This window comes from Bufo bufo, chromosome 5, assembly GCF_905171765.1.
Source record: "Bufo bufo chromosome 5, aBufBuf1.1, whole genome shotgun sequence".
NCBI lineage: Eukaryota > Metazoa > Chordata > Amphibia > Anura > Bufonidae > Bufo > Bufo bufo.
The window spans coordinates 457,253,472-457,325,560 of NC_053393.1; positions in this window are offsets into that span (position 1 = coordinate 457,253,472).

The following is a 72,089-nucleotide window of genomic DNA, read 5'->3' on the forward strand; positions in this document are numbered from 1 at the left end:
GATTATAAAAAAAAAAAAACAATGGTCGTGACACAATTTCATGCTGGTAAACCTATCAGAGTTGAAATGGCTGTTGACACAACCTTTTCTTCTCCTTCATAACATAAAAGCTACACTCTGTGTGTATTCTTGTAATGCTAAGCTGATAGGCGGAAAAGCATTATATACAGTACAAATACAGCACTGACTCAGTCTAGACTGTTCTCCTAAAGCTAATAAAAGTCTTGTTGAGCAGACACCCAGTCATTGAGAAGATGCAGCATTCAGGGTTAAGGATGCAGCAATAATGCCCAACTCATTCTTCTGCCATTAAATATGTGTCCTTCTTAGTGATGTGTATGAAGGATCACAAGAGTACAAAGAGTAAAACTCAGCTGGGATCCATACAGTGGAATGATCAAAATTATGCTACATTTTCTCTTATTCTTTCAGTAGAACCTTTATAAATGAGAAGCACAAAGCATTTATGTTCAACTAGTGACGGGCATGGACCATTGGGGTCCAGATATTCCCTGTGGTAGTGTCACGGCTGAGAGTGGGGGGAAACCCTCAGCCGGGCGATGTCTCTCTCCAGTATAGCTGTTAGGCCAGGACAGGAATCAGGGAGCTGGTCACCTCGTATCACATCCCTAATTCTGACCCTGTCTCCTAGCCGTATGAGCCGACCCTGATGGTGGGAGGGCTCATACACTGGAACCTGTAATTCCTACTAGACCTCTTAGGGTGGCCCTGGACTAGGAGAAGGGTGAGACGACCTGTTCCTCCTTGACACGGAGCAACAGGTGGCTCACAGGCCAGGCTATAAAGGAGAAGGGGAACATATACAGACATATGGTAATGGCAGGTAGTTGAAACTAGTATCACACCTACCTGCCACAGACACACAGCCTGGAACCCGTGCACAAGTGCTGCAGTCCACAACAACATAGACGGATACAGCACACACCAAACATCACACAGGAACCCAGGAACCATACGCTGCAATAAACATAAAGAGACACCACTAGACATAACATAACTTGAGATGATCCATGTCTAAACATAAGTTTATGACCACAAGGGTGGCCCTCACTGGCAGATGGAAATGTGACCAGGAGAGTTCCTCCAGCTTACAACAAGGCTGGAGTACCCCCCAGACCTCAGGTCTCAACTGAGGATATATAGCCCAAAGTAGCCACACCCATACTCAGACACACCCAGTGTTCACACACAGAAGGGAATTAACCCTTCTCACACCAGGGAAGGGAAGACAGCCACTTAAAGGGAAACGCACACCAACACACTCACCTGTTACCGCCGGCAACGGCATGCGTGGCAACCATGTCCTGAGGAACAGCCAGCAGGCCGAGACACTGCCCCAACATGCACACAACACCAGACGTTGCCGCGGACAACCACAAGTGAAGGGAGGCGTCACAGTGCACACAAACATAACCTCGTGCACAACAAACAGACATACAAAGTGCATACGTACACACACACCCAACCAGGTGTAACCGCATGCACTTGACAGCAGGCTGCACAGCAACAGCTCAGACTGCCACACTGCCAAGTACCAACCATGTTGCCAGCGGCAACCACACATGAGGCAACATATAAACACAAATTGCCATAGGCAACCGCATGCATAGACAGTGGGCAGCCCAGCAACAAGCTCAGGCTGCTACACTGCCAAGAACACCATGTTGCCAGCGGCAACCGCACGTGAGGCAAAACACTCACAGCTGCGGTGAACAACCAAACGACCGCTGACAACTGCAAGCGGACTCAAAGGGTCACGACCATGACCATGGGTCGTGACACTCCCACCCCTCAAAGCCCCCCCCCAACCGAAAAGGGGAAGCTGGTGGCCAAACAGGGAGGGGGGAAGGGGCAATGCCTGATAACCACCAGTGTCTCCCTCCAGAACTGCCGCCCAGTGTCTCCCTCCAGAACTGCCGCCAACAAACCTGGACCGACACAACGGTCCCAGGTAGTCAGCCACCAAAGCAGACTGGAGAAAAGAGCAACTGTAGGCACTGCCAGACAGGTACCCGTATCTCCCTCCAGAACTGCCGCCAACCTACCTGGACCGTCACCTAGGTCTCAGGCAGCCAGCCACCAAAGCAGTCAGCAGGAGGGACACTGGACACCGCGTCCAACTCAGGAAAACGTTCCTACTCCAGGTCGCTGCCAGCAGACACTCCCCAACCAGCACACCGCCGGAACACCAATGGAATGCTGCCAGCAGACCACCAGAGCAAGGAACCCTGAGAGGGACGAGGGGTCACCAACACAGACACGGTTAGCAAGGTGGCGGGGAAAAAGCCACCAACCGCGCTGTTAACGGTGAACCCCATAACGCTCTCCCTCCGGAGAACGCGCATGTATGCCGAAAACGGCAGGCAATACATGCTGCACCCTCTTTCGAAGGCCGGATACTCCCACCCCTCAAAGCCCATCCCAACAACAAAAGGGGAAGGTTGGTGAGGCACAAAAAACAATGGGAGGGGGGGAGGGGAATGACAAATAAGGAGACACCAACACGGACACGGTGAGAAAGGAATGGCGGGGAAACGCCACTCACCGCGCCGTAACCGGTGCTACCCCTATAACGCTCTCCCTCCGGAGAACGCGCATGCACCCCATCCGTAGATGACGGTACATGCTGCCCCCTCTTTCGAGGGAAAGCCACGTGAGGAGCCTCTGTGGTCATACTGTCAAGTACCAACCATGTTGCCAGCGGCAACCACACATGAGGCAACATATAAACACAAATTGCCATAGGCAACCGCATGCATAGACAGTGGGCAGCCCAGCAACAAGCTCAGGCTGCTACACTGCCAAGAACACCATGTTGCCAGCGGCAACCGCACGTGAGGCAAAACACTCACAGCTGCGGTGAACAACCAAACGACCGCTGACAACTGCAAGCGGACTCAAAGGGTCACGACCATGACCATGGGTCGTGACAGGTAGCCATATGACTACACAGACCTAACGTAAGCAGTTGATACACCATAAGCCTCTTAAAAAATCTAACAAACCTGAAACATCTCTGCCCTGCCGTATGTCAGACACTGAAGAATACGCCAGCTACTTCAGCTTCAACTTCCGCCACTTTCTGATGAAAGTTATAGTAAACACTGTGGGCGCAGTGAAGCAACGACTCCTCCACCAAGCCATGCCCCCTTTTTCTTGCCACTTCTGAAAAGTGCGGAGGAGCTCAAAATGTCACAAATTTTGGTGCACACATGCCGTAAGAGCTCAATAAATGTCCCTCCATGTCTACCCATGAACTTCCAAGTGGCGTCGGAATGGGCTTGTCATGGAATCTTGGTGAAACCATTATTATATTGTCATTTTTTTCCCTTGGCAGAATATAGGATTTTATTTGTCCTTTTTTACGTCTCTTTTTCTCTTCCCTTGTTTTTTTTTTTTTTACATATTTCAGCTTTTATGCTCATGGACCCTAAGCTAAAAGTGTTCATAAAGATAATTGCCTCATGTTAATGCACTCTACCATCAACACTGAACACTGGCTTAAAAATGTTGCTTAGCGTTGACAAAACTGGATATTCATATTATACATAACATTTATCTCTTGTCTTGTTAGGTTTAAAGAGGATCTCTCACCACAATACAAACTGCATACTGATGAGGCTGGGGTACTTACTTTGAAAATACATGTCAGAATAACTCCATAGTCTTTTTGTAAGCTTTACCCCTTGATATATAAATTAATATTCTGGGACTTTAAGGTGTATTCCCATCTAGAACATTTATGGCATATTGATAGGATATGCCATAAATATTAGATAAATATGGGTTGTACCTCTGGGCCCCACTTCTATTATAGCAGGGCCCTACCATGAATGGAGTGCATACAGTCCATTCACTACTAATCCCAGTGCAGTAAATGTAGAAATATGCACAGGCAAAGCATGCTCTCCATTCAAGATTTTGGGAGATGCATAATGTATTATATAGCTTTTTTACTCTGCAAGGGAGATGATCTGTCATGATCACGGATACCCCTTCAAACAGCTGGGGTGCTAGGAGTCAGAATCCAGAGGATAGCTCATCAATATTACAGGGGTTTTCCTAGATATTTTTATTGATTACCTATCCTCAGAACAGGTCATCAGTATCAGATCAGCAGCACCCCCACCGATCAGCTGAGTAGTACGCCACTTTTACAGACTAACAATAATACGCACAAAACCATTATCAGACACAACCATTCCTGGTTCTAGGTTGAGTGGCGAGAGCCACAGCTCAGTCTTGTCCCTTGTCCCCTGCCACAGCTCTGGTGTGTCCACAAGCCTAAATGGCAACATTTCCAGGGCCAGCAATTTGGAAAGGTGCGCATTTAGTGCTATGGTCTGTGGGTGGGTGGCTGGGTATTTGCGCTTTCGTTTAAAGGCCTGGGTATAGACATCTGTACGCTGCGCTGGGACACCCAAGTGGATGTGCTAGCTGATGGTGCTTGAGAAGGTCCAGGTGCATGGTGGGAGCCATCTGGGCCTGCATCTTGGACAGGGGATTGGCCAGCACGTAACACAGGGGAAGAGGAGGCAGTGGTGTGACCCGCAGACACTGATTGTGGACCCAGGCGTTCGGCCCACCTATTACGGTGCTTTGATGCCATGTGGCCGATCATGCTGCTGGTGATGAGGTTGCTAGTGTTCACGCCCCTGCTCATTTTTTTATGGCACAGGTTGCAAATGACAATTCTTCTATTGTCCGGACTTTCCTCAAAAAAGTGCCAAACTGCGAAACACCTACCCATTGGCAAGGGAAATTGCCGCAAGGGGGTGCTCCGGGGAACAGTTGTGGTCCTGTTTGGTGTGGCCTGCCTTCTCCCTTTTGCCACTCCACTTCCAGCCTGTTGCGGTGCTGCGGATCCCTCCCCCTCTGTACTGCTGTCCTCGCTCGGCTTGCCACCTTCCCAGGTTGGGTCAGTGACTTCATCGTCCAGTACCTCCTCTTCCACTTCCTCACTCTGGTGATCCTCCTGACTTGTTGACCTAACAACAACTTCAGTTATTGACATCTGTGTCTTATCCTCATCATGAACCTCTTGAGACACTAATTGCGGTTGACTTATTGGCAACTGTGTCTCATCATCCACCTTGTGAAACACTAATTGCCGTTCCCCACCGTCATCTTCTTCTGACTGTGACTGCTCCAGAGTTTGGGAATCAGGGCACAATATCTCCTCATGTCCCTCTTCAAGCGGGCTTGTCGAGAGGCCCAAATTAAGGAATGGTGATGAAAAGAGCTCCTCGGAATATCAGAGTGTGGGATCACTTGTTTGCCCATACTCTCCATGGTGGGTGGAAGGAGGATCAGGGTGAGGATTCTGTTGACCAGACTCTTGGCTACTGAGACTGGACTTGGTGGAAGACAGGGTGGTGCTTAACCGACTGGAAGCATTATCTGCTGCAATCCAACCGACCACCTGGTCGCACTGGTCTGACTTTGAGAATGGTGTCCTGCGCCGCCCTGCAAACTGGGACATGAAGCTAGGTATCGTGGATAAGTGTGTTTCTTGTGCTCTGGCAGCAGGCACAGTTTCACCGCGCCCAGGGCCACTGCCTCTACGTGCACCATCACAGCACGGACACTTCCCCGTCTTTTCCTGCTCGCTTTGCGCATATTAAATGGTATATATGCTTGCAAGTATGTCACATGTACAGTAGAGCAGGTTTTGTAAGTGTATGCGCAAATAAAGTACACTGAATGTCACTGATATTTAGAATGCGCAAATGTTATACAGGAGGTATAGCTCAAGTAATGTCGCTGTCATCAGCAGCTAACAAAAATTACACTGAATTAATGTCACTGATATTTAGGATGCGCAAACGTTATACAGGAGATGTAGCGCAGGTAATGTCACTGTCCGCAGCGGACACCGTCTACAGAAAAAGTACACTGGATATCACAGATATTTTTAGGCTGCACACATGTTACATAGGAGATATAGTGCAGATAATGTTGCTGTCTTCAGCAACCAAACAATTGCAAGCTATTTAGCGCAGGTTGCGCTAAGAATATATATTGCTGCCAGATACAACTATAGTCCTCAAAAGGACTTTTGGGTCTCTAACAAGTAAACTAATAAAATATTACTATTTCACTCCCTACACTGTCTGTCCCTTCTTCAGCTCTCCCTGACTAAGACTGAGCCGAACACGTGTCATCGGGTGCTAATCACTGTAATGCCAGTAGCCAATAGTGTTGAGCACGAATATTCGTATTACGAATTTTTATCGCGAATATCGGCACTTCGAGAATTCGCGAATATTTAGAATATAGTGCTATGTATTCGTAATGATGAATATTATTATTTTTTTTTTTAACACAGTACACATCAGGTGATCATCCCTCCCTTCTTCTAGCTTGTGGGCCAATGAGAAGGCTTTGTCACAGCTTAGCAACATCCCTAGCAACCAATAGAAAAGTTGCCTGCCCCTTACTATATAAGAACCTCCCGAGCAGCTATTTTCTAAAGTTTATTGCAGATATGAAAGAGACAGCAGTGTCATTGCTGTGCTCTGTGCTTTGTTGTATTACATTAGACAGTTAACTTACATATATAATTCAGATAGTCAGGGGGAGATAGTCAGTGTAGGTTAGATTGATCTATAGTGTAGCTGATAGGTTCCAGTGCAGGGCCTTAGGCAGTGCTATCCATACATACATGTTACATACATAGTGCTTTGATGTCACAAGTTGCACGTATTGTGAAAAAATATGAGCATCATTAATTGTCGAAAATTCGCAAGTGCAAATATATTGGAGCACTCTATCTGCATATAAAGCTAATCTAATGTTCTGGCGTGCCAACTATTTTCTCCAGTTCCAGGAAACTTATACCAGCTTGAAAAATGTAGCATAAGTGACCCACGCCTGTATTTCGTGAATATTACTTTGCCGATTTTCGCAATCAAGACTATAATCTCGAATTCTCGAATATATGACGAATATTCTACAAAATATTCGTGAAATGTTGCAAATTTGAATATTGTCCTGCCTCTTATCACTATTAGCCAACGTGGCTACAACATTACAGTGAATGGCAGTACTTACCTGCACATTTATTGGCTGCGTAGCAGGCAACAAACGTGCGGGGAGGAGACTCGAGCATCGCGCTCGAGTAAAATTAGTGTTCAGCAGAGCATGCTCTCCCAACACTACTGCTCACCAACATCACAGAAGTGAGCAGGTGTAACATCATCCAGCAGTTTCTGGAAAGCTCACACAGGAGCACCTCACCATTGTGTTTTCTGAGAATCATCGAAGAGGGGAGGAGCAGGGCTCCGATTAAGATGGGAGATGATGGTTCCGTTGTGAACAGGTACTGCCCCTTGGCAGTGACGTACATAGAGAATTAAGGGCTCCATAGCAAAGATCAAACCAGGCCCCCCACTCAGGGTCATTTTTTCCACTGCCTCATTTGCAAAAAGTTGTTCCTTTTGAGGGTAGAGTCCTGACCAAGTTTTCACCCCAGTAGAAGAGGTGATGATCCTAACTGGGCCCCCTCTTGCCCTGGGCCCCATAGCAGTCGCATGGTCTGCCGCTATGGTAGTTACGCCCCTGCCCCTTGGGCTCTTTTATGCTTATTTGCATACCAATATAAAGATAGTTTTCAGGGGTAATAAAGAACTAAAAAAAAGAACACAAAAGTATGTCTGGCATAGGGAGTATGTGAGCGATAGGGCACCAGGAACAGTTTAAATCGTAAATAGGTGGTGACAGACTCCCTTTAACTTTATAATCTTATAGTTTGGTTTGTTACGGACGCAGGTCTAAACACTGTCAACCAGTAGTCACTGCCGTCGTGTATGGAACCAAGTCTGCTTTGAGCTTGCTCCATACATCCCCTGCATACTTATGCCGAACATGTACAGCATTATGTGTTAAGGGGTTAAAGGGGGTTGTCCTAAAGGACCCCACCGAACATGAGAATGAGGGTACCAAGTTCTTTGAATGTATAGTGTTGTGGTGGAGCATTCGCATTCATTTTTTGGGACTGCTGGCTATCTCCGTAGTCCAATAGAGAATAGATTGAGTGAACTGACGCTGCATTCATTCAAGAAGGACAATATGGGCATCAAAGAGACAGTGCAGAACACTCAGTCCCCTAGTGAACAGACTAGAGAGGCCCACCACAAGGATTGCCCGTGGCCACAACTGCTACAGTATTTAGAATCTGCTATTCAGTCACTATTCACACGTGTACTATAATTGTTTCTCCATATAACTGGAAGCATATTTTAATAATGATTATCATAAAAAATTCAAGGGTTTCTCTGGGCTTTTAATATTGATGACCTATCCTCGGACCCCCACTGATCTAATATTGATGACCCATCCTGGGGATAGGTCATCAATATTAAAGCTCGGAGAAACCCTTTAATTTCTGTAGAACATTTTAAAGATTTTTCAAAATAGAAGCTGAAAGCAGCAGAACATATGGCACCGGTCAAGTATCTGCACTGTGCCATAGTCTGTGTTTTTGTTTAATATTATCAAAAGAAGAAAAAGCATGGATTTAGGACTTTGGAATATGATTTTCGCCTGTGAAATCTCATCTTTTGATATTCCATCGGCTTCCTGTTTATCTGTAGGCCATGTGCTAGTTCACTGGCTCTACAACACACATACCGTATTTCCAGCCAAAGCTGCAGGCAGGCGGCGCGCCAGGGGTATGTGTTGAAGTGCAAATATCTAAACTGTTTCTATTAAAATTCTGCAGTTGAGGTTCCTTCATATTATCAATGTGTGATAATTATCAGTCACAATGAATGGTAAATATGCTTAGTATACAATATTATAAAACAGCCCACTAAATTGTTGTTTTCCGGTTAGTTCAGTCGGAGTTGCAATATTTTCTTAAAACCTCCAAGGACTCTATATCCTCTGGCACAGCTCCCTAGAATCAGTGAAAAACCAGATGTGAAGAATTATAGGCCTTTAAAAGTTTGACGTTTGATATTATTAGAGTAGAAGACCGTCTTAGATTGACTGCATGTAGATTTCCAGATCTTCCATTGATGGGCCCCAGATTTATGCAGAACGTTATGGCATGGGTAATGGCAATTACACATCCAAAAATATCTTTCTCATATCACAAAATATTCCACTAATAATATTATATTGTAGCTCATATTTTCAATCTACTGTGTTTTTTGTACACTACTGTATATACATGCAATGTGATCTAATGATGTTCATTTATACCGCAGCTCTAGAAGGGTTAAATAACTGCTTAAATAATTCAGTATGTAAGCATCTAATCATTTAAAGTGTAATCTTTATTTTTCATAACATTTTTTAGAAAGCCAATTATTAGAATTTATTGGAAGATTATAATGTATTAGGATACTTTCACACTAGCGTTAAAGTTTTCCGGTATTGAGTTCCGTCCTCGGGGCTCAAGTCCAGAAAAAAAGTGCTTCAGTTTTATCCTAATGCATTCTGAATGGAAAGCATTCCGTTCAGGATGCATCAGGATGTCTTCAGTTCAGTCACTCTTACGGTTTTTGGCCGGAGAAAATACCGCAGCATACTGCAGTGTTTTCTCCGGCCAAAATTCTGTAACACTTGGCGGAATGCATTAATTTTCATTGAAATGTATTAATGCCGGTACCGGTACCAAGTGCGCAGACATTTAAAAATGCTAGAAATATATATATCGGATCCGTTTTTCCAGATTACACCGGAGACACGGATCCAGTATTTCAATGCATTTTTTCAGACGGATCCGCATCCGGAAACAAATGCTATGCGTTTGCATACGGATTTCCGGATCCGGCAGGCAGTTCCGGCAACGGAACTGCCTGCCGGAATCCTTTAACGCAAGTGTGAAAGTACCCTAAGTAGGGTGCTGGTAATACTAAAATGGTCACTGTGCTTTCAGTTTTGCATAAATCATCAGTATAGGCGACTATAAGAAACTTTGGTATATATCGTATCAGAGAAAAATGCGAGACCAAGATGGGCTGCCTGCTCACCGAAGGATCAGATTACATCATCCCATAGAAGTCTATGGAGCGAGGAGAAGGGTGGATGTTAAATAGAAGTCATATAATGGTCAGATATACTGTAATGTTATTACTCATGTATACACACATGACAGCTTATTCTGAAACATTATCTGAAAGTTTAGAAAAGTCTTATGGAACATTTCATGTATTTGACTTTAGGTCAACCAGGCCTAAGTCCATAGAAGATAGATAATGTATTTTTTTTATTTTTCAATGTTGTAGCTATTGATTTTTTTTTTAAACTTACCTTTACGATATCCTTTCTATATTGTCTGTACAAACAATAGAAGCTCTACTTTGTGGCAGCTGAGATGAAGAAGAATCGGTTGACAGAGAAGTGTTTTTGACTGTAATAATCTTCTAGAAGTGATGAGTGGACCCGTGGATGTTTGGGTTCGCCGGGTTCGGCCAAACTTCGGGTCAAAGTTTGGGTCCAGGACCCGAACTTGCCCCAAACTCGAACCCGGACCAGAACCCCATTGAAGTCAATGGGGACCTGAACTTTGGTGCACTAAAATGGCTGTAAAATACAGATGAAACTCGAAAAATTAGAACATTGTGCAAAGTTCATTTATTTCAGTAATGCAACTTAAAAGGTGAAACTAACATATGAGATAGACTCATTACATGCAAAGGGACATATTTCAAGCCTTTATTTGTTATAATTTGGATGATTGTGGCTTACAGCTTATAATACCCCAAAGTCACAATTTTGAGGTACCCTTTGCTCAGGGGGTATGGATTAATTAGTTGACTAGAGTGTGACACTTTCAGCCTAGAATATTGAACCTTTTCACAATATTCTAATTTTAAGCTGCATTAATGCAATCCCTTTTAATTTGCATTACTGAAATAAATTGACTTTTGCACGATATTCTAATTTTTCGAGTTTCCCCTGTAGTCGTAGTAAGGGATATAGGGCTGCAAAAGGAAGCAAACTGGGGTAAGAGCAGGACAGTTGCCCTGCAAACAAATGTGGATAGGGAAATGACTTAAAATAACATAGAATAGAATAAAATAATAATCTTAAACAAGCAGGCGGAGGTCAAAGGGGAGTAGGAGCTTGAAGAGGCGGTGGACGTAGCGGTGTAGGTGGAAGCGGCAGTGGAGGAGGAGGAGCTAGCCAACACTGTTTATTTTTTTATTTTTATTTTTTTACTTTATTTATTTATTTCTATTTTATTTTTATAATTTTGGGAAGACCCCAAAACATTGGGAAATAGAAAAGAGATTGCAAAGAGAAAGTGCGCTGGAGTATAACAATGGCTGGCTGCGCCCGGTATACTTCTCTACTCAGCACAAGGTACGGACAAGTCCTGTGGGATCCAAGCCTGGTTCATTTTAATGAACATGAGCTTGTAACGTTGGCTGTGGACAGGCGGCTGCGCTTGTGTGTTATAACCCCCCCCCTGCCGTGCTGAACACATGTTCGGACAATACACTGGCTGCAGGGCAGGCCAGCACCTCCAAGGCGTAAAGGGCAAGCTCAGGCTATGCGCCCAATTTGGAGACCCAGAAGTTAAATGGGGCAGACCCATCAGTCAGTAGGTGTAGGCGTGTGCACACATACTGTTCCACCATGTTGCTGAAATGCATCCTCCTGCTAAAGCGTTCCATATCAGCTGGTGGTGCTGGTTGTTGTTGTGGCGTGCTGACAAAGCTTTCCCACATTTTGGCCATGCTAAACCTGCCTTCTGAGGTGCTGGCGGTGCCCCAGCTGCATTGGCGACCACTTCTTTCTCCTCCTCTGCCTTTGCCTTGTGCTTCCACTGAGCCCCCGCTGTCAGGTGGGAATGCCATCAGCAGCGCGTCTACCAGCGTGCGCTTGTACTCGCGCATCTTCCGATCATGCTCCAGTGATGGAATTAACCCCTTAGTGACCAGCCTGTTTTGGGCCTTTCTGACCAAGTGTTTTCTTCCTTTTTTTTTATCGTCGCGTTCCAAGAGCTATATATTTTTTTATTTTTCTGTCTATACAGCTTTATGAGGGCTTGCGGGACAAGTTGTAGTTTTTAATGGCGCCATTTTTGGGTACACATAACTTACTGATTAACTTTGATTAACTCTTTATGGGAGGGAGATGGGAAAAACAGCAATACTGCGTTTTTACGTTAAAAATTTTACGCCGTTCATTTTTTGGTATAAATAAAATAATATCTTTATTCTTTGGGTCAGTACGATTACAGTGATACCAAATACATATATATTTTTTCTTTAAAACCCCTTTTTTAAAATGAGGGCTTGATGAGGGCTTGATTTTTGCAGGGTGACTTGTATTTTTCATTGGTATCATTTTGGAGTAAATGGCGCTTTTTAATCGCTTGTTATTATGCTTTTTCGGTGGCAAATAAAAATGAATTAGCAATTCTGTCATTTATTATTATTTTTTTTTATGGTGTTCACCGTTGGGGATAATTTTCATGATATTTATGTTTTCCATGTCGTTACGGATGCGGCAATACCAAACATATGGGGGAGATTTTTTTGGGGGAGATTTTTTTTCTTTGAAAAGGAAAAAAAAGCGTAATTTTTTTATTGAATAAATGAGTTTTTTTTAAACTTTTTTTATACCACTTAATAGTCCTACAAGGGGACTATAACAGACAGTATTTTGATTGCTTTTAAAATGAAATGCATTACATGCGGCGGGCGACATTGCCCGCGGCATGTAAAGTGTTAAACAGCCCGTATCGGCACTCCTGCTGGTCTTGTCTGTTAGAGCAGGGCCGCGGCTCTCATGTGAGAGCCGGGTCCCTGTTCCCCGCTGAACGGGGGACCCGTGCAGCGGCGGCCCAGCTTAAGGCCCTTTAGTGACCGCCGTAAAAACACGTATAGGTGGTCACTAAGAGGGGTTGAGGACAGCACGTTGTCCTTGTAGCATGGATCCAGCAGGATGGCCACCCAGTAATCAGCACTGGTTAAAATGTAGGCAACTCAGCGGTCATTCCGCAGGCACTGCAGCATGTAGTCGCTCATGTGTGCCAGGCTGCCCAGAGGCAACGACAAGCTGTCCTCTGTGGGAGGTGTATCATCTGTCTCCTCTGTATCCCCCAGCCACGCTCCATTGATGCCCATAATCTGCTTTGGGTGCCACCCTGCTGTGAACATGGTTTCTCCTCATCATCATCCTCCTCCTCCTGCAGAACTGTGCCCTGGCTGGACAATTGTGTACCCGGCCTCTGTTGGTGCAGGAACCCACCCTCCTAGCCACTTGTGAATGACTGGCCTGGTAACCGTGGAAATGATCCCTCTTCCTCCTCCTCTTCCTCCATCGCCCAAAGAGTTTTTTCAAGGAGACATAGAAGTGGGATAGTAACGCTGAGGACTGCGTCATTGGCACTGGCCATGTTGGTGAAGTACTCGAAACAGCGCAGCACGGCACACACGCCCTGCATGGAGGCCCACTCGGTGGTAAAGTGATGCTGTTCCACAGAGCGACTCAACCGTGCGTGCTGCAGCTGAAACTCCACTATCGCCTGCTGCTGCTCACACAGTCTCTCCAGCATGTGCAAGGTGGAGTTCCACCTTGTGGGTATGTTGCATATGAGGCGGTGAGCGGGAGGGCCGAAGTTATGCTGCAGTGCAGACAAGGTGAGCAGCAGCAGGGTGAGAACGCCGAAAGCGTGCACAGATGGCCCGCACTTTCTGCAGCAGCTCTGACAAATCGGGGTAATTTTTCAGGAACCTCTGCATCACCAAATTCAGCACATGTGCCAGGCAAGGAATGTGCGTCAAACCGGCTCACCCCAGAGCTGCTATGAGATTTCGCCCGTTATCGCAAACCACCAGGCCAGGCTTGAGGCTTAGCGGCACCAACCACTCATTGGTCCGTTGTTCCATGGCCGTGCACAGCTCCTGCGCAGTGTGGTTCCCCCCCCCCAAAACAGATGAGTTTCAAAAACAGCCTGCTGTCTTTTTCCCCTGGCTGTGCTGAAGTTGGTGGTGAAGGTGTTACGCTGACCGGATGAGGAGGTGGTAGAGGAGGAAGCGGAGTAGGAGGCAACAGGAGGCAACGAGAAATGTCCTGCAATCCTCGGTGGCGGTAGGACATGCGCCAAATTGCTTTCCGCCTCAGTCCCAGCCGCCACTGCATTTACCCAGTGTGCAGTTAGGGAGATATAACGTCCCTGCCCGTGCTTACTGATAGTTATTTGGACCTTGCCACAGATGGCATTGCGCAGTGCACACCTGATTTTGTCCGCCACTTGGTTGTGCAGGGCAAGGATGGATCACCTGGAAAAGTAGTGGCGGCTGGGACCCACGTACTGTGGGACTGCCACTGTCATAAGGTTTTTAAAGTCTCTGTCTCCACCAGACAGAATGACAGCATTTCAAAGGCCAGGAATTTTGAAATACTGGCATTCAGGGCCAGGGATCATGGGTGGGTAGGGGGGTACTTTATCTTTCTCTCGTGTTTGGGGGATGGACAGCTGAACGCTTCCATGGGACAGTGTGGACATGCTGGATGACGGTGGTGGAGGTGGTGGTGGTGTTGCTGCCACATCCTCTGTTTGAAGGGTGGCAGCTGCCACTGTCACTCTAGAGGGGGAGGAAGAGGCCGAGACCACAGCAGAAGAGGGAGCAAGAGGAGCCTGAGATCTTTTGTGGTTTTTCAGGTGTGTACTCCACTGCAGCCCGTGCTTTGCATTTAGATGCCTGGTCATGCTGGTGGTGCTCAGGTTTAGAACATTTATGCCTCGCTTCAGGCTCTGATTGCACAGCGTGCAAACCACTCGTGTCTTGTCGTCAGCACATTTTCTGAAGAACTGCCACACTAGGGAAGTCCTTGGAGCTGGCTTTGGTGTGCTCAGTCCCTGGGTGCGGTGGGCAGTAGCAGGCGAACTGGCTGGGGGACGGCCACTCTGCTTTTGCACCCAGCTCTCTCTTTTGCTGTGCTGGTGGCTCTGTGCGACCACCGCCTCTTCCTACGAACTGCACACGTCACTGCATGACCTTGATTCTATGTGGGGTCTAGGACCTCATCATCCTTGACATCATCTTCCACCCACTCTTCACCCCTGCCCTTCTTGCCGGTCTACATACGGCAGAAAGCTGCAGCAGTTGGCACCTGTGTTTCGTCATAATCATCAGAGATGTGCTGCGGTTGTCCTGGTTGGGCATCAGTGCACTCAATTTCTTCCACTTCTGGGTCGGGGCTAGGTGGATGGCCCACGGAAACCTCGCCAGCAGAGTCATCAAAAAGCAGAAGAGACTGCTGCATGACTTGGTGCTCAGACTGCTTGGCTGATTTGCAAGGGGGGGAGGTGAAAGACAGATGCCCATGGGCTGCTTTTAGCAGGGGACCGGGAGGGAGACAATGTGAAGGAACTGGAGGCACTGTCAGCCATGCAATCTACTACCGCCTCTACTTGTTCTGGCCTCACCATTCGTGCACCAGTATTCGGGCCTACAAAATTACGCTGAACGTCCTGTCGCCTACGTGCACCTGAGAATGGTGTTTCATTTGGACGTGTAGCTGACACAGATCGACCACGTCCTCTCCTTGCAACAGGAGCTCCACCAGCACCAGCAGCACCACGACCAGGGCCACGTCCCTTATTTGATGCTCTCCTCATTCTTTGAGGTCACCCACCGAACTAACAGACAAATTAACTATATTAATTTCCCTGTCACGTATAAAGTGCACGTGTATCTCACACCAAAAATGTGAATATGTCCCCCACCGACCTAACATACGGATTAACTATATAAATTTTTCTGTCACATATAAAGTGCACGTGTATATCACACTAAGGCCTCATGCACACAACAGTATTTTTTCACGGTCCGCAAAACGGGGTTCCGTTGGTCTGTGATCCGTGACTGTTTTTTCGTCCGTGGGTCTTCCTTGATTTTTGGAGGATTCACGGACATGGAAAAAAGTCGTTTTGGTGTCCGCCTGGCCGTGCGGGGCTAAACGGATCCGTACTGAATTACGATGCAAGTCAATGGGGACGGATCCGTTTGACGTTGACACAATATGGTGCAATTGCAAACGGATCCGTCCTCCATTGACTTTCAATGTAAAGTCAGGAGTTAATATACCATCGGATAGGAGTTTTCTCCAATCCGATGGTATATTTTAACTTGAAGCGTCCCCATCACCATGGGAACGCCTCTATGTTAGAATATACCATCGGATTTGAGTTAGATCGTGAAACTCATATCCGACAGTATATTCTAACACAGAGGCGTTCCCATAGTGATGGGGACGCTTCAAGTTAGAATATACTACGAACTGTGTACATGACTGCCCCCTGGCAGCACCCGATCTCTTACAGGGGCTGTGATCAGCACAATTAACCCCTCAGGTGCCGCACCTGAAGGGGTTAATTGTGCATATCATAGCCCCCTGTAAGAGATCAGGGGCTGCCAGGCAGCAGGGGGCAGACCCCACTCCCTCCCCAGTTTGAATATCATTGGTGGCCAGTGTGCGGCCCCCCCCTCCCTCCCTCTATTGTATTATCATTGGTGGCCAGTGTGCGCCCCCCCCGCCTCCCTCCCTCTATTGTATTATCATTGGTGGCCAGTGTGCGGCCCCCCCTCCCTCCCTCTATTGTATTATCATTGGTGGCCAGTGTGCGCCCCCCCGGGCCCCCCCTCTATTGTATTAATATCATTGGTGGCCAGTGTGCGGCCTGCCCTCGACCCCCCCCTCCCCCGATCATTGGTGGCAGCGGAGAGTTCCGATCGGAGTCCCAGTTTAATCGCTGGCGCTCCGATCGGTAACCATGGTAACCAGGATGCTACTGCAGTACTGGTTGCCATGGTTACTTAGCAATATTAGAAGCATCATACTTACCTGCTGCGCTGTCTGTGACCGGCCAGAAGCTCCTCCTACTGGTAAGTGACAGGTCTGTGCGGTGCATTGCTTAATGATCTGTCACTTACCAGTAGGAGGAGCTCCCGGCCGGTCACAGACAGCGCAGCAGGTAAGTATGATGCTTCTAATAGGGGGGGAGAGGGGAGGCCGCACACTGGCCACCAATGATATTAAAACAATAGAGGGGGGGCCGGGGGGGGGCTCACACTGGCCACCAATGATAATACAATAGAGAGAGGGAGGGGGCCGCACACTGGCCACCAATGATATTAATACAATAGAGGGAGGGGGGGCCGGGGGGGGCCGCACACTGGCCACCAATGATATTAATACAATAGAGGGAAGGGGGGCCGGGGGGGGCCGCACACTGGCTACCAATGATAATACAATAAAGGGAGGGAGGGAGGGGGCCGCACTGGCCACCAATGATATTAATACAATAGAGGGAGGGGGGTGCCACACTGGCCACCAATGAAATTAAAACTGGGGAGGGAGGGGGGTCTGCCCCCTGCTGCCTGGCAGCCCCTGATCTCTTACAGGGGGCTATGATACGCACAATTAACCCCTTCAGGTGCAGCACCTGAGGGGTTAATTGTGCGGATCACAGCCCCCTGTAAGAGATCGGGTGCTGCCAGGCAGCAGGGGGCAGTCATGTACACAGTTCGTACTATATTCTAACTAGAAGCGTCCCCATCACTATGGGAACGCCTCTGTGTTAGAATATACTGTCGGATTTGAGTTTTCACGGAGTGAAAACTCAGCTCTGAAAAAGCTTTTATGCAGACGGATCTTCGGATCCGTCTGTATGAAAGTAGCCTACGGATCACGGACACGGATGCCAATCTTGTGTGTATCCGTGTTTTTTCACGGACCCATTAACTTGAATGGGTCCGTGAACCGTTGTCCGTCAAAAAAATAGGACAGGTCATATTTTTTGGACGGACAGGATACACGGATCACGGCCGCGGATGACAAATGGTGCATTTTCCGAGTTTTCAACGGACCCATTGAAAGTCAATGTCCCCGCAGAAAATCTCGGAAAACGGAACAACGGCCACGGGTGCACACAACGGTCATGTGCATGAGGCCTAAAAATGGGAATATGTCACCCACCGAACTAACAGATGGATTTACTTTATTAATTTCCCTGTCACATATGCAGTGCACATGTATCTCACACCAAAAATGGGTATATGTCACGGCCAAATTAACAGTCGGATTAACTATATTAAATTCCCTGTCACGTATGTAGTGCAGGTGTACCTCACACCAAAAATGGGTATATGTCACCTATTGAACTAACAGACGGATTAACTATTATATTTTTGTGTCAGGGGTACAAAAATGGTGCATTGCACCCACAAAAAATCACTATAGGTCACCCATAGAATTAACAGCCCGATTAATTATTATATTTCTGTGTCAGGGGTACAAAGATAGTGTATTGCACCCACAAAAAATCATTATAGGTCACCCACAAAACAAATATCCAGATTCCTAACACTCTCCGACACTTCAGCTGCCTGCTTCCTGTCCCTGCACTACTCAGAGCTGATGGGCGGAGCTACACGTGATCCAGCTTGTATAAAGGCTGGGTCACATGATGCACCGGCCAATCACAGCCAGGCCATTACTAGGCATGGCTGTGATGGCTTCTAAGTGCCAACAGCCTTTCAAAAAGCTTTATTAAATGCCCAAACACCGAACTCAAACCCACACTTTTCCGGCAAAGTTCGGGTCCAAAAACCAGAACTTTCAAAGTTCGGTACGGACCCGAACTTTACAGTTCAGGTTTGCTCAACACTATTGATGACATTTAGCTCCTCCCCCAGAGACCAGTGACAGTGGAGATACATACATAGAACTGTCATTAACACCCACACCATCTAATGAAATTGAGATAGTTATGCTTATTCTGTCCCAGGCTATAAAGCAAAGATGACAACTGAGCTACAGAAAGCAGAAACCATCAGCTTATTTTGACTGCTCTAAAGTGTATTACATGAACTGTGTATTGATAGTCCCACTGAAAATGAAAAATTAGAACAAATGTGCTTATGATAAAAATCTCATTTAAATACTGTAAAAACCTTTACAGAGATTCAGAAATCAAACTAGTGGTGAGGTACTATTCTCTGAGACTGAAACATTGAAATGTAGAAGATTGATGGCAGAAAAAGAGCCCCTGGTCCTTCTAGGACAGACATGCTTATCCCAGGCATGTTTAAATTCACCTACTGTAGATTTCCTAACCACATCTAATGGAAGTTTAGATGCCTGCGCAGCATGATGCTCTACCTGCAATAAACAGCAACCAGCATTAAGAAGTTCGGTGAGTGCCGCGTCTCTTTCTCCACTTTCATCTAATGGAAGTTTGTTCCAAACCTCAACTACTCTTTCGGTATAATATTTCCTGATACTGATTCTGATCTTCTCCTCTACTAATTTTAGATTGGAAGGCTGAAAACCAGCGGAACACTGGTGTGAACCCACCCTAAGGCATATTCTTCACATTTGGTGGCCCAATCTTAGTGTGAAGGCTTGTAAACTTCTGCGTATAACACAGTATTTTTAACCAACTTGAGGGCCCAATCCCAGTGTGGTGGCCAAGTGTCAAATACATTTCATAAAAAGTAGTATAAGGTAGTGGCCCCATAACATAGTGGGGAGGGTGGCAGCAGCAGCAGTGGCAGAAACAGTGACAATAGTGGTGCCATGATAGAGTGTACACGGCGATAAATTAGACCTGCTGGTAACAGTGGCTTGTAATATTGTAATACTGACACACAGTAACTCTACAGCTAACAGAACGGATTAGCTATGAATCTTGGTGCATTGCACACGTATGTACACAGCAATAAATTAGACCTGCTGGTAACAGTGGCTTGTAATACTGATGCACAGTAACTCCACACTAAAAGAATGGATTAACTATGAATATTGGTGCATTGCACAGTTATGTACACGGTGATAAATTAGACCTGCCTGTAATACTGATGGCAGAGTAACTCTACAGCTAACAGAATGGATTAGATATGACTCTTGTTGCACTGCACAGTTATGTACACAGCAATAAATTGTAGCAGAATCTGTAGTTCAGCAGTCTCCCCTTTACTCTCCCTGCACTCTCACTTTCCAATATTGTCTTACACTCTCTGTTAATAGTTTCGAGCAACACTGTCCCTAGTGCATGTCAGGTCTCTACCTATGCTCAGCTCACAGAAAAATGGCGGTGACCGCGCGGGATCAGGGTTTTATAGGGCTCTGCCTAGCTGTGACATCACAGGGGGATGGCTACCTGCGGATTAGCTGGCTGCACGGCATTATGGGTGATCTTGCGTTCCTGGGCTTGTCTCCTCTATGCTTACTTTCACTTTCTAATGCCTGCAGGCACCATTGTAGGAAATCTGATTTGTTACCACGAAGCACGAGAAAATTCCCATTTGTTTAAAATCAAAGTTTTCCTAAACTTCAGACCGAAACTAGTGGTCACACCAAATGTTGATCTATTGATCCATTGATCCCAAAAGTGGGGGGAAACTGTCAGTGCGTATTATAGGGTGAATAATAATGAGCTCTTCCATTATGGAAGTGCTCATTAGTACAGTAGGACCGGGGAGCGGTGAATACAGCGCTCCTTGTACTGTCAGTACTAACCGCTCCCTGGTCTTCTTCTGCCGGCACGGCATGCTGTGCTATGATTTTCTTACAGTGTAAGTATGTAGGCATGTTCTGTAGCCTCACGATGTGCAACATCAGGTGACAGCACAGCGTGGCAGGAAGAGGGATAGATCTCAGGAGTGGCTGCATCTGGAACAGGAGAGAGTCTGATCTGAAGTCTGATTAACATTGGGGGAAGGTCTGAGCTGGGGTTGAATTATCATTGGGGGTCTGATCAGAGGTCGATTGGGGGTCCGAGCTGAGGTCTAATCTAACATTGGGGATCTAATCTGAGGTGTGATTAACATTGGGGGTCTGATGAAAAAAAAAAATTCTTTCTTTTCCTTAAAACCAGATGCGTCTTAGGGGCAAGTCTAAGGGCTCATGCACACGAACGTATCTCTTTCCGTGTCCGTTCCATTTTTTTTTTGCGGACAGTATGCGGAACCATTAACTTGGGTCCGCAAAAAAACTGAAGTTTCTCCTTGTGCATTCCGTTTCCGTATGTCCGTATATCCGATCTAAAAAAAAATAGAACATGTCCTATTATTACTAATAAACATATACTCAGGGTCAGAGGTTGAGTAGTCGTGGCCCAGTGTATAATTACTCAGAGGTGTCCTTAAATATCACTATTGTACCTTGTTGTAGTTATTTAAAACATAACATTTATTTCATTTAATTTTTAAGATATTGATACACTGAATTAAAACAATGCTGTTGGTGCACTGCTTTACTGGAGGGATGTCAGGTGTGACTGGCAGCTCTAGTCCCATATATGTCAAGCGGTAGTTTGTCAAAGGGGGCGCTTAAACTATATCTTGCTGGGGGATGCTCGGCCTAGGTTCTTTCCCTATATAAGCTAATTCAGGAGAGCTGGGAGAACTCTAACAGGCTATGTTCCGGGCACTCGCCCTGAAAAGGGCGACCCCCAGCCGCTGGAACCTTGAGTCTATTGCTGTCAAGCCCTGACAAATAGTCCTTCCTAGAGTACAAATGTCCGACGCGTTTCACCACAAAGAATTATGGTTCTTCAGGGACAAAGGGTATATCGTCGGGGCGTCTGGTGCAGTGGCAGCGCTCCCGCACGTATATTAAGGCAGTGGCAACTAAATGTGTCTAAGTGTCCATTTTTTATAGCGCTTCAACCCTGCCCACCTGATTAATTAACCTATGGTTGCAGAGTGAGTGCTCTTTTGACCCCTCCCACTCACTTGTCATACCGTCCTGAGCGAAGGCGCGCGATCATTGGGCCACTAAACTCAGTCCTGCCCAGTCAGCAGCGCCTCGCTCGCAACCGGAAGTGACGTCAGTGGTAGGCGTGTTAGTTGTTATGGGGATCTAGCACCGCGTCCCCAGCAGGTCCTTGCAGGGTAAACAATTTAGGTACATGTGTCCACGGAAGCAAATATAAATGATCAGCGATCATATATTGAGGTATTTAAAGTCTGCTAGGTGGGCGCATGTATTTTTTCCATTGTTATTAAAAATCCCTACTGGCAGACACGTATACGATCTTTTCTATGAAGAGTACATTAGGTTAAAGATATTCACACACAGATATATGCAGGTCCTTGAAGGGCACAGGTTCCGTGTGTGTTTATTCTCCTAAACAAATATATAGTGATTGATGATGCTTAAAGATAATCTGTTAGGTGGACACTGATGTTTTACAGCATCCCTAGCAGACATATAGTTCAGTCCCTGAGGATCAGACTATATTCAAAGACTTTGCACATAAGACTGTGCTTCATTCCTCCCATGTCTGTCGAGGTAACAATATGTTTTTGGAGATCCAGCCAGATCAACAATCAAAGTGCCATATCTTGGTCAGATGTGTATTGGAATTGTTACAAGAATGTCTTGTATGAAATATATTCATTTAGGCCCTTTGGTGTCACAGAATTTAATCTATACGTCCATTTAGTTTCGGCTTGCAGGATCATCTTGTCCCAGTCACCACCTCTCTTTGGTTTGGGGACATGTTGTATTCCTATAAATCTGAGACAGTTGGTATTGCCTCCATGGTATTGCAAGATATGGCGTGCCACTGATGTGTCTTTTTCATTCAGAACATCATTCACTTGATCTCTTATCCGTCTCCTGAATTCCCGTTTTGTCTTGCCCACATAGTCCAGTGGGCAAGTACACTGGGCCAGGTATACCACACCAGTAGTGAGACAGTTTATGAAGTCTCTAATGGTGTATTCCTTATTCAGAATCAGAATCAGCTTTATTCGCCAAACACGACACAGTCGATCGTGCTCGGAATTGGGTTAGGCACAGGTACAGGCATAGTACTAGGGGTGGGAGGGGGGGGATAGGATTATGCAATGGACACATCAGGGGCAAGGGATTATGGGCGGGAGATGGGGCCTGGTGAGTTCAGCAGTCTGACGGCCGTTAGGAAGAAAGTGTTCAGCCTCCTCGATGTCCTTGCAGGGATGGCCTGATACCTGCGGCCGGACTTTAGACGTCTGAAGAGATGATGGCCCGGATGGGAGTGGTCATTGGATATTTTCAGAGCCCTGGAGCGCAGTTTGTTGGAGAAGATAGAGTCAAGGGGTGGTAGTGGCAGTCGAATAGTTCTCTCCGCCGAGCTGATGACCCTTTGTAGTTTGCGCTTGTCACTGGCTGATTAGCCGGCATACCACACCAGAAGGGACGAGCACAATACTGACTCGATGGTACAGGAGTAGAAGGACTTCAGTAGGTCCTGAGCCATGCCGAACTTCCTCAGTTGTCGAAGGAAATAGAGCCGCTGGTGAGCCTTCTTTATGATGGACGAGATGTTGGGACGCCAGGATAGGTCCTCAGAGATTGTCGTGCCTAGGAGGCGGGCACTGGGTACCCTTGCGACTTCAGATCCGTCAATATAGGTCGGGGGGGGACTACCCTTCCCTTCCTGAAGTCGACGACCAGCTCGACCGTCTTTGTGGCGTTTAGGACCAGATTGTGCACGCCACACCAGTTGCTGACCCTGTCGATTTCCTTACGGTAGGCCTGCTCATCGCTGTCGCTAATCAGGCCCACGAGTGTGGTGTCATCTGCCAACTTGATGACTTTAACTGAGGCCTCCTCCGATCTGCACTCGTTCATGTACAGAGAGAACAGGAACGGCGATAGTACACATCCCTGAGGGGCGCCAGTGTTGGTGACCCTCGGTTTGGAGGTCAGATTGCCTAATCTGACGACCTGAGACCTGTTAGTGAGAAAGTCCATGATCCAACGTCGTAGTGTTGGGTGGACATCAAGCGCCGTAAGGTTCCTCTGCAGGATGCTGGGGGAGATGGTATTAAAAGCCGAGCTGAAGTCTAGAAGGAGGATTCTCGCGTATGTGTTGGGTTTGTCGAGGTGTTCAGTGACGTATTCTAGACACATGTTAATTGCATCGTCAGTGGATCTGTTTGCCCTGTAGGTGAATTGCAGAGGGTCCAGCCGGTCCAGAGTGGCGGTCTTCAGGATGGAGAGGACCACCTTCTCTAGGGTCTTCATGACCACCGAAGTCAGAGCCACGGGCCGGAAGTTGTTTAGATCAGAAACACCCTGTTTCTTTGGCACAGGGATGATAGTTGAGTTCTTAAAGCAGGCGGGGACATGTCCCTCCTTAAGGAATCTGTCAAAGATTGGGGTGAGGGCCGGGGCCAGTTGGACTGAGCAATATTTCAGGCACGCAGGAGTGACACCATCGGGACCAGGGGCTTTCCTCGCATTTAGCTTGGACAGCAGGGTGCGAACCGTAGTCACATTCACTGTAGGTGGATCAGCAAAGTCAGCGAGCGGGCCAGATAATGTGGCAGCAGGGACTGGGGTGCCCACTCTGGGGGGCATTGTCCGAGTTACATCACCCTCGGTCGAGGTCTCGAATCTGCAGTAGAACCTGCCCAGCTCCTCTGCCAGTGCCTGACGAGGGGTAGTGAGCGCCGGGGGGGGGGGGGGGGGGGGGGTTTGCAGTTGGTCGCAGACCTAAGGCCCTTCCAGACTGCCCTCCGGTCGTTTGAGCGTAGAGAATGGTGGATGCGTTCCGCGTATGCCCGTTTCGCCGCACGCAGTTCCCGATTAAGGCAGTTTTTGGCCAGTCTGTATTCTAATTGATTACCGGATTTATGCATGGTTTCCTTGCGACCGCATAGTTGTTTGAGCTTGTTCGTGAACCACCTTTTGTCATTTGGGTAAATCGTGTATGATCTTGAGGGGACGCAGGAGTCTTCGCAGAAACTGATGTACGAAGAGACAACATCCGCCCAAGTGTCCAGGTCATTCTCTTCTAGGGATCCCCAGTCTGTGCAGTCAAAACAGGCCTGTAGTTGTAGCTTGGCCTCCTCGGACCACACTCTGGAAGTTCTAAGGATCGGTTTAGATGACTCTAGGCGACGTCTGTAGGAGGGGACCAGATTGTCAAGGCAGTGGTTGGATGAGCCTAATGCGGCTCTCGGGACGGCTTTGTACGCTTTCCTTAGAGGCGTGTAACAATGATCCAAGGTGTTCGAGAGTCTCGTGGGACAATCAATGTGCTGGGAGTAGCGTGGTAGGACACGACGGAGGTCCGCTTTATTAAAATCACCCAACATGATGAACGGTGAGCCAGGAAGGGCCGACTCCCAGTGTGCGATGGTATCGCTGAGGGCCTGTAGGGCATTACCGGTGTCAGCGTCGGGGGGATGTAAACACCCACCAGCACGTACGAAGAGAACTCCCTTGACAAGTAGGCCGGCCTGCAGTTGATGAGGAGCGCCTCAAGGTTCGCAGTGCACATCCGTTCTAAGAGGGAGACATTAGGGCACCAGGTAGCACTTATGTAGAAGCAGATGCCGCCGCCTTTGGACTTCCCCGAAAGGGATGGTACGCGGTCCGCACGAACAAAGTTAAATCCATGGAGATGGAGAGCATTTTCCGGGATGTCATCATGCAGCCATGTTTCCGTGAGGCAGATGATCGGGGTGTGCTCGCCGTGACCATACTTGCGGACTATCAGACAGAGTTCGTCCAACTTGTTGGGGAGGGATCGGACGTTCGCAAGGAGAATCGAGGGTACCGCTGACCTCAGACCGTTCTTTCTTAGTCTGATGAGAACACCGGCGCAGCGACCTCTAGGCCGTCTGTAAGCATGGGCTGTCAGCATGGCTCCTGATGAGGAGCTTGGCCGGAGGGGGTTAACTTATATGCATGCACAGAGGAGCCGCAGCAGCTTGGAAGTCAGGGAGACGCAGGAGATCGGCGCAAACGATGGCCTGAGAGAGGGGGGCCTAGCACAGGGGCTGAGTAGGTGACTGTAGAACCGGAGCAGCAAGAGAGCGAGGAAAGTCAGGGAGACACAGGAGCATCTTGGGAGTCAGGGGGCTTGAAAGTCAGGGGAGCTTGGAAGTCAGGGGAGCTTGGAAGTCAGGGGAGCTTGGAAGTCAGGGGAGCTTGGAAGTCAGGGGGGCTGGAAAGTCAGGGGAGCTGGGAAATCAGGGGAGTGTCACGGCGGACGTGCACAGTATAAAAGATAACACACCAACCAGGCTCTGGACGAGAGACAGGGGAAGGGTCACCTCCTAGTTTATCCCTGACCTCTTTCCCTGCACTGCTCAGCCCACAGGCAGACCTTGAAGGTAGGTGTGCTGTGTCCTCCAGCCTGAACTGACAAAACCCTGAACTCCCTGAGATGGTGAAGTGGGGAGATAGGAGCATTCTGCTCGCACAGAACCTGGATGGGATAGATGACTCCAACAACCAAACAAGAAATGACACTTATCTTCTGAGAGTAGGAACTGACAGCCAACCTTCCCTCCAAACTTCCCAGACCAAAATGATCAGTATAATCCGCTCAGAGCACTTAGCTGGAGACCATTTAAACTAATGACTCCACCCAGTGCACTTGATGAGAGGCGGATCCAGCACGGCACCAAAACAAATACTAAACTCGTGCTGCTATCCTGGCCGACCTCCGCACATAGTCAGAGTGGGGCATGACAGTACCCCCCCTTCTACGGGTGACCTCCGGACACCCTGGACCAACCTTATCCGGATGGGACCTATGAAAGGCCCTCACCAGTCGGCTGGCGTTGACATCTGACGCCGGAACCCACATCCTCTCCTCAGGACCGTATCCCCCCCAGTGCACCAGGTACTGGAGGGAACCTCGCAGAACTCTCGAGTCGAGAATCTTGGAGATCATGAACTCCAAGTTTCCCTCGACTAGAACAGGAGGAGGAGGCAATGGCGATGGTACCACCGGTTTAACATATTTTTTTTAGTAAAGACTTGTGGAAGACATCATGGATCCTCCAAGTCTGCGGCAGATCCAGTCGAAACGCCACAGGATTGATCACCGCAGAAATTTTATACGGACCAACAAATCTTGGACCCAGTTTCCAAGATGGCACTCTCAACTTGATATTCTTAGTGGACAACCACACCAGATCACCCACACACAGGTCCGGACCAGTCACACGTCTCCTGTCAGCCATTCGTTTATACCTCTCACCCATCCTCTCCAAATTCCCTTGAATCCTCCAGATAGAGGATAAGGCAGAAGAGAATCTCTCCTCCTCTGGCATCCCGGAGGAACCAGACCCAGAAAAGGTACCAAACTGAGGATGGAAACCGTATGCGCCAAAAAATGGCGACTTACCCGTGGACTCCTGCCTACGGTTATTCAATGTAAATTCTGCTAAGGACAAGAATGAGGACCAGTCCTCCTGATTCTCAGCCACAAAGCACCTCAAGTAGGTCCCCAGGTTTTGATTGGTACGCTCCGTCTGACCATTCGACTGTGGATGAAAAGCCGACGAGAAAGAAAGTTGAATGCCAAGTCGAGAGCAGAACGCCCTCCAAAACCTGGAGACAAACTGCGTGCCCCTATCAGAGACCACATCCGAAGGAATAGTGTGCAATTTCACAATATTATCCACAAAAATCTGCGCAAGAGTCTTAGCGTTAGGCAGACTTGTTAGTGGTATAAAGTGAGCCATTTTACTGAAACGATTGACTACCACCAAAATCACTGTTCTCCCGGAGGAACTCGGTAGGTCCGTAATAAATTCCATGGACAAATGCGTCCAAGGACGAGATGGAATAGACAATGAAAGAAGTGAACCAGGCGGTCGAGTATGAGCAACCTTTGACCGAGCGCAGGTTTCACAAGCTGTCACGTAATTCTCAATACTCTTACGCAACCCCGGCCACCAGAACCTCCGGGACACCAGATCACAGGTGGACTTACCACCAGGATGTCCAGCGAGAACAGTATCGTGATGTTCCTTGAACACCTTGTATTGTAGGCCCTCAGGAACAAACAACCTCCTTGGGGGACACGAACCAGGAGCCCCCTCCTGAGCTCCCAAAACCTCCATCTCTAATTCAGGGTACAGAGTGGAGACCACCACTCCATCCGCCAAAATCGGCGCTGGATCTTCTGAATCACCTCCCCCAGGGAAGCTGCGAGACAAGGCATCTGCCTTTATGTTCCCGGACCTTTTCGGGGTCCATACGAAAACCGGAATCAGAAAGCATGTATCCCAAGAATGGAAGCTCTTGCACCGCAAACAAACATTTCTCCAATTTGGCGTATAACTTATTCTCCCGAAGGATCGTTAAAACCTGTCTCACATGATCCTGATGGGTCTTCAAATCAGGAGAATAAATTAAAATGTCATCTAGGTAGACTACTACGAACCTCCCCACCAAGTGATGAAAAATATCATTGACGAATCGCTGAAATACCGCTGGCGCATTCAACCCAAAAGGCATTACCAGGTTCTCAAAATGACCCTCGTGCGTATTGAAGGCCGTTTTCCACTCGTCCCCCTCCTTGATCCTGATCAGATTGTATGCTCCTCTCAAATCCAACTTGGAGAACACCTTGGCTCCAACAATCTGATCAAAAAGATCAGAGATCAAAGGCAGGGGATATGGATCCCGGACTGTAATACGGTTCAGCTCCCGGAAATCCAAACACGGTCTCAGTGATCCATCTTTCTTCTTCACGAAGAACAAACCTACAGCCACTGGAGACTTAGATGGTCTAATATGACCCTTTGCCAAACTCTCGGCGACATACTTTCGCATGACCTCTCTCTCGGGTTGAGACAGGTTGTAGAGCCGAGACTTAGGCAACTTAGCCCCCGGAATGAGATTCACTGGACAATCATAGTCACGATGAGGGGGCAACTCCTGAGCCCCACCCTCCGAAAAGACGTCCGAAAAATCCGAGAGATACTGAGGCAAGGCCGTAACGGACACTTCAGAAATAGATGTGACAAGACAATTATCCGAACAAAACTTGCTCCAACCAATGATTTGTCTCGCTTGCCAGTCTATAATTGGGTTATGTCTAGACAACCATGGCAACCCCAAAACTATTGGAGCTGGCAAATCCTTCATGACGAAACAGGAAATAATCTCAGCATGTGAATCACCCACCCTTTAATGAATACCACGAACAACGTGAGTAAGGCTCCCTTGAGAAAGAGGGGAAGAATCAATAGCAAAAACACGAATCTCGTTCTCTAACGTGCAAGTACTTAGTCCCAAACCCTCAAGAAACAGAAAGTCAATTAAATTTACCCCAGCACCACAATCAAGAAAAACATCAACAAACACATTTCTAGACTCTAGCGCCACCATAGCTGAAAGGAGAAAACGGGAACTGCAGAGAACTTGCATACCAGTCTGCTCCACCACACCATTCATACTACCAAGTGTGAGGGGAGGTTTTTTTTTTTTTTTCCTGTGGTTCAACATACGACAAGAAAAAACAAAATGACCCCTCTTCCCACAATAGAAACATAGATTGTGCACTTTTCGAAAGTCTCTACTATCCGAATGGCACGATATCTGACCTAACTGCATGGGTTGCTCCCCTACCCCAGAGTAACAAGCAATATCACCCTGGGCAGCTGGTGAAACAAAACCACACGCGGGAGGAATCCCCTGTACGGAGGGACCTTTACACCTCTCTCTGATACGTCTATCCAAACGTATAGCCAAAGACATTGCGTTCTCCAAAGTATCTGGGTATTCATGAAAAGCCAGAGCATCTTTCAACCTTTCAGATAACCCCTGACAAAACTGGCTACGTAACGCGGGGTCGTTCCACCCCGACTCAGTAGCCCACCTCCTAAACTCAAGAGGTGTCAAGAGCCACGCCTGACTCCGTTATACACGGGGTCAGGAAGTCGCAGCGGGTGGCTGCGCGCTCTATGTCTAAAGACAGTGCTGTTTTTTAATGGTAGCTTTCTGGGTTTGCCTTGCAATCCTTTTTGGCTCACTCAGGGATCCGTAGCTTCTCCTCCTCAGCTGTTTCTTGTCCAGCAATCCCAACCTCCTTATATTCCCATCTCTCACTTCTCTGGTTTCCAGATATAGAGCTTCCTGCCTGGACTTCTATACTGACCCACTGGAGCTGTGTAGCTGTGTTCCCTGGTTGTTGTTCCAGAACGTTACCCTCCGGATCCCTGTTGGGCCTTGGTGGTCTGCTGTTGTCGCCCACCTGGGATTATATGTTTGTCTGTATTGTCTGTCCTCTCCTTGGTGTTTTCCTCTTAGTGTCAGTGGTGCGGACTAGTGATCCCACCGCCCCGTTCACTACATAGGGCTCATCTTAGGGAAAGCCAGGGTTTAGGCACGTGATCGGCGTACGGGTGAGGAACCCGTCTAGGGACGTCAGGGCAGTCAGGTGCCAGCCGCAAGGTGAGTCAGGGGTCACCATCTTTCCCTCTCCCTTGGACAGGACCTTCCCATTTCCCTCCCTTTGCGTGACGCCGGTCATTACAAAACCTCAGCAGTATGTTTACCCTGTAGTAAGTTACGTAACTTTGACTCTGCCATCGAAACTCGATCGGGGTCATCGTAAATCAATCCCAGGGCTTTAAAAAATTCCTCCACCGACTGGAGAGCCAGAGAACCGGGCGGCAGGGAAAAAGCCCAGGATTGCGCGTCCCCTTTAAGCAAAGACATGATGATACCCACCCTCTGATCCTCATTACCTGATGAAAATGGGCACAATCGAAAGTACAAATTACATGACTCTTTGAAACGGAAAAAAATCATCAGTACCCCCTGCAAATTTCTCAGGAAGAGCGACTTTAGGCTCCCAAACAATTTGACCTGTACCTGAAGCCAACACCCTCTGACACTGTGTGACCGTACTACACAGATCCGCAACCTCCAGGGACAAACCCTGCATGCGGTCAACCAGTGCATCAATTGACGCCATCACATAAACGCTGAGCAATGGCAGTCACAGTATGGCGGATTATAATGTCATGGCGGACGTTCACAGTATAAAAGATAACACACCAACCAGGCTCTGGACGAGAGACAGGGGAAGGGTCACCTCCTAGTTTATCCCTGACCTCTTTCCCTGCACTGCTCAGCCCACAAGCAGACCTTGAAGGTAGGTGTGCTGTGTCCTCCAGCCTGAACTGACAAAACCCTGAACTCCCTGAGATGGTGAAATGGGGAGATAGGAGCAGCCTGCTCGCACAGAACCTGGATGGGATAGATGACACCAACAACCAAACAAGAAATGACACTTATCTTCTGAGAGCAGGAACTGACAGCCAACCTTCCCTCCAAACTTCCCAGACCAAAATGATCAGTATAATCCGCTCAGAGCACTTAGATGGAGACCATTTAAACTAATGACTCCACCCAGTGCACCTGATGAGAGGCGGATCCAGCACGGCACCAAAACAAATACTAAACTCCTGCTGCTATCCTGGCCGACCTCCGCACATCGTCAGAGTGGGGCATGACAGGGAGATGGGAAGCCAGGGGGGGGGAGAGACACAGGAGACCGGCGCAACGCTAGCCTGAGGGGGGGGCCGAGGTAGGTGACTGTAAAGCAGCAGGAGAGTGTGGGCCACCTGGGGGGGGGCAGGCCTAGCCCGCTCCTACGGGCAAATAACGGCTGACAGGGTTCAGAGCTCTATCCCGTCTCTCATGAGTTTGAATTTCCCGCCTATGTTGAGCTGCTGGAGGAGCCGGTCATGTGACCTGTACCTGCGCCAGCGCTTCTGGTCTCTGCAGCTCAGGGACGGATTGACCCCTCAGCGGCCTTCACGTAGAACCGGAGCAGCAGGAGAGCGTGGGCCACCCGGAGAGGGGCCGGGGAAGATGTGCGGACCTAGCCCGCGGTCGAGCGGCCACCACGTCCCAGCCTAGAAAGTCGCGCTGGGTCCCCCTGGGAGTTCGGCTCACCAGATAGCTGCGTCTCGGTTCCTGGTGTGAGACGGGGAGCGAGGGAGGAGAGGGTCGGCTCCGGTGGTGATGAAGAAAATCCGGACCGCGTGGAGTCCAGCGGTCACACACACACACAGCGTCCCGGTCCAGCGTCCCGGTCAGCGGACAATCTTCTGGAGAGGTGAGCAGAGAGACAAGAGGGGCAGTGGGGGAAGGGGAATTCAGCTGTAGTAGCTGGAGGCGGAGGGGGGCAGAATTGGGGAGAATTAGGGAGAATTAAGGAGAGCGCTGTGCCGAGGTAGCCATCATCGGCGCCATTATTATTATAGGAGCAGAGTAATGTTTTTGTTTTTCTGATCTGACTACACGCTGTGCAACTGCCACATTTAAAGGTCCTCATGGGTTTTCTAGAGAGCCAGTTTCCAGGTCTCTCAGGTGGTTGAAAGTGGCTATTAACCAATCTGTCCCTCAGACTGTGCCCCTTTCTGAATGTTATCTGGGGGTATGATCCTAGAACCTTATCTAAATCTGGGTCCGCTTTTAAAATATCCCAGTGTCTGGATAAGACTTGTTTTATTGCTTGATGCCCGCTGTCGAAGGTACCAATAATTTGAATATTATTCTGGCCTGTGGCATTTGCTGTTCTCTGTTTTTTAGGGATGAGGAGTTGGTCCCATTTTTCATTGCACGCAGTTTCATAGGCCGTGCGTAAAACTCCATCGGGATAGCCTCTCTCCCTAAACCTCACTCTCAGATCAAGTGCCTGTTTTTTAAACTTTTTCATTGTGGAGCAATTCCTCCGAAGTCTAAAATATTGGCCCTTGGGAATTCCTTTGCGTAGAGGGAACGGATGTGCGCTATCCCAGCGGAGGAGACTGTTTCCGGCTGTACTTTTTCGGTAGACCGAGGTGACAATGCTCTGGTTTGTGCCTCTTTCAATCAACACATCAAGAAATGGTAATGCATTTCTGTCACATGTTGACGTGAAATTGAGGCCCAGGTCATTGTCATTGATAGTCTTTACAAAATCCGCAAAAGACTCTTCAGTCCCTCTCCATAGAACAAACACATCATCTATGAACCTCAGCCAAAGAACTACTTTATCCTGCCACCTTTCCATTTCTTCAGATCCAATGTAATTGGCCTCCCACCAGCCCAGGAGTAAATTTGCATATGAGGGTGCACAGGAACTGCCCATCGCGGTACCCCTGAGCTGGTGGTAGTGTCGATCGTCAAAGATAAAGTAGTTCTTTGTAAGGCTGAAGTTCAATAGATCCAGGACAAATTTATTATGTGCTGTCAGTCTTTTGTCACGCATTGATAAATAGTACTCCACCGCATTCAATCCCAGATCGTGTCTAATGGAACTGTAGAGTGCCTCTACATCTATGGACGCAAAGATTATTGAGTCATCTAAACATATACCATTTAGTCTTAACAAAAGATCAGATGTATCCCGAATATAGGATAAGAGGCATAAACCAGAGCATTGTCACCTCGGTCTACCGCAAAAGTACAGCCGGAAACAGTCCCCTCTGCTGGGATAGCGTACATCCGTTCCCTCTATGCAAAGGAATTCCCAAGGGCCAATATTTTAGACTTCGGAGGAATTGCTCCACAATGAAAAAGTTTAAAAAACAGGCACTAGATCTGAGAGTGAGGTTTAGGGAGAGAGGCTATCCCGATGGAGTTTTACGCACGGCCTATGAAACTGCGTGCAATGAAAAACGGGACCAACTCCTCATCCCTAAAAAACAGAGAACAGCAAATGCCACAGGCCAGCATAATATTCGAATTATTGGTACCTTCGACAGCGGACATCAAGCAATAAAACAAGTCTTATCCAGACACTGGGATATTTTAAAAGCGGACCCAGATTTAGATAAGGTTCTAGGATCATACCCCCAGATAACATTCAGAAAGGGGCGCAGTCTGAGGGACAGATTGGTTAATAGCCACTTTCAACCACCTGAGAGACCTGGAAACTGGCTCTCTAGAAAACCCATGGGGACCCTTAAATGTGGCAGTTGCACAGCGTGTGGTCAGATCAGAAAAACAAAAACATTTTTCTGCTCCTATAATAATAAGGAATACACCATTAGAGACTTCATAAACTGTCTCACTACTGGTGTGGTATACCTGGCCCAGTGTACTTGCCCACTGGACTATGTGGGCAAGACAAAACGGGAATTCAGGAGACGGATAAGAGATCACGTGAATGATGTTCTGAATGAAAAAGACACATCAGTGGCACGACATACCTTGCAATACCATGGAGGCAATACCAACTGTCTCAGATTTATAGGAATACAACATGTCCCCAAACCAAAGAGAGGTGGTGACTGGGACAAGATGATCCTGCGAGCCAAAACTAAATGGACGTAAAGATTAAATTCTGTGACACCGAAGGGCCTAAATGAATATATTTCATACAAGCCATTCTTGTAACAATTCCAATACACATCTGACCAAGATATGGCACTTTGATTGTTGATCTGGCTGGATCTCCAAAAACATATTGTTACCTCGACAGACATGGGAGGAATGAAGCACAGTCTTATGTGCAAAGTCTTTGAATATAGTCTGTTCCTCAGGGACTGAACTATATGTCTGCTAGTGCAGTGTACTCAAGTTGTGCGTAGTAGGTGTTTCTGGGTGTAGTAGTGCAATATACACTAACCTGGTACAGCTGACTCTCTGCAAGGGCAGGTATAGGTAGGAATAGTTCGTGACGCCAGTGCCAAGTAAACGGTGGCACGCCGTTTGCGGATGCAGGAATAATTTGAGGAAACGTGGTGTTAAAACAGAACTTCAACTTTAGTAGTTTGCAGGCAGAGACAATATTGGAAACACAGTTCCTCAGCATACAGTCGATTTTGCAATTCGGTCGATGCAGGCAATTCAGTACAGCAGGGTAATTACAGAGTGTTGAACACAGGATTTGCAGCAAAGGAGTTTGCACTCTAACTCTGTCTGATCCTGGAATGTAGCAATTCTTCACCAAGGCCCATTAACCTAAGTCTGGCTTTATATCCTTGATTATGGCTCTTATAAGTACCTCCTCTGTTTCTCTCAGTACCTCTGGCTCCTCTGTTCTTTGCCTCAGTCTCTCCTAGCTTCTGAATGGTTCCTCAGGCCCTTAGGCTAAGATGTTCCTGCTTCTGCGTATGGGTATTCAGGAGGGAATCTTCTCCTGAACAGCAGGCTTCAGGCCTGGACTTGTCTCAGACATTATCTAATCTCCAACTGTAGATTACAGACACTAGACTCCGTCTGCCTTGCACTTCCCTGTCTGGCCTTATATAAACTAGGGCTCCCTAGCTCCCTCTATGGACTAGAAGCGGTAATAACACCCCTAGCAGGCCTGTACTTGCAAGTTTCCTAGTAACAGGGAAATACATGCATTACATTACATGACATTTTATAAAACTGACATATACCAACTTTCCATAATTAAGGAGGGACGACAGCACACCAAGTGACCTTTGGTAGTGACGGGTATTACAGTTCCCGTACACTACATACCCCACTGCTTTAAGCTGAGTACGCCCTCGTACTCCATCATGGGTCACCCAACTGGAATCTCTACCTGAAATAGAAAAAGAGACATGCAGGCATACATACATGTAATTCATCTGCATTTATATTGACATCAGGTCCAATTGGCAAAGGTGCAGGGCAGTGACAAGGGGCGTCGTTCTCTTCTCTCAGGATAATGAATGGAACGGGGGCGCTGACCTGGCACAGCGTAACAATATAACCAGGATAGTCCATGACAATGAATAAGTCCATGATAAAACAATAGAAAACGGTATAAAAGTTCTTGGAGGCTCAAATAACAAACATGAGTCCGTACCCAGGTTATTTCCATATTAAATCACAGAGGCTCTCATGCGGTGGAGTCCATCTCTGGGCACAATACTTTTAAAAGAGTAAGAATCTCGGAGGCTCAGGTACCTTTTGAGTCTGTCTCCGGGCACGGTTCCTTAGTAACAGGTTGCACAATAAAATGACAGCAGGAAAAGTGCTGTAAGATCCCTGATCAACCTGAAAAGGGGGTGAAGGGTAAAAGGGTACAACAAAGGAACAGGCCACAACTTGGCGTGGGGTACCAAAAGCAGGCAGGAGATCCTGGAAAACAAGCCTGGCCTTGCTGACTTTGTAATTTCAGTGGTCAACACCTACCACTGAGCCGTGGACAAACTGGCAGCCGCAACAAAGGACCAGCAACATAGGACTCCTGTCCTGGAAGGGTTAACATCAAACTTCTTAGGAAATAAATCAAAGGCCTAGCAGGCTGATTACAGTGGCACATCATATCCACTTGGCTCCGCTGGCAAGTACCGTCTGTAGTATTCTTCTACAGGAGGATGTGCCCACATAACAGTGTCAGGGGGCAGCTGTAGGGTAAAGGGGCCCCTAATAGGTATTGGCCCCATAGGCCTAGGGGTGAACCCTCTGATGGACCGTGCCGGCCCTGGCATGATCACTGCAGGGTGTGACGTGCTTGGCACCGCCGCAGCAAGCGGTCCGGTGCTCTGGGTGCAGCAGTTTACGGCAATCGCGGGTCCGGTCTGGGGCACTGACGGAGCGGTGGCAACAGAAGGCGGTCGGCGGGTGGTGACAGGCACCCTTACCTCATCCTTCCTCGGCGGCGTCTGGATCCTGGCGGTGTATGTCTTGCGCAACTCCCGCAACTTCTCCTCCAGCCGGACGATCTGCTCACCGATGCTCTCTGTGTCGGAGTCGCTGTCCTCTGCTGGCACCGTCGGCGCAGGTACAGTCACCGATGACGCGGACTCGGCCTTTACAGGTACTGGCGATGCGTCTGGTCTCCGTCCCATCCGGATGTTCTGGAAGGTCGCACTAAGTCCTTGTTGCTGCTCCAGCTCAGATAGTGTCTTCTCCCGACGAGGCAGCTCGGGGGACGGATAGGGGCTCACCCATTTCTCCAACACGGTTGGCTGCCAGAAGACATTCGGCCCAATGAAGGAGCTCCGCTCCTGAAAGGCGTGATGGGCCGGCTCTGGAGAGCGTTCCGGTTCTCGCTCGCAGCCAGAGTAGTCTTCTCCTTCGTCTGCCTCCCAATCCTCAGGTCCTCGCTTCGGACGGGTCACAGCAGTCGCATAGGGGCCTCGCAGGCTCTCGGCAGGGGTGTACTCCACTTCCTCTCCCTCGCGGAGGCTGTGCTGGTACGAAGGGAGGTAGTCTCTCTTGACAGACCTGCGATTCACATAGAGGTCTCTGCCAGTAAGATAGTCCTGAATAAACCCGTAGCCACGGGATTTGTCAAACGACAGCACCACTCCCTTTCTCCTTTCCAGGCGGGGTTGGGTGTGCGTGTGTCTTTCATGTATGGTATTGGTTAGCTCCTCATACACGATTTTAGTCTTGGTATTCCGCTTGATAGCGGCCTCCCGAATCTCCGCCATCAGGGAAGACCATTTGAACGATGGCTGAAAAAAGTCCCTCCACGAGCCATAGTAGGGCTCGGGTTCTTTCTCCCTGGTGCGGCAGGCGGGTTGCTCCGGTCCCGGAGCGTAGGCCGGTGGAGCCTCCTCTGGCTCTACAAGAAGCGTGAACTTTGTGCCTTATACAAGTGCCCTGTGACCAAAGTGACAATTTTCCTGTTTAATGAAAGTGGACTTTGTGGACTGAAAATCGTACCCAAAGTGTTCCAAAAACCTCTAAAAAGCGCTGTGCAGTGTTGCGCTACCCAGAGGAAGAAAATCGCCGCATTGGAGTGTGGTTTTGTGGACTTTAAACATTCCTGCTTGCTGTCAGTGAACAGACAGCGTTTGTACCTAAAGATGGCCGCTGAGCTTGCTGAATTTACTGCTGCGTCACCTTCATCCCGAAAAGGCGGGAAAAGTTGGCGCCTTTCTGAAGAAAAAGCGGGAAGAAGGTCAAGGGCAGGCGCCACGGCTTATCTGGACATTTGCATGTCTGCCAGCATGGACACCGCCCTCCATATACTGGAATACCTGGGGGGCGGCTCCCCAGTGCAATGGGAGGAGCTGGCTACTCTAATTGACGCGACCCTATCGCTCTCCTCAGTAGGATCGAGCATGTTGGATTGTGAGCAGAGTGTTGCTGCAGCGTCCGCACCTGTAATTGACATGATGACTGACACCGGTGTAGAGCCAGAGGAGGCTCCACCGGCCTACGCTCCGGGACCGGAGCAACCCGCCTGCCGCACCAGGGAGAAAGAACCCGAGCCCTACTATGGCTCGTGGAGGGACTTTTTTCAGCCATCGTTCAAATGGTCTTCCCTGATGGCGGAGATTCGGGAGGCCGCTATCAAGCGGAATACCAAGACTAAAATCGTGTATGAGGAGCTAACCAAGACCATACATGAAAGACACACGCACACCCAACCCCGCCTGGAAAGGAGAAAGGGAGTGGTGCTGTCGTTTGACAAATCCCGTGGCTACGGGTTTATTCAGGACTATCTTACTGGCAGAGACCTCTATGTGAATCGCAGGTCTGTCAAGAGAGACTACCTCCCTTCGTACCAGCACAGCCTCCGCGAGGGAGAGGAAGTGGAGTACACCCCTGCCGAGAGCCTGCGAGGCCCCTATGCGACTGCTGTGACCCGTCCGAAGCGAGGACCTGAGGATTGGGAGGCAGACGAAGGAGAAGACTACTCTGGCTGCGAGCGAGAACCGGAACGCTCTCCAGAGCCGGCCCATCACGCCTTTCAGGAGCGGAGCTCCTTCATTGGGCCGAATGTCTTCTGGCAGCCAACCGTGTTGGAGAAATGGGTGAGCCCCTATCCGTCCCCCGAGCTGCCTCGTCGGGAGAAGACACTATCTGAGCTGGAGCAGCAACAAGGACTTAGTGCGACCTTCCAGAACATCCGGATGGGACGGAGACCAGACGCATCGCCAGTACCTGTAAAGGCCGAGTCCGCGTCATCGGTGACTGTACCTGCGCCGACGGTGCCAGCAGAGGACAGCGACTCCGACACAGAGAGCATCGGTGAGCAGATCGTCCGGCTGGAGGAGAAGTTGCGGGAGTTGCGCAAGACATACACCGCCAGGATCCAGACGCCGCCGAGGAAGGATGAGGTAAGGGTGCCTGTCACCACCCGCCGACCGCCTTCTGTTGCCACCGCTCCGTCAGTGCCCCAGACCGGACCCGCGATTGCCGTAAACTGCTGCACCCAGAGCACCGGACCGCTTGCTGCGGCGGTGCCAAGCACGTCACACCCTGCAGTGATCATGCCAGGGCCGGCACGGTCCATCAGAGGGTTCACCCCTAGGCCTATGGGGCCAATACCTATTAGGGGCCCCTTTACCCTACAGCTGCCCCCTGACACTGTTATGTGGGCAAATGTGTTATCACAATTCATGCGATTCTCATGTTCTTTGTGTGGTGCCAAATCAATTAGAAATATAAGTATGTACGTACCATACTGCTTTCATAATGAGACCAGACACACAAGTTGGTTTCATGAAAGCATCTTCTCATCTCCCTGAGCAAAATCACTTTATTCAAGTTACATTCACTTAAATAGCAGACATAACATCACAAAAGGGGTGTTCCTTAAGAAAGTGAGGTACTCTCTCAACGCCCTAAACAGCAAAGAGCTGGACTTTGCTTATTGCTTCACCAGGTCCCTTCAACTCCCTTTTGGGTTTGCCTTCACCTTGTCTTATTTACCCCGCAACCATCAAAAGGGTTTTATTTACTTCAGGGTGGAATAATCTTTGTCTTTTACAGGGGCACAGCACATATACATAGTGTGGGCATGGATGTATTAAACATATTTTTTTTTTTTTTATAAAACACAGAACTATATAACAGCCTGTTATAAAAACATTGTAGTCGCTGAACCAGTTCCCAAAACATTGTTCAGGCCATGATGTGATTAATTTCAGAATTTTTCCCATCAGTTCATTTGATAAAGTCCATCAGTTTCTTCAGATCCTTGGTGATCCTTCCATCAGAGGCAGTGTTGTCCGGAATGTAGATGCAGCAGGAACTTCCAGCGATCTTGTAGACCCCTCCTTTTTCTGCTGTCAAGGACCAGTCGGTTCTGTAGAGTCATTACCGAAAAAAAGCTCAGTTGTCCCGCCATTCCCTTCATAGCATCACAGGTGTAATTCACAAATTGTGCACTATTTGAAAGTAAATCACTAAACCTTGAACCACACGCTCAAACACAAGCGAATAACTGCACTTTTTGATTTATTTATATATTTTTTTATTTTTAGGCGTGAGCTCCGCATTATAAAGGGACCAGTTCTATTAACTTATTGTGAATATATTTTAATTGGGGATTTATGATTTATTGGTATATTGTGTGATTAAATGTTTTTTTATCTATATGTATGAGTAAAAATACTTGCAGAATATTGTGAGCCAGCCATTTTGTAGACATTTGATAATTTGAAAAACTATTATGCTGCATCTGGAGCTGTTGGGGAAATAGAGACCTAATCTAGGGGCAGTCCCAAAGTACTTCATTAGGACATAGGCCTATCTTCCGGTTAGGTGTGTACCAGATGGAGAAAAGCCCCAGGGATAAGTACTCTCACCTCAGTCAGTATCTATTAGCTGTAGACTTTGCTACGGGCCAAATCTCCGAATATCCTGGAAAAAGATCAACACAGACACAGACATATTCACACTGTTCCACCTTTATTCTGAATGTAGTCAATCCGCAGTCTCTGGAATAGGTAAGATGACCTTGGCATATGCCTTCCTGGAACTCCCATAGTTCTCCCATCATTATTACAGCATTCACTTTCAACTAACCTAGTAGCAGCATTGTTGGACCCAGGATCCATCCACCACAGAACCCAATCACACCTTCTCTCTCTTGATTTGCCCATGTTCTAAATCCATCCTCTTTAGGTAGAGTGCTCTTTGAAGGAAGAGTTTCTTACCAACTCTCCAGAGTCTATTCTCAATCATCACTACCTTTATCCTTTGATGTTTCCTTTCAGCCTCTGTAGCCTGTATCTGAAAAAGATAAAGTTTTGGAAGTCCACTGGCCCTGAGCCATCCTGTATCACACAGACTTCCACTTAGCGTAAACTTTAGGTAATAGTTTAGCCTTTAGCTTCTCAGGCAGCATCAGGGCATCAAACATCTTTCATACACTCAGCATTCATTATTGATGGGCTTACCCATGGATCAAACAAAATCTTTGCTTCACCAGATTAGACCATAATAATGAGTGATACCTAAGGCATACCTGGATTAATATTGATGTTAGCAGTCTTACCCTCAGCCATCTTACAAACCTCAGCGAGTGTCTTCAGCTCTGTCTCCTGCACATTGTTGGAGGGAGTGGTTCTTTCTTGACAACATCATCACATTAAGTAGGAACAGCATATCCTGTCAGAGATGATCCATCTTCCAAGAACCTGAAATTATCTACCAGAAACTCTAAAATTTGGTTATTAATTGGAGACAGTCATGTGAATTTGAATTTTTTATTTTTAGAGATGGGAAGCTGATGATTGGGGGTGCAGGACCCCCATTGATCCTGAGGATAGGTCATCAATACCTGGAACCCGGAAAACTCCTTTATTTATTTTTGCTGCAGAAGGCGCAAAGGTTATTTGCTTTGCAATCTGCGACTTTTGCCCGATCACGCCAGGTCTATAAAAGTGGTCGGGAAAGGGGATGGGTCGGCAGTCCTGTCTCATTCGTCATGTTCAACGCCTGTTTTAGGCATAGAAAATTGTCTAAGTCAATGCCAGCAAGAAGGCTGGCGTAAATTTAGAAGCAGCAGTGGATTCGTCAAAGTTATGTAAAGGCCTTCACAGTGTCCCTTTTCTGTAATCTCTGAGTATGTGATTAACATGCTCAATGCTTTGCACTAAACATTGCCTTCAAATCAAGATGGCTTTGATGTTTCCAGTGATTTGTACATATGTGTTTACAATGATGAATGAGATTGATAGTCATAGTCAGCCAAACCTCATAAAAGTTGACCACACTGCTGGTTTCTTGATCTCACATTTAGTTAACTTGCTGCACTGAAGTTGTACCTCAGGTCACTGGAGCTGAATACTCTGCTAGCTGTTTTATGGAAATTTATAGTAAAACCATACTCAGTTTAAAGGGATTCTCCAGCTTCATAATTACATTAGTTTTTTATTTTTCCAGAGGATGCCGAACACTGCATAGTTTTTACTCCATATACCTGATTTTCATGTGAGCACTTTCCTTCCCCTTTTCTCAGCATCACTGCATTCTGGCAGAACTTCCTGTTTTCATCAGCTTCCTGTTGGGTTTCCTAACCAATCCCAGCATGCTTTGCACTGTAATGTTTCTCATGGCGTGCTCCACCTGCCACAATATTCTCTCTATAGTGGTCACACCTTCCTTCTCCATGTTAGTTAGACAGAGCAAGCCCTGTAAAACATTACAGAGAAAGTATGTGGGGTTTGGTTAGAAAAACCAACAGAAGGCTGATGAAAACAGGAAGTTCTGCAAGTAAACATCCTGCCCAGATCAAATAATGCAGAAAATTGGAATGATGGTGCTTACATAAAAAACAGGTATATGGAACAAAATTATGCAGTGTTCGGAGTACCTTAGGCATGAAAATCATTATGAAACCGGACAACCCCTTGAATACTACAGTAAGTTTTGTTTCACACTGCCAGCAGTAGCTCTCTGGTTCCGGCATTGCCGGATGTTACCGGAAAGTATGCTGGGATACGGCCAGACAGATACTGTGGCATACAGCTTCATTTCCTTGGCACATGCAGCATTAAGCATAGAATGCTTCACATCTTACAGTTTTTTTAGACTATATTTAATTTGCATAAGAGTGCTGCTGGTGGTATACATTTTAGTCACAAATTTGAAATTTTATGTCCAGTTTTTGCTAATCACTGTTTGCTGCAAAGTTGCATGAAGGTGGTTATTTGTATTAATTACTAGATAAAAAAAAATAATTCACAGTATTCTGTGTGCTAACATTTATCGATGACGTCCAAATGTTATATGGTCTCTGGTTCAGTGTTAAAAGCGCAGGTTCTCAGCTTATACACTTATGGTATTTATGAGCTTTGTACATCTTAATATATTATTTTTCTATTGCTTTTATCTGTGAACTTTTGCGTGGATGCAAAATTTAGGTGCAAATGTTTGTTTTAATGCATTTTTTCAAATAATTCCTGTTTATCACAAAGTAACAGTACATGAAGGTGGACATGGTTGTCAACTGTTCATCATGGCATCAGCATTCATCAGGTTGTCTGCTTTCAGAAAATATACAGGTTTTGAGGGTGCACTTACTTTCAAGGAGCGTAATACCTGTACTTTGTAGGTTACTTTTGTAACATTCTGCAGTGACCAGGAACGGGATACGCTGACACCACTTATGCAGTGGGTCAGGATATGGGTGGTTAATAGTCTATAGTTTGTTTGTGACGCCAATTGCAGCGTACGCTGGGTACTATCAAAGGGCCCTTCCAAGGTGTTATAACGCACGTCCCAGGTTAGGAATGCCAGAGTGGTGTAATGGCCTATAATATCTCTATAGGTGGTGATAATTGGGTCAACGGTGTCTCCTACCTGGGTACGGCTGGACTCCTGGCTCACTTGCAATAAATTTAAGTGTACAGTAGTGATAGTAGGAGTAATAGAGGAATTTTGCAGCAGAAATGATGTCCAGACCTTTAGATGAAGTTCAAACTTTTCTTTACTGAAGATAACTTGTATCCAAGCAGTATACAGCTTTGGTCTTTGGTCCCAGCAGGTTTTAGCAATCATTGGCAGGAATATATCCTGCACTTTAAATCTGGAGCTTTCAGGATAAGACGTCTGCTTGGTAACGCTGTACTTGTGGCAGGAACTAATCTTCTGCACCTTTCTGTACTTTGCTGTATAGAGACAGACTAGCTGAGGAGGATATGGCTTCTCCTAGGACTCTGGACTTACTCTCAGATAGTTTCTCAGGGAATGCTTTCATCCTGGAACTCTGGAGGTTGTCTGCTTTCTTCTCATCCAGCTGAGGCTGCAGGGCTTAGACTGGGAATATAATCAATGTCTCAGCTGAGACAATATCCTGGCTTTCTTCCCTATACAGGGGGACTCCTGAAGGCTATCACACAGCCTTCCCCAACAGGGGTGGCTGGCTCACTGACTCTAACTTCCTTCTCCACCCAAGGTGCAGGATGTGGGAACAGTCCACACCTCCACAGAGGAGGAACTAAACTGGAATGAACCATTCCAGCTTAGATTCACAAAAATGGGACTGATACCTTGCCAATGTTGCTGCCCCCAACTGGTCAACCTGGAAAATTGCAACAATAATTGTATTTAACACAGTGTTTAGATGCACAGTTGTGAAGACATGAGCAAAATCATATCAGATGACAATATACAGGCTCTTAGAAGATAGTAGCGGGGTAGAGGAGTGTAGTAACACAACTCTGGGGTGTTACAATTCCATCTTAAAACCAGATTTTTGGTCTTTCCAGTACTGTTGATTTTAAGAAGATAAATGTATGCACGTTTGGGCCTAAGTTGTATGTATGAATTCTGCGTAGGTTGACAGTTTATTTTTAGAAGGTGCATATAACTTTCTGCTTGGGTAACATGTTTACCCACTAATATCAACTTTTATGTAATTTTTGTGAAAAATTACAATTTGAAGTAAAGTTGCTTGAAGTTGTTTGTGTGTATAAAGTGCTGAGTGGCCTTCTGACAATGTGCTGGGTATCTACTTTTAGAAAATATATGGTTATTTGGGGTGAGTATTATTTTTTATTTTGCAATTTAGGTTTTAGATCGACACATCAAAACTGCAAAAACTGTCCTGGCTACCAGAGGTACAAAATGTCCAAACATCCCTGGCATTGAAGGAAAGGTCATCTGGACACCTTCGGGGACATTTTTTATGATTGCATTTTGGGATAAAAATAATTTTTTCAGTTGGTGTTTATTGAAATTTTTCAGTTTTTGTGATAGATGGGCTTAAAGCTCAGTCTGTTTTTAGAATGTCACTCCTGAGTTCCATCAGCTTACGACTCATGGGAAGCTTTATCTCTGATCTCCTGACCTCATAAACACTCATTATCAGAGATAAAGTTTCACATGAGCCATCAGCTAAGGAACTAAGGAGCAACAGTCTGAAAATAGACTGATCTTTAACCCCATGTATCACAACAACTGCTGTAGATTTTTAATAACGACCAATTGAGAAAAGTATTTTTAACCCCAAATTAGTGAATTACAATCATTGGGGTGCTGGCAGTTGGACCCACACCAGTCAGATATTGATGGCCTTTTGTGAGAATAGGCTATCAAGATTTCACTAGTTGAAGGGGGTTTCTAGGAGTTCAAAGTGTATTTTCTACTCTGATATTGTGCTTGGATCTACCTGAAAAATGAAAAGTAAACTCTTTCCCTGTAAATGTACTATATGTAGTGCACACTTCAGGCTGCCTAGTGACCTATCAGGTATCATGGCCATTATATCATTTGCAGCCTAATGCAGCAGTGTATAGAATGTGTTGCCTGACATTTTCAAGGTACTGTTTAGTGAAATAACACAAGCACAAAGCCTTTTGTCACCGATACAATGACACAGTATGGGAGTCTTTTTGTACTGGTAGTAGCACACTAAGTAATGCATTATCACTTCTCACAAACAAATGAACATTTCTTGCAAAAATCTGAGAAAAACAGACTTGTCATAACTATGGTTTCCTGATGAGAACAAGGATCTTTTGCGGTTTTCGACAAATATTATTCTTACCAGCAGGAAAATATCTTCAAGCGATGTTGGAAATGAGCTTTGAAAACCACAAAGGCTTCTTGTGCGCACCACAAATGCACAGTACAAGTGCTGATGTATAGCCCTTGTAACGTAACTTCACATACATACACAACTGAAATTCTGTGTTGGCGTTACCTAGTAATTCTCCATTGCTGAATTCAGTCTGAGGGAATTGTTTTACAGAAAAGATATTTGTGAAAAGTGTCAGAAAGTCAAGTCATTGCCACTTAAAACAGAACTAATGATATGTGCTCACTTCTATAAACCCATCATGTGTAAAAGGGTAAGGAGAAAAAAAAACTAAATCTAAAATTACTACTCACAATGCTGGGTGCCAACGGACATCTTTGTTGGAGAAATCTTGCCCTCAGCCCACCTACCATGTGCTGTCTATAATACTTGTATCTCTTATGTGGCAAATAAACTTTGAGTGCCTTACACCTCTATTGTGACATTACTGTGTATATTATCCCTCTATTGTGACATTACTGTGTATATTATCCCTCTATTGTGACATCACTGCGTATATTATCCCTCTATTGTGACATCACTGTTTATTATCCCTGTACTGTGACATCACTGTGTACATTATCCTTGTACTGTGACATCACTGTGTACATTATCCCTGCATTATGACATCACTGTGTACATTATCCTTGTACTGTGACATCACTGTGTACATTATCCTTGTACTGTGACATCACTGTGTACATTATCCTTGTACTGTGACATCACTGTGTATATTATCCCTGTACTGTGACATCACTTTGTATATTGTATTGTTGCTGGTATGGGGTCTGGCTGGTTAGGTGGGGGGACAATATTCATATTATTGCTGTTCTGGCCTGCAAACTCCTGCAGGTTATTTGAGAGAAAACAAAGAATATTAATCAGCGGTCACCCGGAGCGGGCAGTATCGAGAACAGCCCGATGATGGCCCCCGGTGGCTGTTCTCGGAACTGTCTGCTCCCGCTGACCGCACTTGTTTTCAGACCTGGTTGCGCACAGGCACAAGTAAGGACTTACCTCGCCGGACTTGTGAAAGAAGATGGCAGCCCGCATATGTTCGCGGACGAACAATGCGAACTGGCCATCACTGCTTGCCACGTCTCTCCCTATGCTCAGCTCACAGGACAATGGCGGAGACCGCGCAGGATGAGGGTTTTATAGGGCTGTGACATCACAGGGGATGGCCATCTGCGGATTGGCTGGCTGCGCGGCATTATGCTAATCTCGCTGTGTACATTATTCCTGTACTATGACTTTACTGTGTATACTATCCCTGTACATTAAGCCTATACGGGGACATCACTGTGTACATTATCCCTGCACTATGACATAACTGTGTACAATAAGCCTCTACTGTGTGCATTGTCGTAGTATTGTGATATTACTGTGACATTATCCCTATGTTGTGACATTACTGTCTGTGTTATCCCTCTGTTCTGACTTCCTATGCACATTATCCCAAATATCCCACTATTATGGCATCACTGTGTGTCCCTCTTAAATAGTGATGAGCGGCAGGGGCAATATTCGAATTCACGATATTTTGTGAATATTTTGTAGAATATTCGTCAAATATTTGTGAATTCGCGAATTTGAGATTATATTCTTAATTGCAAAAATCGGCAATGTATTATTTGCGTAATGCGCGCAAAATACCGGCGTGGGGTAGGCAACGTTTCGATTGGTTGCTAGGGATGTTGCTAAGTTGTGACAAAGCCTTGTCATTGGCCCACAAGCTAGAAGAAGGGAGGGATGATCACCTGATGTGTATTGTGTTAAAACAAAAAAAAAAAAAAAATGTTCAATTTTACGAAGATATAGTACTATATTCAAAATATTCGTGAATTCTCGAAGTCCCGATATTCGCAATAAAAATTCGCTTTTCGAATATTGGCGCTCAACACTACTCTTAAAGTGTTAAAGGGAACTTGTCATCATAAAAATGCAAAATAATCAGCAGGAGAATGATATATAGGTTTATGGGACTGCCTCCTTGACTTCATAGCCCAGAATGAGCACAGATACTGTACAATAATGAAATACAAGTTATACTGAAACTTTTCCCACAGACCTACAGTATATATCAGTGGTGGCGAACCCAGGCTACGGGTGCCAGAGGCGGCACTCAGAGCCCATGCACAGCCTGGAAAAAGTCTATGGTGTACCAATATGCCTTCGACTTTTTCCTGCCATTCATCAGGGCAGAGCGCACTATGAGCGGCACAGGCAGCGCACTGAATGTAGGCAGGCTATTATAGCTAAATGATACAGTACATGGAAGATATACTATATTGGACTATAGTATTCAGGGTAAATTGCCGTGTTGGCACTTTGCGATAAGTAAGTGGGTTTTGGGTTGCAGTTCAGGCACTCGGTCTCTATAAGGTTCGCCACCACTGGTATATATCATTGTGCTCAGCTCCTCCTGCTCTATACCATGCTGCCTGCAGCTCAGCCATAATGTTCAACGTAACAAGTTCCCTTTAAGTAAAGGTATATAAGTTCTAAAATACCTTTTGTATATACAGGCAATATTGGGGTTTCTTTTACTGAACAGAGGAAATGATCAGGAGAGCTCATTGTCCCTCTGTACTGAATATGTGCACACAGTTACATCATAGCATGTGTTGTTATTGCACATATAGGAGATAACAAATAGACCTTAGTGGGTAATAATTGTCCTAAGGTTAGCCTATTATTGTGGGGAAACGTAAGCCTACTAGGTACCTAAGGAGAGAGTTGTACTTTGGTTATAGAAACCTGCAGTACTCTTTTAGCTCACTAGATGTCAGTGAAGACAAAACAAGCTAATGCTGTTGGAACAGAAATACGGTTATAGCAAGAAACAGCTACTGCACCTGGGAAGGCGGAGTGTCACCTGAAATGGCTATCACTAAATAATGGCATTTAGTTTGATATATTCACATGAGTATGCCTGGTCTCAAATAGAAGATTTATTTGGATTGTTTTATCTGCATACAAATGTGCAAACTGCTGTGTCAATCAGGAACACGGGTTGGAGCTGGAGGTATTATCAAACTGGTGTAAATTAGAACTGGCTTAGTTGCCCATAGCAGCCAATCAGATTGCACCTTTCATTTTCCACAGGAGCTGTTCAAATTGAAAGGTGAAATCTGATTGGTTGCTATGGGCAACTAAGCCAGTTCTACTTTACACCAGTTTGATAAAAGGATTTAAAGGGGTTGTTCCAAGGTTTAAACTTAACAGCCATTCACAGGATAAGGGCTCATGCACATGACCACATGTATTTTTCAAAAAAACGGATCCGCAAAAAAATACGGATGACCTCTGTCTGCATTCCATGTTTTGCCGAACGGAACAGCTGGCCCCTAATGGAACTGATGGGTTAGCCTGAGATGGCTGAGTACTGTATCAGCTATCTCTGACAGTCCTATGGAGATGAATGGAGCAGCAGTCCACCTGTTCGACACAGCTACATGAAAGGGCATCTGTCAGCAGATTTGTACTATGACACTGGCTGACCAGTTACATGTGCTCTTGGCAGCTGAAGGCATCTGTGTTGCTCCTATGTTCATATGTGTCTGCATTGCTGAGAAAAAATGAAGTTTTAATATATGCAAATGAGCCTCTAGCAGCAACGGGGGCGTTGTCGTTACACCTAGAAGCTCTGCTCTCTCTGCAACTGCCACAGTTTCTGCACTTTGACAGGGTCAGGCAGTGAATGTCATCACACCAGGCCCTGTCAATCAAAGTGCAGAGGGTTGCAGAGAGAGCTGAGCCTCTAGGTGTAATGGCAACGCCCCTGTTGCTCCTAGAGGCTCATTTGCATACATTAAAACTTTCAGATGTGGCAGGGTTAACACACAAATTTAACTCAAATTTCTTAACTCATTGTGTTATTTTGAAACAAAAGCCATTGAAAAGCAATGGTAGGTGTTTGGCTAACGCATTTAGTTTAGATAACACGTCTCATAAAGTATGTGTGTTAACTCTACTGCATGTGTCATTTTTCTCAGCAGTGCAGACACATATGAATAGCGATGAGCGGCAGGGGCTATATTCGAATTTGCAATATTTAATGAATATTTGGGTGAATATTCTTCATATATTCGCGAATTCGAGATATTTTCTTGATTGCGAAAAATTGGCAATGTATACTTTTGCTACATTTTCCAAGCTGCTAGAAGTTTCCTGAGACTGGAGAAAATGGTTGGCACGGCGGAACATTAAAAATGGCTTTATATGCAGTTAGAGTGCTCAATATATTCGCAATTGCGCCAATCGGCACTAATGATGCAAATATTTTGGCGCAATACGTGAAACTTCACATTTTAGCAGGTCTGCATGTATGTATGGACAGCAGAACTTATCACTCTTCTTACTGCAGGCGCCCGACTGTATAGGGAGGGTGCTTAGGGACTGATGGTCCCCCCCCATTCCCCCTTTTCCCCTCAGGGCATTCAGGGAGCTGGCCCCGCATGTTAATGGTTAAATAGGTGGTAGATCAGGGGGCCGTTAAGGGTTAATTCTCTGGGGATCAGGATGGGGGCGGTGCAGGAATCCTGAAGGTTACATATACCCCTCCCCAGTGGCGTCTCTAGCTTTCAAATTTTGGGGGGGCACACTAGGGGCCAGGACAAAAGTAGGGGGGGCAGCTATAACAACGATACATTTACACAAGTATGCTTAGAAATGCTGCAATACTTTACCCAATACCTAAAACCGCAACAGGGAAGAAAAGTCCAGCTGTCTGTGGATGACACTTTTATAGAGAGGGGGATCTGTGGATGACACTGCTATGGGGGGGGATCTGTGGATGCCACGTACCGTATATAGCATCTTATGCTATATGTGTCATCCACAGATCCACCCCATGACAGTGTCATCCCCATTTCCCCCTCCATAACAGTGTCATCCACAGATCTCCCTCCCCATGACAGTGTCATCCCCATTTCCCCCTCCATAACAGTGTCATCCACAGATCTCCCTCCCTATAACAGTGTCATCCACAGATCTCCCTCCTCGCCTCTCACAGGAGTGTACATATATAAAATAAACATATTTCACATGAACACTTACAGTTACTTGGCTTGGCCCTTGGGGATCTCGGACACCACTTCAACACTTTGGCCGGGGGCTCGGCGGAGCTGATGTTGTGTTTTATCCTAATGAGAAAGATTTCATAATAAGGATTTGGAGAAGGGGCAGAGGGATAGCAGAGCAGAGAGAGGATGGTGCTGCTACTAGGGGGTCATACCATGGGGGAGTAATAAAACCCACCATAATGCCCCCCAGTAGAAATAATTCTCCTTATAATGTGCAAAACATACCCCCTTATGCCCCCAGTTGAGCTAATGTCCCCCATAATGTGCCAGTATAAAAAAACCCTATATAGTGCCCCAGTAAATGCCTCCATAGTGCTCCTCTCCCCCTTCCTGCTAGTGCCCCCCATAATGTACCAGTACAAAAATGCCCCATATATCGTGCCCCAGTAGATGCCCTCAGTGTCCCCCATAATTTGCAAGTATAAAATACCCCTTCTTAGTGCCCCCTGTAGATGACTCCATAGTACTCCTGTCTCCCCTTCTCCATAGTACCCACCATAATGTGTCCCAGTATAAAATGCTACTGTACAGAGCCCCCCATATAAAACACCCCTTCTTTGTGGCCTCAGTAGATGCCGCTATAGTGCCCACCAATAATGTGCCAGTAATAAGTGCCCTAAATAACGTGCCACTGCCAGTAACAAGAGCCCCCCAATGTGCCAGTAATAAGCCCCCATCACGTGCCAGTAATAAGCCCCCATCACGTGCCAGTAACAAGAGCCCCCATCACGTGCCAGTAATAAGCCCCCCATCACTTGCCAGTAATAAGCCCCCCATCACGTGCCAGTAATAAGCCCCCATTACGTGCCAGTAATAAGCCCCCCAATGTGCCAGTAATAAGCCCCCCATTACGTGCTAGTAATAAGCCCCCCCATTACGTGCCAGTAATAAGCCCCCCATCATGTGCCAGTATTAAGCCCCCCCATGTTCCAGTATTAAGCCCCCCCCATCATGTGCCAGTAATAAGCCCCCATCACGTGCCAGTAATAAGCCCCCATCACGTGCCAGTAACAACAGCCCCCATCACGTGCCAGTAATAAGCCCCCCATCACGTGCCAGTAATAAGCCCCCCATCACGTGCCAGTAATAAGCACCCCATTACGTGCCAGTAATAAGCCCCCAATGTGCCAGTAATAAGCCCCCCATTACGTGCTAGTAATAAGCCCCCCCATTACGTGCCAGTAATAAGCCCCCCATTACGTGCCAGTATTAAGCCCCCCCATCATGTGCCAGTATTAAGCCCCCCATGTTCCAGTATTAAGCCCCCCCATCATGTGCCAGTATTAAGCCCCCCATCGTGCCAGTATTAAGCCCCCCCATCATGTGCCAGTATTAAGTCCCCCCATCATGTGCCAGTATTAAGTCCCCCCATCATGTGCCAGTATTAAGTCCCCCCCATCATGTGCCAGTATTAAGTCCCCCTCATCATCATGTGCCAGTATTAAGTCCCCCCATCATCATGTGCCAGTATTAAGTCCCCCCATCATGTGCCAGTATTAAGTCCCCCCCATCATGTGCCAGTATTAAGTCCCCCCATCATCGTGTGCCAGTATTAAGTCCCCCCATCATCATGTGCCAGTATTAAGTCCCCCCATCATCATGTGCCAGTATTAAGTCCCCCCCATCATGTGCCAGTATTAAGTCCCCATCATCATGTGCCAGTATTAAGTCCCCCCATCATCATGTGCCAGTATTAAGTCCCCCCCATCATCATGTGCCAGTATTAAGTCCCCCCATCATCATGTGCCAGTTTTAAGTCCCCCCATCATGTGCCAGTATTAAGTCCCCCCCCATTGTAATAAGCCCCCATAATGTGCCAGTAACACTATTGTAAAAAAACAAACCAAAAAAAACCACTTATACTTACCTCAGTGTCAGCGATGCGATGCAGACTCTTTCTGTGTCCCGCGCTGTAAGGCTCAGGCGGCGCGATGACGTCATCGCGCCGCCTGCGCCGGCCTCTGATAGGCTGCCGGCCTAGTGCCTGCAGCCTATCAGAGGAAGGGGAAGGGACACGCCTCTCCCTCCCCCAGTGGCGTAGCGTGGGTTGCCAGCACCCGGGGCAAGCCAAAAATTGCACCCCCCCCCTACCCCAGGCACGCCCCTTTTAACAGATACTGTAGTAGATCACCTGCAGTCCTATGTAACACCACAGATAACACAGTGATAACTCTGAGTACAGATAATGTAGTAGATGGGTGTGAGGCCCCAGAATTCAGACCACGCACAGTGTGACCTGAAGTCTGGGGCCGAATGCGGCAGTGTGGGCCATATTCTCAATCTCCTCCCCCAACCCTACTGTTAAACAGATATGTGCATGGACATTATTATTACAGTATAATATCGCCCCATACCTGTTACATCCAGTGACGTCTCCTGTGATGTAGACTCTCCTCGACGTCTTCATTCAGAGATAAGACCGCCATGATACTTTCTTTCAGCCGCTTCTCATCTCTGCAGAGTTTCACAGAATTTTTTTTAGGTTCCTCACTTTACTCTCATCCTCTCCTTCCTGGTGTCTCAACAACTCATCCTGCTGCCCCCCCAATACTGTGCTAGAGCCAGACAGATAGTCCCCCATTCCCCAAAATATTATTCCCCCTGTATATTATAATGTCCCCCTCTTTGTTAATAATACAATAGCCCCCTCTTTGTTATTAATATAATGTCCCCGCTTTATTATTAATATAATGTCCCCCTCTTTGTTATTAATATAATGTCCCCGCTTTATTATTAATATAATGTCCCCCTCTTTGTTATTAATATAATGTCCCCCCCTTTATTATTAATATAATGGCCCCCTCTTTGTTATTAAAGAGGGGGCCATTACATTAATAATAAAGAGGGGGCCATTACATTAATAATAAAGAGGGGGACATTATATTAATAATAAAGAGGGGGCCATTATATTAATAATAAAGAGGGGGCCATTACATTAATAATAAAGAGGGGGCCATTACATTAATAATAAAGAGGGGGACATTATATTAATAATAAAGAGGGGCCATTATATTAATAATAAAGAGGGGGCCATTACATTAATAATAAAGAGGGGGCCATTATATTAATAATAAAGAGGGGGACATTATATTAATAATAAAGAGGGGGCCATTACATTAATAATAAAGAGGGGGCCATTACATTAATAATAAAGAGGGGGCCATTACATTAATAATAAAGAGGGGGACATTATATTAATAATAAAGAGGGGGCCATTATATTAATAATAAAGAGGGGGCCATTACATTAATAATAAAGAGGGGGCCATTATATTAATAATAAAGAGGGGGACATTATATTAATAATAAAGAGGGGGCCATTACATTAATAATAAAGAGGGGGCCATTACATTAATAATAAAGAGGGGGCCATTATATTAATAATAAAGAGGGGGCCATTACATTAATAATAAAGAGGGGGCCATTACATTAATAATAAAGAGGGGGCCATTATATTAATAATAAAGAGGGGCCATTATATTATTAATAAAGAGGGGGTCATTACATTAATAATAAAGAGGGGGACATTATATTAATAACAAAGAGGGGCCATTACATTAATAATAAAGAGGGGGCCATTATATTAATAATAAAGAGGGGGACATTATATTAATAATAAAGAGGGGGACATTACATTAATACTAATGTATTGGCCCCCTATTTATTATTAATATAATGTCCCCCTATTTATTATTAATATAATGTCCCCCTCTTTGTTATTAATATAATGTCCCCCTCTTTGTTATTAATATAATGTCCCCCTCTTTGTTATTAATATAATGGCCGCCTCTCCCCTCCTCTTACCTAATTACACAGGGTGGGACTGTCACTCACTCTGGGTCGCTTGAATCACTGCCTGGAGTCTGGACTTCAGTTCTTCATCTTCATTCTTGCTCCAGCTACTGGCTCTGCACTCACTGCCTTTCCTGCCTGGAAGGTGGGCGGAGCCTATCGGGAACTGCCGTGCATTACCCGCCCCCTCTCCCCTCCTCACTCTGCTCTGCAGCCGGACGCTGTGAAGACGCTGGCGGCTCACTTCACTTAGGGGGGGGGGCATTTTAGTTGGGGGGGCACATTGGGGGGCACAGCATGATGTAGGGGGGGCCGTGGCCCCCTCTGGCCCCCCCTGGCGACACCACTGCCCCTCCCCTTTTCCGGTCACTTCCTCTTGCAAGTGGAAGCAAATTTGGTGAGGTATGTCTCCCCCTTTGCTCTGTCCACACCAAGTTTCCGCGGGAGATGCAGCCTCAAGGGCCTCCTGGCGAGTTTTACCGGCTCTCCCCTGGCACCCTCCCCCCCCTGCTCCTATTCACAGAACTGTCCGGGAGCTGCCGCATCATGCGAGCAGCCCAAGCACTTTAGCAATGGGGCCGGCCCCCTGCCCCCGGCCCCCCCCCCGTGACCCCTCCCGCTCCTATTCACAAATCTGGCCAGGAGCTGCCGCACCATGCGTGCAGCCTCAGCGATTAAGGGAGGGGCCGGCGGTCCGCACGGCAACCCTCCCCTTCACCCCATCTCCATTACAGCTCTAATGTTACCTGCGTCCCTCTCTTGAACGGCCCGTGGGGACTTGCAGCGCTGCGCTGTGGCCCTGCCCCTTCCTCTTGTAGCCCCTGCACGGCGCTTGTGTGGCTGGCAAGTATGATCGGTGTGGAGGGGGCATAGGGAAGTTCTTCACCTCCAACACCGGAGCATCCTCTAACGCCCCCCCCCCCCCTTTTTTTTTCCCATCCCAGCCTTTACTGTCCCAGATAATGGGATCCATCCATATGAGGGTTTTTTCTGCTGCCCCTGTTGTTCCTCCCAATGCCCTCCGGTGCTCTTGGGGCTGGCTGGGCGTAATTTGGGGGCCACTCGGCGCTCTCCATTCCAAACAGCATGACGGAGTCTCTGGTGCCCCCTACTGTACAACATATATAATTTTGCCTGTACAGGGGATTACTAGTGCCCCCGTTTATTATTTCATGCCCTCCTGAATCATGAGACAATATGGGTCTCAGTTTATGCCTGTTAGGGCACCTCCCTCCCCTCCTAGCACGTAGGAGCAGGGGTTCTTTGTATTTTTCCTCCTTCTCGCAGGTGGCCAGGAGGCAAGGCCAAAGTGGGTCCCGCAAGCGCCAGTACCGTCGCCGTTCCAGGGTTTCCAGTAGAAGTAGGCACTCCAGTTCCTCCAGGCGGCGCTCACCGTCGTCTTCGGATGGAATGTCGGGTGCGTCTGAGGAGTCTGGTCTGATGTTGCAATCAAAAACCGTAAGAGGCAGGTGCCTACCATCTATCCAGGGTTCAGCCTGGTCGCTGTAGCGACCCTTTGGGATGAAGTTCCTGTACCTGCTACTTCGGTGGCGCCGTCCCTGACTATACTACGCTTGGTGAGTACCAATGTACTGGGGCTTGGGGGAGCGGGAGGTTCTTGTATAGTGATGGAGTCATTACTATGGCACTCCCCCCCCCCCCCCCCCGCATCATTCTTATAGATCAGCGTTAATGTAATTTCATGTGCAGCATTTTTGGGTTTACAACTCCTATAATCCCCTTTAAGCTTGCTGCTTTATAGCAATAAAGTTAAAAAAATCAGGTCATTGCCTCTAAGGGGCAGGGTTGTGAGTTCATGTCCCTGTAGGAACTTTTGGTACTATATCAATAATTAAAAAAAATAAAAATAAATAGGCGGAGGTAGCGGTCCTGCCCCTGGGTTGTTGCCCTCCTACGGCCTCCTCCACGTCTCCTGATGTACTGGGCTGTCTCCTGGTAGCGCCTCCATGCTCTGGACACTACGCTGACAGACACAGCAAACCTTCTTGCCACAGCTCGGATTGATGTGCCATCCTTGATAAGCTGCACTACCTGAGCCACTTGTGTGGGTTGTAGACTCCGTCTCATGCTACCACTAGAGTGAAAGCACCGCCAGCATTCAAAAGTGACCAAAACATCAGCCAGGAAGCATAGGAACTGAGAAGTGGTCTGTGATCACCACCTGCAGAACCACTCCTTTATTGTGGGTGTCTTGCTAATTGCCTATAATTTCCACCTGTTGTCTATCCCATTTGCACAACAGCATGTGAAATTGATTGTCACTCAGTGTTGCTTCCTAAGTGGACAGTTTGATTTCACAGAAGTGTGATTGACTTGGAGTTACATTGTGTTGTTTAAGTGTTCCCTTTATTTTTTTGAGCAGTTGCGGTGTGAAAACTGTATTTTTGTGGACTGTTTGCCGCTTCCTAAGTCACCGCTTGCTGTCAGTGAATTGACAGCCTTATGCTTAAAGATGGCCACCTAAGCTGACTGATTCATTGCTGCGTCATCTCTGTGTTGTCTTGGCGGGAAGAATTTGGCGCCTTCTGCTGAAGAGAGCGGGAAAGACTGTATGTTAGCGCCACCGCCTTATCAGCTTATTTGCATGTCTGCCAAGATGGACTACACCTCCCCCATGTTGGAGTACCTAGGGGGCAGCCTCCCGGAGCAATACTGAGAGCCGCCCTGTCGTCCACCAGAGAAGGATCGGGCATGTTGGAGAGAGAGGATTGCTCTAAGTTAATGGCTTCACCGACCGTCAGGACTGCTGAGCCTGCTATGTTCAAGGAGGAAGAAGCACCACCGGCCTATACTCCGGGACCGGAGAGGCCACCTTGCCTTCCACCGGGGTCGCAGCCCAAGCCATGCCTTGGCTCGTGGAAAGACTTTGCCCGGCCCAGTGCGCAATGGTCTTTACTGATGGCCGAGAAACGAGCCGCGGCCATACAAAAAACTACCGAAAAGAAAATATATTTCGAGGAACTTGCAAAAACGTTCTATGAGCGCCACGCAAACACTCAACCCCGCCTGGAAAGGAGGATGGGGGTAGTGGTGGCATTTGACAAAAGCCGGGGGTTTGGATTTATTAAGGACTACTCCACAGGCCGAGATTTGTTCGTGAACCGGAGGTCTGTAAAGCGCAGCTACCTGCCGGAGCATCTGCACAACCTCCGCGAAGGAGAAGAGGTGGAGTTCACCCACGCTGGGGGCCTGAGAGGTCCGTATGCTACGGCTGTAGCCCGTCCCAAGCCGGAACCAGAAGATTGGGAGGAGCCCGAGGAGCCCACCAGTCCGGAACGTGAGCCTGAGCGCCCGATGGAACTGGCTCACAACACATACCAAGAGCGGGGTTCCTTCACCGGCCCCAATGTCTTTTGGCAACCCACAGTGCTGGAAAAATGGGTGAGCCCCTATCCCTCACCTGAGTTGCCCCGCCGGGAAAAGACTCAGGCGGATATGGAGAATTTGGAGAAATTCCATGCAGCCCTTGATACCCTACGGAGAGGGAAAAGTTCCGACCCAGCGCCTGAACCTGCTGCAACTGTGCCTGAGACCTGCAGTGAAGCAGCGCCCGAGAGACTGGAGGATCAAATTGCCAGGTTAGAGATCCACCTTCATGGCCTGCGCCAGCTTGTAGCGTCCAGAGTGGCACCGATACCACCGGACCATACTGATCCCCCAATGTACTCTAATGTCCCCGAGCCTGCAGTCAGAGTTCCCGTCCCTACCAGCTCGGCGACCTCCATTGCTGTGCCCGCCGCTGCGGCACCAGAGAAACTCTGTTATACGAGGAGTCGGGTCCGTCGCCTGAAGCCAGTGACACCCAGACCTGTAGAGCCTCCTGCAGTGTTAACCCCTCCTGTAGTGTTAACCCCCAGGCTTGCGGAGCCTATACCAGTGACAGGCCCATTCATTTTGCAATTGCCTGCCAACACTATTTTGTGGGCCCAGCCATGCATGGAACCCCGTTCCAGGCCAAGATTCCGAGCAGAGCCAGGATGTACCACAACTGATGACGAGTGTGAACTAGATACGTAACTGTAAGTAGGCCTGCTAGGCCGTGTTTTTCTTGCTGATGGACCCATATACAGGAATTTAACTGTTTCAGGACAGGAGTCCTTTGTTTTTGCCCAAAGAGCTGCTGCCAGTTACCCACGGCCCAGTGGTAGTTGAAAAGCCACTGAGTATACCAATTGCTCTGCTGCCATATTGTTTATCAGGACATCCTGCCTGCCTTAAAGGGCCACTTCCAAGTTGTGCCTGCTTTTGTTTTTTTGCACCTTACCCTTTTTAACCCCCTTTTCAGGTTGATCAGGGATTTTACTGCACAACTTTTATCTACCAGGACTTATCAGGAGAAAGTGTTCCTGAAATGTATAGTTCTGTGTTGTGATTTTTATGTGCAATCTTTATTCAAGAACTGTGCCCAGAGATGACCCCAACGCATGTGGGCCCCTGAGATGCTGTTTTATGGGACTACTGTATTTTATTATTATGGACTATCCTGGTTATTCCTGATACGCTGTACCAGGTCAGCGCCCCTGTTCCCTATACTATCCTAAGTGAAGAGAACGACGCCCCTTTTCACCGCACTTGTTCCATTGCCAGCGGAGCTGCCTGATATTTTCATTGCAAATGTACAGGGTGGGCCATTTATATGGATACACCTTAATAAAATGGGAATGGTTGGTGATATTAACTTCCTGTTTGTGGCACATTAGTATATGTGAGGGGGGAAACTTTTCAAGATGGGTGGTGACCATGGCGGCCATTTTGAAGTCGGCCATTTTGAATCCAACTTTTTTTTTTTTCAATAGGAAGAGGGTCATGTGACACATCAAACTTATTTGGAATTTCACAAGAAAAACAATGGTGTGCTTGGTTTTAACGTAACTTTATTCTTTCATGAGTTATTTACAAGTTTCTGACCACTTATAAAATGTGTTCAATGTGCTGCCCATTGTGTTGGATTGTCAATGCAACCCTCTTCTCCCACTCTTCACACACTGATAGCAACACTGCAGGAGAAATGCTAGCACAGGCTTCCAGTATCCGTAGTTTCAGGTGCTGCACATCTCATATCTTCACAGCATAGACAATTGCCTTCAGATGACCCCAAAGATAAGTCTAAGGGGGTCACTTGATATGCGAAATTGCTACATGATGATGTGTTTCCCTCTTTATGCACTGAAGCTGGCACGTTCCCTGAGTTTTTCCAGCAAGATGGTGCACCACCACATTATGGGTGTCAGGTCCGAGCATTCCTAGATGAACAGTTTCCTGGAAAGTGGATTGGTCGTCGTGGGCCAGTTGAATGGCCCGCAAGGTCTCCCGATCTGACCCCCTTAGACTTTTATCTTTGGGGTCATCTGAAGGCAATTGTCTATGCTGTGAAGATACGAGATGTGCAGCACCTGAAACTACGGATACTGGAAGCCTGTGCTAGCATTTCTCCTGCGGTGTTGCTATCAGTGTGTGAAGAGTGGGAGAAGAGGGTTGCATTGACAATCCAACACAATGGGCAGCACATTGAACACATTTTATAAGTGGTCAGAAACTTGTAAATAACTCATGAAAAAATAAAGTTACGTTAAAACCAAGAACACGATTGTTTTTCTTGTGACATTCCAAATAAGTTTGATGTGTCACATGACCCTCTTCCTATTGAAAAAACAAAAGTTGGATTCAAAATGGCCGACTTCAAAATGGCCGCCATGGTCACCACCCATCTTGAAAAGTTTCCCCCCTCACATATACTAATGTGCCACAAACAGGAAGTTAATATCACCAACCATTCCCATTTTATTAAGGTGTATCCATATAAATGGCCACCCTGTAGATGTATGTGCCTGCTTTGCATTTTTGTCTTTCAGGTTACAGTTTCCAGCTGGGCGGGCCCCTTGTGTTGCGCCGAGGACGGGCAACTTCAAAGCAACGGGGTATGTAGTGTCCCACTACGTAAGGGTGGGCACTACACAAGGGTCAATTGGGCCACGTTGTTCTCCACCTCCTGTGGAACATGGTCATTGTATTTTATATTGCATTTTAATGAGTATTGTCATGTTATTTATGTTATCTCCTGTGTGCCAGGCCTGTTAGGGGTGTAGTCCTTCCTCCTAGTCAGTAGAGGGAGCTAGGGAACCCCCTAGTATAAATAGCCAGGTCCAGACCAGAGAGAGAGAGGAGTTGTTGAGTGTTCAGAAGCCAAGTGTGCACCTTAGCCAGAGGAGTAGCTGAAGAGAAGCTTCTGACATAGTCCAGGCTTCTAGCTTGCCAGCAGGAGAAGAGCCTGCCTACTAAGAAACCAAGTTCCCAGAAAAGTACAGTGCAGAGCCAAGCTTGTTCCAGCCAAACAGAGAGCTGAAGGGCAGAAGGATATAATTAAAGCAAGGAGTCATATACGAGAGGAAGTTTTCCCTAACCAAGGATAAAGCCAGCAATAGGGCATACAGGCCTTGGGAGAAAGACAGACAGGATTCTGAGGAAAAGTGCAGCCTGATCTGTAAGTGTTTAACCCTCTGAGTATCTTGCAAGAACATTGTGCCTGCCATTGGATGTAAAGCCTGCCTGTCACCATCTTGTACATGTGGAACTGACCAAAGACTGTAAATAGTTAACTATTTCAGTAAAAGGAAGTTTTGGTTCACTGCAACGTGTGTTCCTCACTTATTACTGCAAGAAATCGGTGTGCCACCGTTACCAGCACTGGCGTCACGAACTTTAAGGGATCTTGCCACAGGCACACTAAACCTACAACACCTAGGGCACCTCACCTACCACCTTGCCTGGTCCCTTATACACAGAGAGTGCCCCAGAGGATCCATGTGCCAACCTCTCCATCACTGCTTTACGCCTGCCCAGGGTTTTCTATAACCTGTGAGTACCAAGAGCAACCCTCGTTTTGCCTATTAACCGTGACCTCACATTCGCTCACCCTGCAGGGCTGCGTACTGCAATTTGAACCCCCCTCCCTCAGTCGTATATTTTTTAAAGTGCATAATCCTACTTTTGATAATCTTTCAGGGTGCTGTAGTTCTCTCATTCCAGTCATTACTTTAGTTGCCTTCTCTGAGCCCTCTCCAACTTCACTTTGTCTGCTTTTTCACGGGACACCAGAACTGTACACAGTCCTTCATTGTGGTCTGACTTGTATTTTAAATGGGATTGGACTATGTTCTCATCACGGGTTCCCCCCCCTTTTTTTTGCTCAACCCGTTTTGTAATGGGACCTGATGGCGTTTTGTATGGGAGTCGGGAAAATTCCTTTTCCGGCCTGTAAGAAGGGTTTAAACAGACCCTGTTCCGCTGGGTGGTGGTCGGAGCCCCGTTTGGAGAACGGGTCTTCTCCGTGGTGGCATTTGAGTACAGCGGAGATATGGTGGGAGAAGATGGCGTACTTGCCCGCTGGGAGTCCAGCTGTGGGCATACTGCTCTGATGATTACGGTTTAACTTGCCCGCTGGGAGTCCAGCGGTGGGCATACCGCTTTGATGATTACGGTTTAACTTGCCCGCTGGGAGTCCAGCGTTTGGCATACTGCTCCGATATTATGGTTTATTAAGGTTTGCCGATTGAATTAATAGGCTGTGGCCGATCACCACCCAGCAATAAAAGTGACACAGTTGTCGGTGTTGTTTGTTATGGGTTAAGGTTGGGTCAAGGGGCCAGGGGTTAGTAAAGGTGTTGCCCCTTCCCATGTTTCCCTGAATACCGGCAGTCTTGCAAGCGCCCGACTGTATAGGGAGGGTGCTTAGGGACTGATGGTCCCCCCCCCATTCCCCCTTTTTCCCTCAGGGAATTCAGGAAGCTGGCCCCGCATGTTAAAGGTTAAATAAGTGGTAGATCACAGGGCTGTTAAGGGTTAATTCTCTGGGGATCCTCCTTAGACAGGATGGGGGCGGTGCAGGAATCCTGAAGGTATCATATACCCTTCCCCTATTCCGGTCACTTCCTCTTGCAAGTGGAAGCAAAATTGGCCCTCCCTCCATTTGCGGTTATCATTGAGAGGCGGGTCGAGGTGCACGGTTATGATCAGTTATGGATACTTGGTTATTCTGTTTTGTTTTTCTATTCTTCAGAGCCCCCGCTGGGAGTCCAGCAGTTTGGATATCGCTCTGAGGATTTTGACTTTGGAGAGCTGCAAGTTCTGGTTGAGTTTATGAAGTCACAGCTGGCGGCATTTGAGTACAGCGGAGATATGGTGGGAGCAGATGGCGTACTTGCCCGCTGGGAGTCCAGCTGTGGGCATACTGCTCTGATGATTACGGTTTAACTTGCCCGCTGGGAGTCCAGCGGTGGGCATACCGCTTTGATGATTACGGTTTAACTTGCCCGCTAGGAGTCCAGCGTTTTGCATACTGCTCCGATATTATGGTTTATTAAGGTTTGCCGCTTTAATAAATAAGCTGTGGCCGATCACCACCCAGCAATAAAAGTGACACAGTTGTCAGTGTTGTTTTTTATGGGTCAAGGTTGGGTAAAGGGGCCAGGGGCTATCTATCTAATGTAGTGTGGAAAGCACAGAGCACAGCAATGTCACTGCTCTCTCAGAACTTTAAAAAACTAGAAAATGGCTTCTGGGGAGTTTCTTATATAGTAAACGGGTAGGCAACTTTCCTATTGGTTGCTAGTGATGTTGCTAAGCTCTGACATAGATATTGCAGGCTTCTCATTGGCCCACAAGAAAGAAGGGAGGTTAATGATGAAAAGAAAATTAGTATTTGAAATTACGAATGTATATCACTATATTCTAAATATTCGCAAATTCTCGAAGTGCCGATATTCGCGATTAATATTCGTGATTCGAATATTCGCGCCCAACACTACATATGAACATGGGACGGACACAGATGCCTTCAGCTGCCAAGTGCACATGTAACAGGTCAGCCAGTGTTACAGGTACAAATCTGCTGACACACGCTTTTTAATATGGCGGGGGAAAAGACCCCCAATCTTGTGATCAGTGGGGGTTCCAGTGGTCAGACCCCTAACTGAACACTTATTAATTAAAAGTTTGCAATAAAAGTGCTGTTTGATTTTTTGTTTTAATGTACGTGACCTTTTGCTCCCTGGCAGTGCAATTATGCAATCATTCTGACAAACTGTACATGTAAATCAACATTTGGGAATGATCTCACACTAAGGTCTCATGCATACGGTGCAACAAGGTGCGGACACATTTACTTTAACTGATCTGTGGTCTGCATGTCGCGGCAAAGTATAGGATATGACCTATTTTTTTCTGCATGACCACATGAATGCGGAAGCACCATGATGCAGCAGGCAGACGGCCTTTATCCATGTTTTCCGGAACTGAGGTTTGTGGACCACAAAACATTTTTACGGTCGTGTGTAGGGATGAGCGAATCGACTTCGGATGAAACATTCAAACTTTGTTCTAATACTGTACAGAGCAGGAGCCAAAGTTATTGCTTCACGAATAGTGTTGGGCCAGCATGCTCGTCCAAACACCATTTTGACTCGAGCTACACAGCTAGTAAACGTGCAGGGAAGTACTGGCACTCACTGTAATGCCGTAGCCATGTTGGTTACTGGCATTACAGTGATTAGCTGGCCGAAACGCGTCATAGGGTGCTATATAGCACCCGATGACACGGGGTTCGGCTCAGTCTTAGTCAGGGAGAACTGCAGCAGAAAGGACAGATAGTGTAGGGACAGGAATAGCTTTTTTATTTTTGTCAGCCTTGAAAGGTGTTAGAGACCCAAAAGTCCTTTTAAGGACTATTGTTTTATCTGGCTGCAATATATATTATTAGCGCAACCTGCGCTAAATTGTGTGCAATTGTTTGGCCGCTGCTGTGACACAACCTCTGCTACATCTGTTGCGTTACATTTGCGCATCCTAAATATCTGTGACATTCAGGGCAATTGTTTGGCCACTGCTGACAGCGACATTACCTGCGCTACATCTCCTGTATAACGTTTGCGCATCCTAAATATCAGTGACATTCAGTTTAATTTTTTTGCTGCTGCTGACAGCGTCATTACCTGCACTACATCTCCTGTATAATGGTTGCACATCCTAAATATCAGTGACATTCAGTTAATTTTTTTTGCCGCTGGCGACAGTGACATTACGTGCACTACATCCCCTGTATGTACACTAATGCCTCATTTAGCATGTAGCATAGGAGGTGGTACACATGCGCTATTCAGTGCTGTCTCCTGCAGAAATGCAGGGATGAGATCATAGCATTAGCAGTGGATGTGCGATTCATTTCTTCTTTTCTCCCATTATCTAATGTATAGAGATTCTGTCCCTAGATCAGCACTCCTTCCATACGCCAGGTGATTTTAATTAGCCTAGTATTCTGTAGTAGGGGTTAAATTAGCCTATCATGCTCTCAGTTGGAGTTCCTGTGAGCTTCAGAGGAGGTGAGCTTTGACAACTGTTCACATGGTGCGGTGCTGCACGGGGGCCACTGTGCTGCTTTTCTGGCTGGTTGGTGGGGCCCAGAGCTAGGTTTGGCATGGTCAGGCAGCAGGGGTGCTGTTTGGCTGCTGGGCCCCGCCGCCGGCCGGGATGGCCCAGCGGGGTGGCCAATGTTAGGTTAGGACCCACTCATAGAGGCAACCTTGGCGTGGTGAGTGGGCTTATGCCTTTTGATCAAAATGTACACTAATGCCTCATTTAGCATGTAGCATAGGAGGGGGTACACATGCGCTATTTAGTGCTGTCTCCTTCAGAAATGCAGGGATGAGATCATAGCATTAGCAGTGGATGTGCAATTCATTTCTTCTTTTCTCCCATTATCTCCTGTATAACGTTTGCGCATCCTAAATATCTGTGACATTCAGTTTAATTTATTTGCGCATACACTTACAAAATCTGCGTTACTGTACGTGTGACATACTTGCAAGCATATATACCATTTAATATGCTCAAGGCGAGTAGTAAGGGACGCGGAAGTGGCCGTGCTGCTGATGGTGCACGCAGGTGTAACTGTGCCTGCTGCCATAGCACAAGAAACACACTCATCCACGATACCTAGTTTTATGTCTCAGTTTGCAGGGCGGCGCAGAACACCACTCTCGAAGTAACTCCAGTGCGACCAGGTGGTTGGTTGGATTGCAGCAGATAATGCTTCCAGTCAGTTAAGCACCACCCTGTCTTCCAAAAAGTCCAGTCTCAGTAGCCAAGGGTCTGGTCAACAGAATCCTCACCCTGATCCTCCTTCCTCCCACCATTTAGAGCAGGGCTGGCCAACCTGTTGCTCTCCAGCTGTTGTAAAACTACAATTCCCACCATGCCCTGCTGTAGGCTGATAGTTGTAGGCTGTCTGGGCATGCTGGGAGTTGTAGTTTCGCAACAGCTGGAGAGCCGCAGGTTGGCCAGCCCTGATGTAGAGTCTTGGCAAACAAGTGATCCCACACTCTGATATTCTGAGGAGCTCTTTTCATCGCCATTCCTTGATTTGGCCCTCTCGCCAAGCCCGCTTGAAGGGGGACATGAGGAGATGTTGTGCATTGATTCCCAAACTCTTGAGAATCCACAGTCAGAAAAAGATGACAATGGGGAATGGCAATTAGTGTTTCACAAGGTGGATGATAATGATGAGACACCGTTGCCAATAAGTCAACTGCAATTAGTGTCTTAAGAGGTTCATGATGTCAATAAGTGACGTTCTTGTTAGGTCAACAAGTCAGAAGGATGACCAGAGTGAGGAAGTGGAAGAGGAGGACAATGAAGTCACTGACCCAACCTGGGAAGGTGGCAAGCCGAGCGAGGACAGCAGTACAGAGGGGGAGGGATCCGCAGCACCGCAACAGGCTGGAAAAGGCAGTAGGGTGGCAAAATGGAGAAGGTGGGCCACACCAAACAGGCCCGCAACTGTTCCCCGGAGCACCCCCTTTCTGCAATCTTCCTTGCCAAGGGGTGGGTGTTCTGCAATCTGGCGCTTTTTTGAGGAAAGTGCGGACGATAAAAGAATTGTAATTTGCAACCTCTGCTGTACCAAAATGAGCAGGGGCGTGAACACTAGCAACCTCACCATCAGCAGCATGATCCGCCATATGGCATCAAAGCACCCTAATAGGTAGGCCCAATGCCTGGGTCCACAATCAGTGTCTACGGGTCACACCACTGCCTCCTCTTCCCCTGTGTTACGTGCTGGCCAATTCCCTGTCCAAGACGCAGGCCCGGATGCCTCCCGCCCTGCACCTGGACCTTCGCAAGCACCATTAACTAGCACATCCACTTCTGTGTCACAGCGTAGCGTACAGATGTCCATACCCCAGGCCTTTAAACAAAAGCACAAATACCCAGCCACCTACCCACAGGCCATAGCACTAAATGCGCACCTTTCCAAATTGCTGGCCCTGAAAATGTTGCCATTTAGGCTTGTGGACACAGAGGCTTTCTGAAGCCTGTTGGCGGCGGCCGTCCCTCGTTAATCTGTCCCCAGCCGCCACTATTTTTCCCGGTGTGCCATTCCCGCCTTACACCAGCATGTGTGCTGTAAGATCACGCCCTGACCAACGCAGTTAGTGGGAAGGTCCACTTAACGACTGACACATCGAGAAGTGCGTTTGGCCAGTGACGCTACATTTCCCTGACGGCACACTGGGTAAACGTTGTGGAGGCCGGAAGTGAGTTGTACCCTGGGATGGAATAGGTGCTACCGACGCCAAGAATTGTGGGCCCTACTTGCATCAGGATTTCCGCCACCACCTACGTTAGTGGCTGCTACCCCCCTTCTCCTCATCCACCTCCTCCTCCACTTCCACCTCTGAATTCTCATCTTGCAGAACCAGTCAGCCATCAGTCAGTAGCCGGAAGCAGTGTAGCACTGCAGTGGGGAAGCAGCAACAGGTTGTGCTGAAATTAATTTGCTTAGGTGACAAACAGCACACTGCCGCAGAGCTGTGGCAGGGTATAAGGGACCAGAATGAGCTGTGGCTCTCGCCACTCAACCTACAACCAGGCATGGTTGTGTCTGATAATGGCTGTAATTTGGTGGCGGCTTTGGAGCTCGGCAAGCTGACACACATACCATGCCTAGCCCACATGTTCAACTTAGTGGTTCAGCGGTTTCTCAAAACCTTCCCCAATTTGCCTGAGCTACTGGTGAAGGTGCACCGCGTGTGTGCCCATTTCCGAAAGTCATTTACAGCTGCTGCCGGTCTGGCAACGCTGCAGCAGCTCTTGCAATTGCCAGCTCACGACTATTGTGGGACGCGAGCCCAAGCTGGAACTTCATGTTCCACATGTTGGCCAAGCTTTGTGAGCAGCAGAGTGCAATAGTGGAATATCAGCTGCAACATGGTCGTCGCCTTTCCAGTCAGCTTCCGCTCTTCACAAACGATGAGTAAGCATGGATGTCTGACCTCTGTGAGGTTTTACGCAACTTTGAGGAATAAACACAGAAGGTGAGCGGCGATGCCGCTATTATCAGCGTAGCCATCCCACTTCTGTGTCTACTGAAACGGTCGCTGCTCACAATGAAGGTGGACGCTTTGCATGTGGAAAAGGTGGAAATAGAAGACAGAACACAGGGTGATAGCCAGACCACCGTCCGTTCGTCTTCTCAGCGCGAATTGGATGATGATGAGGAGGAGGAGCAGGAGACGGTTGCCTCCGCTACAGAGGGTAGTACCCATAGCAGGTTTATTCTATCTGTTCAGTGTAGATGGACGAAGAGAAGGAAGAGGATGAGGAGATTGAGAGTCATCCTCTTGATGAGGACAGCGAAGCCTTGTCTGTTCGGACTCTGGCACACATGGCTGACTTTATGTTAGGCTGCCTTTCCCGTGACCCTCGCGTTATACGCATTTTGGCCAACACTGAGAACTTCTCATCTCTCATTCCTGTGGTGTAGAGAACTAGCAAAATGGTGCAATTCCAGAAGGTCCTTGAGGACAAATTGCTCCAAAAATTTCCAGCTGACAACGCTGGCAGCAGAGTACGTAGTTCCTCGGGCAACCGAGGAGGGGAGACGAGGGGAACACACAGCAGTTCCAACAGCGGCAGGGCAACACTCTCCAACGCCTGGGGCAGTTTCATGCACCTCACCAGCACCCTCACCCTGATGCGTGGCCTAGTGTCACAAGAAGGGAAAAGTTTTGAAAGATGGTGAAGGAGTACGTAGCAGACCGTGTCAGCATCCTCAGTGATCCCTCAGTGCCTTACAACTATTGGGTGGGTGTCCAAGCTGGACACGTGGCACGAACTGACGCTTTACGCCTTGGAGGTGCTGGCCTGCCCTGCCGCCAGCGTTTTGTCAGAACGGGTATTTAGTGCTGCTGGGGGCATAATAACTGATAAGCTCATCCGCTTGTCAACTGAAAATGCTGACAGGTTGACTCTTATCAAAATGTACAAGGCCTGGTTTGCCCCTGACTTCTCTACTCCACAAGAGGAACGCGGCTGAACATAAAAGGACTTTAAATGTGGCTTTTATGGTGTATTGAATACACTGTATTCCCATGCTCTCCTTCCACCACAAAAAAGGGTATATGGTTCAATCTTCCTTTTCTCGTCCTCCTCCTCCATCATATCAACATGCTTATTAGGCTGCCCTCGCTCCTAATGTTTTAGAGGGTTAGCTCAGCAGCAGACCCTCACCCCTAATGTTTTTGAGGGTCACCAGCAGGCCCTCTCCTCTAATGTTTTAGATGGTCAGATCAGCAGTAGGCACTCGCCCCTAATGTTTTAGAGGGTCACCAGCAGGCCCTTGCTCCTAATGTTTTAGAGGGTCAGATCAGCAGCAGACCCTCACCCCTAATGTTTTAGAGGTTCACCAGCAGGCCCTCGCCCATAATGTTTTAGATGGTCAAATCAGCAGCAGGCCCTTGCCACTAATGTTTTAGAGGTTCAGCTTAGCAGCAGACCCTCACCCCTAATGTTTTAGATGGTCATCTCAGCAGCAGGCCCTCGCTCCTAATGTTTTAGAGGGTCAGCAAAGCAGCAGACCCTCACCCCTATTGTTTTAGATGGTCAGATCAGCAACAGGCCCTCGTCCCTAATGTTTTAAAGGGTCAGCTCAGCAGCAGACCCTCACCCCTAATGTTTTAGATGGTCAGATCATCAGCAGGCCCTCGCCCCTAATGTTTTAGAGGGTCAGCTCAGCAGCAGACCCTCACACCTAATGTTTTAGATGGTCAGATCAGCAGCAGGCCCTCGCCCCTAATGTTTTTGAGGGTCACCAGCAGGCCATCAATCATAATTTTTCAAGTGTGTGTATGATGCCCTCCTTTATGTGTAATAAAGGGTGTATTGTAGTGCCGGTTCCTTGTAATTTTTGGCAGCCCTTTCACTTAGGCTTTATGTCTAGGAGTCCCACTACATGAACAATTGTACCACAATGTGAATGAGGCCCTTCTTTATGTGATATACAGGTTGTATCGGAGTGCTTCTTCCTTGTAATTTTTGGGAGAACTTGCACTTTATATACAAGTAAATATATAGGAAAGAATGTTTCCTAACAATTTTTCCTCTAAAATCGATTTTATCTTTGGTTTTGTGCATATTATTGTCAGTCTGTAAAAGTTGCGTACTACTCGGACAACATCGTTCCCAGCAGCGATATGGGAGTCCAAGATGCATCCAGACATCCTCCCCATGCTGTTCCCAAACCATTTCAGTGATGTTTCCATCAATTTCTGACCTTTTCCTGTGAACCAGACACCCTCCCCTCTTCAGAACACGGGGTGCCTGGTTTAATGCTCTGGTTCTCCCATTGACTTCCATTGTGCTCGGGTGCTCTGTAGAGCACCCTAACATCCCAAAGTGTTCTACTCGAGCACCCGAGCACTTTGGTGCTCGATCAACACTATTCACGAAGTCTCGTGAGACTTTGCACAATAACATCATAAATTAACTTGTACTGTAAAAAAACATTTCCCGAACTTGGGTTCGGTTCCAAGTGGTACCTTGGAACCCGAACCCGAGTTCAGGAAATTGTTTTTAACAGTACAAGTTAATTTATGAATTTATTGTGAGAGACTTCACAAAGCAATAACTTCTGCTCATCGGAGCCAATACATTCTAATTCTGTACTGAGCCCTCGCTCCATACAGTATTAGAACAAAGTTTTATGTGGATCGACTTTGGATGTTTCATCCGAAGTCGATTCGCTCTTCCCTAGTTGTGTGCATTAGGCCTTATCATATGCCTGTATGTCCATTTATGAATAGGCGTAAAAAGGTATTAGTTGCATCTTTATGTGAATGCACTTTAGGTTAAAACTGGATTAGGCCCAGGTGGTGGGGGCTAGAAGTTGGGCTGCACCTTCCTATGTCTTTCTTGGATGGCAGAACGGCTTGTCCTACCCCTGATTCACATAATCATATTTGCTGGAACGATTCCACATTCTGTGAGATATCAGATGTTTCAGATTGTATGACAACTTCTGATTGCTAAAATCCCTTTGACCATCTTCGTGCCAGGCCGCACTGTGAATGAAATTAAGATTATTGTTATCATGAACCAAGGCTGAGGTATAGTACCCAAAATTCTCTTATTTCTCTCCCTGAGCACAAAATGTGAGAAAACGTAATGTAAACTTGGCTCTAGCTATTTCATCTGATACCTGAAAAGCCGTAGCTAAGGCTGTAGACATTGCTGTTCTGGCGTATATGACACCAGACATGGATTATCACATCACTCTGGGTAACAGATATTATTTTGTTTTATTTGCCCGGCACCAGATGGCTCAGCATATGATACCACCTAAATCTTCATTGCCGTGCACATGCTCCTAGCCATTGAAGCTTATGCTTGGATTTTTTATATATTTGTAAAAAATAAAAAAAAATTGTTATTACCCCTGGAGTTTGTGTTGCTTTTCATTTACTGACCCAGTCAATATATGGTACTGTGCAAAAGTTTTAGGTATGGAATGGAAAAAAAAGCCGCAAAAGTAAGCATGGTTTCAAGAATAGTGTTAAAGGAGGTAGGTAGTGAAGAGAACGCAGGAGCACAGTGTTCTATCCTGATCGGAGGGGTGCCAGGAGTCAGACCCACTCTTATCATATATTAGAAAAGTAGAAAACTTTTCTAATCATATATAGAAAAGTAGAAAACTCCTTAAGGGTCATCTGTGACACTGGCTGACCTATTACATGTGCACTTGGCAGCTGAAGGCATCTTCGTTGGTCCCATGTTCATATGTGCCCGAAATATGATGTTTAAATACATGCAAATAAGCCTCTAGGAGCAGCAGGAGTGTTTTTGTTTCACCTAGAGGCTCAGCTCTCTCTGCAACAGTTGCACCTTCTGCAATTTGATTGACAGCACCTGGCAGTATAAACATGATCACGCCTAGCCTTGTCAATCAAAGTGCAGAGGGTGCGGCAGTTGCAGAGAGAGCAGAGAATTATGTCTCATGCACATGACCGTTGTGTGTTTTGCGGTCCGCAAATCGTGGATCTGCAAAACGCGGATGTCGTTCGTGTGCGTTCCGCAATTTGCGAAACGGCATGGACAGCCATTGATATAATTGCCTATTCTTGTCTGCAAAACGCGGACAAGAATAGGACAGGTTATATTTTTTTTTGCGAACCACGGTACGGAGCAACGGATGCAGACAGCACACGGAGTGCTGTCTGCATCTTTTGCAGCCCTATTGAAGTGAATGAGTCCGCATCCGAGCCGCCAAAACTGTGGCTCGGATTCGGACCAAAACAACGGCCGTGTGCATGAGGCCTTAAGAAAATGCTAAGTGAATGAACAAGAGAAATCTACAGTATATCAAATCAATATTTGGTGTGACCATGTTTTGCCTTCAAAACAGCATAATTTCTT